Source organism: Stylophora pistillata, unplaced genomic scaffold (genome assembly GCF_964205215.1).
Source record: "Stylophora pistillata unplaced genomic scaffold, jaStyPist1.2 SCAFFOLD_245, whole genome shotgun sequence".
NCBI lineage: Eukaryota > Metazoa > Cnidaria > Anthozoa > Scleractinia > Pocilloporidae > Stylophora > Stylophora pistillata.
Window position 1 is genome coordinate 114,103 of NW_028290849.1, and position 61,274 is coordinate 175,376.

At 48.8% G+C, this 61,274-nt stretch overlaps 3 protein-coding genes and 3 long non-coding RNA genes across 8 annotated transcripts; 3 read left to right on the forward strand and 3 right to left on the reverse strand.

Moving 5' to 3' along the window:
* Positions 1 to 27,040: 27,040 nt before the first annotated feature.
* LOC148715786 (uncharacterized) lies at positions 27,041 to 30,684 on the reverse strand. 2 transcript variants are annotated; one of them, XM_088746523.1, is made up of 4 exons: positions 30,559 to 30,684; positions 29,800 to 30,014; positions 27,601 to 27,895; positions 27,041 to 27,236 (listed from the first exon to the last, which is right to left on the reverse strand). In XM_088746523.1, the coding sequence occupies exons 1-4, from the start codon at positions 30,622 to 30,624 to the stop codon at positions 27,099 to 27,101; spliced, it is 714 nt and encodes a 237-aa protein (XP_088602649.1). In that variant the 5' UTR covers positions 30,625 to 30,684; the 3' UTR covers positions 27,041 to 27,098. The 2 variants fall into 2 exon arrangements, with proteins under 2 accessions (XP_088602649.1, XP_088602650.1); XM_088746524.1 differs by lacking the exon at positions 30,559 to 30,684 and adding an exon at positions 30,093 to 30,131 and having other exon boundaries at positions 27,042 to 27,236.
* Positions 30,685 to 31,560: 876 nt separating this feature from the next.
* On the forward strand, positions 31,561 to 34,065 carry LOC148715787 (uncharacterized). The gene is made up of 2 exons (XR_015995856.1): positions 31,561 to 31,895; positions 32,797 to 34,065. It is a non-coding gene; the product is annotated as an uncharacterized LOC148715787 (long non-coding RNA).
* Positions 34,066 to 34,926: 861 nt separating this feature from the next.
* On the forward strand, positions 34,927 to 37,206 carry LOC148715788 (uncharacterized). Its single transcript, XR_015995857.1, has 2 exons — positions 34,927 to 35,261; positions 36,159 to 37,206. It is a non-coding gene; the product is annotated as an uncharacterized LOC148715788 (long non-coding RNA).
* A 1,441-nt stretch (positions 37,207 to 38,647) lies between these two features.
* On the forward strand, positions 38,648 to 40,500 carry LOC148715789 (uncharacterized). The gene is made up of 2 exons (XR_015995855.1): positions 38,648 to 38,792; positions 39,102 to 40,500. It is a non-coding gene; the product is annotated as an uncharacterized LOC148715789 (long non-coding RNA).
* Positions 40,501 to 41,286: 786 nt separating this feature from the next.
* On the reverse strand, positions 41,287 to 44,587 carry LOC148715790 (uncharacterized). The gene is made up of 3 exons (XM_088746520.1): positions 44,078 to 44,587; positions 42,558 to 43,345; positions 41,287 to 42,353 (listed from the first exon to the last, which is right to left on the reverse strand). Exons 2-3 carry the CDS (start codon positions 43,330 to 43,332, stop codon positions 42,154 to 42,156), a joined length of 975 nt encoding a protein of 324 aa, XP_088602646.1. The 5' UTR covers positions 43,333 to 43,345; positions 44,078 to 44,587; the 3' UTR covers positions 41,287 to 42,153.
* Positions 44,588 to 49,283: 4,696 nt separating this feature from the next.
* LOC148715791 (uncharacterized) lies at positions 49,284 to 59,955 on the reverse strand. Of its 2 annotated transcripts, none has more exons than XM_088746521.1 (6): positions 59,840 to 59,955; positions 59,081 to 59,295; positions 56,882 to 57,176; positions 56,425 to 56,517; positions 51,944 to 52,077; positions 49,284 to 50,466 (listed from the first exon to the last, which is right to left on the reverse strand). In XM_088746521.1, exons 1-6 carry the CDS (start codon positions 59,903 to 59,905, stop codon positions 49,977 to 49,979), a joined length of 1,293 nt encoding a protein of 430 aa, XP_088602647.1. In that variant the 5' UTR covers positions 59,906 to 59,955; the 3' UTR covers positions 49,284 to 49,976. The 2 variants fall into 2 exon arrangements, with proteins under 2 accessions (XP_088602647.1, XP_088602648.1); XM_088746522.1 differs by lacking the exon at positions 59,840 to 59,955 and adding an exon at positions 59,374 to 59,412.
* Positions 59,956 to 61,274: the final 1,319 nt, after the last annotated feature.

Below are 61,274 nucleotides of genomic sequence, written 5' to 3' on the forward strand. Positions count from 1 at the left end.
GGTTCCCCTGGGTCTAGTGCACCTGGGATTTCATTTTGGAGGCGTTGTCATGCGTTTCGTGGAAGTGGCAGGCGTGAGTACAAGGCTCACCGCCTTCTTTAGCACATGTGCCTCATAGTGCACAGCCTCTCACTCGGAGGCGTGCCAGCAGGGCTGCCGTGATTTGGCAGGAGGTGCGCGCCTACCCCCAACTCCCTTGGGAGTATCTAGTGCACGCGGGAATCCATTTCAGCCGCGTGGTGATGTGTTTCGTGGAAGTGGCAGGCGTGAGTACAAGGCTCACCGCCTTCTTTAGCACATGTGCCTCATAGTGCACAGCCTCTCACTCGGAGGCGTGCCACCAGGGCTGCCGTGATTTGGCAGGAGGTGCGCCTACTCTCCAACTCCCCTGGGACTATCTAGTGCACGCAGGAATCCATTTTAGCCGCGTGGTGATGTGTTTTGTGGAAGTGGCAGGCGTGAGTACAAGGCTCACCGCCTTCTTTAGCACAGCCTCCCACTCTCACGCATGCCACTCCGTCGCCCGTGATATCCCGGAGTTGCGCGTCTATTGCCGAGCTTCCCCTGGGTCTAGTGCACCTGGGATTTCATTTTGAAGGCGTTGTCATGCGTTTCGTGGAAGTGGCAGGCGTGAGTACAAGGCTCACCGCCTTCTTTAGCACATGTGCCTCATAGTGCACAGCCTCTCACTCGGAGGCGTGCCACCAGGGCTGCCGTGACTTGCAGGAGGTGCGCGCTTACCCCCAACTCCCTTGGGAGTATCTAGTGCACGCGGGAATCCATTTCAGCCGCGTGGTGATGTGTTTCGTGGAAGTGGCAGGCGTGAGTACAAGGCTCACCGCCTTCTTTACCACATGTGCCTCATAGTGCACAGCCTCTCACTCGGAGGCGTGCCACCAGGGCTGCCGTGATTTGGCAGGAGGTGCGCGCCTACTCTCCAACTTTCCTGGGACTATCTAGTGCACGCGGGAATCCATTTTAGCCGCGTGGTGATGTGTTTCGTGGAAGTGGCAGGCGTGAGTACAAGGCTCACCCCTTCCTCTTGCACAGCCTCCCACTCTCACGCATGCCACTCCGTCGCCCGTGATATCCCGGAGTTGCGCGTCTATTGCCGAGGTTCCCCTGGGTCTAGTGCACCTGGGATTTCATTTTGGAGGCGTTGTCATGCGTTTCGTGGAAGTGGCAGGCGTGAGTACAAGGCTCACCGCCTTTTTTAGCACATGTGCCTCATAGTGCACAGCCTCTCACTCGGAGGCGTGCCACCAGGGCTGCCGTGACTTGCAGGAGGTGCACGCCTACCCCCAACTCCCTTGGGAGTATCTAGTGCACGCGGGAATCCATTTCAGCCGCGTGGTGATGTGTTTCGTGGAAGTCGCAGGCGTGAGTACAAGGCTCACCGCCTTCTTTAGCACATGTGCCTCATAGTGCACAGGCTCTCACTCGGAGGCGTGCATCCAGGGCTGCCGTGATTTCGCAGGAGGTGCGCGCCTACTCTCCAACTCCCCTGGAACTATCTAGTGGACGCGGGAATCCATTTTAGCCGCGTGGTGATGTGTTTCGTGGAAGTGGCAGGCGTGAGTACAAGGCTCACCGCCTTCTTTACCACATGTGCCTCATAGTGCACAGCCTCTCACTCGGAGGCGTGCCACCAGGGCTGCCGTGATTTGGCAGGAGGTGCGCGCCTACTCTCCAACTCCCCTGGGACTATCTAGTGGACGCGGGAATCCATTTTAGCCGCGTGGTGATGTGTTTCGTGGAAGTGGCAGGCGTGAGTACAATGCTCACCCCTTCCTCTTGCACAGCCTCCCACTCTCACGCATGCCACTCCGTCGCCCGTGATATCCCGGAGTTGCGCGTCTATTGCCGAGGTTCCCCTGGGTCTAGTGCACCTGGGATTTCATTTTGGAGGCGTTGTCATGCGTTTCGTGGAAGTGGCAGGCGTGAGTACAATGCTCACCACCTTCTTTAGCACATGTGCCTCATAGTGCACAGCCTCTCACTCGGAGGCGTGCCAGCAGGGCTGCCGTGATTTGGCAAGAGGTGCGCGCCTACTCTCCAACTCCCCTGGGACTATCTAGTGGACGCAGGAATCCATTTTAGACGCGTGGTGATGTGTTTCGTGGAAGTGGCAGGCGTGAGTACAAGGCTCACCCCTTCCTCTTGCACAGCCTCCCACTCTCACGCATGCCACTCCGTCGCCCGTGATATCCCGGAGTTGCGCGTCTATTGCCGAGGTTCCCCTGGGTCTAGTGCACCTGGGATTTCATTTTGGAGGCGTTGTCATGCGTTTCGTGGAAGTGGCAAGCGTGAGTACAAGGCTCACCGCCTTCTTTAGCACATGTGCCTCATAGTGCACAGCCTCTCACTCGGAGGCGTGCCACCAGGGCTGCCGTGACTTGCAGTAGGTGCGCGCTTACCCCCAACTCCCTTGGGAGTATCTAGTGCACGCGGGAATCCATTTCAGCCGCGTGGTGATGTGTTTCGTGGAAGTGGCAGGCGTGAGTACAAGGCTCACCGCCTTCTTTAGCACATGTGCCTCATAGTGCACAGCCTCTCACTCGGAGGCGTGCCACCAGGGCTGCCGTGATTTGGCAGGAGGTGCACGCCTACTCTCCAACTCCCTTGGGACTATCTAGTGGACGCGGGAATCCATTTTAGCCGCGTGGTGATGTGTTTTGTGGAAGTGGCAGGCGTGAGTACAAGGCTCACCGCCTTCTTTAGCACAGCCTCCCACTCTCACGCATGCCACTCCGTCGCCCGTGATATCCCGGAGTTGCGCGTGTATTGCCGAGGTTCCCCTGGGTCTAGTGCACCTGGGATTTCATTTTTTAGGCGTTGTCATGCGTTTCGTGGAAGTGGCAGGCGTGAGTACAAGGCTCACCGCCTTCTTTAGCACATGTGCCTCATAGTGCACAGCCTCCCACTCGGAGGCGTGCCTGCAGGGCTGCCGTGATCTGGCAGGAGGTGCGCCCCTACTCTCCAACTCCCCTGGGACTATCTAGTGCACGCGGGAATCCATTTTAGCCGCGTGGTGATGTGTTTCGTGGAAGTGGCAGGCGTGAGTACAAGGCTCACCCCTTCCTCTTGCACAGCCTCCCACTCTCACGCATGCCACTCCGTCGCCCGTGATATCCCGGAGTTGCGCGTCTATTGCCGAGGTTCCCCTGGGTCTAGTGCACCTGGGATTTCATTTTGGAGGCGTTGTCATGCGTTTCGTGGAAGTGGCAGGCGTGAGTACAAGGCTCACCGCCTTCTTTAGCACATGTGTCTCATAGTGCACAGCCTCTCACTCGGAGGCGTGCCACCAGGGCTGCCGTGACTTGCAGGAGGTGCGCGCCTACCCCCAACTCCCTTGGGAGTATCTAGTGCACGCGGGAATCCATTTCAGCCGCGTGGTGATGTGTTTCGTGGAAGTGGCAGGCGTGAGTACAAGACTCACCGCCTTCTTTAGCACATGTGCCTCATAGTGCACAGCCTCTCACTCGGAGGCGTGCCACCAGGGCTTCCGTGATTTGGCAGAAGGTGCGCGCCTACTCTCCAACTACCCTGGGACTATCTAGTGGACGCGGGAATCCATTGTAGCCGCGTGGTGATGTGTTTCGTGGATGTGGCAGGCGTGAGTACAAGGCTCACCCCTTCCTCTTGCACAGCCTCCCACTCTCACGCATGCCACTCCGTCGCCCGTGATATCCCGGAGTTGCGCGTCTATTGCCGAGGTTCCCCTGGGTCTAGTGCACCTGGGATTTCATTTTGGAGGCGTTGTCATGCGTTTCGTGGAAGTGGCAGACGTGAGTACAAGGCTCACCGCCTTCTTTAGCACATGTGCCTCATAGTGCACAGCCTCTCACTCGGAGGCGTGCCACCAGGGCTGCCTTGATTTGGCAGGAGGTGCGCGCCTACTCTCCAACTCCCCTGGGACTATCTAGTGCACGCGGGAATCCATTTTAGCCGCGTGGTGATGTGTTTCGTGGAAGTGGCAGGCGTGAGTACAAGGCTCACCGCCTTCTTTAGCACAGCCTCCCACTCTCACGCATGCCACTCCGTCGCCCGTGATATCCCGGAGTTGCGCGTCTGTTGCCGAGGTTCCCCTTTGTCTAGTGCACCTGGGATTTCATTTTGGAGGCGTTGTCATGCGTTTCGTGGAAGTGGCAGGCGTGAGTACAAGGCTCACCGCCTTCTTTAGCACATGTGCCTCATAGTGCACAGCCTCTTACTCGGAGGCGTGCCTGCAGGGCTGCCGTGATCTGGCAGAAGGTGCGCGCCTACTCTCCAACTCCCCTGGGACTATCTAGTGCACGCGGGAATCCATTTTAGCCGCGTGGTGATGTGTTTCGTGGAAGTGGCAGGCGTGAGTACAAGGCTCACCCCTTCCTCTTGCACAGCCTCCCACTCTGACGCATGCCACTCCGTCGCCCGTGATATCCCGGAGTTGCGCGTCTATTGCCGAGGTTTCCCTGGGTCTAGTGCACCTGGGATTTCATTTTGGAGGCGTTGTCATGCGTTTCGTGGAATTGGCAGGCGTGAGTACAAGGCTCACCGCCTTCTTTAGCACATGTGCCTTATAGTGCACAGCCTCTCACTCGGAGGCGTGCCAGCAGGGCTGCCGTGATTTGGCAGGATGTGCGCGCCTACCCCCAACTCCCTTAAGAGTATCTAGTGCACGCGGGAATCCATTTCAGCCGCGTGGTGATGTGTTTCGTGGAAGTGGCAGGCGTGAGTACAAGGCTCACCGCCTTCTTTAGCACATGTGCCTCATAGTGCACAGCCTCTCACTCGGAGGCGTGCCACCAGGGCTGCCGTGATTTGGCAGGAGGTGCGCGCCTACTCTCCAACTCCCCTGGGACTATCTAGTGCACGCGGGAATTCATTTTAGCCGCTTGGTGATGTGTTTCGTGGAAGTGGCAGGCGTGAGTACAATGCTCACCGCCTTCTTAAGCACAGCCTCCCACTCTCACGCATGCCACTCCGTCGCCCGTGATATCCCGGAGTTGCGCGTGTATTGCCGAGGTTCCCCTGGGTCTAGTGCACCTGGGTTTTCATTTTGGAGGCGTTGTCATGCGTTTCGTGGAAGTGGCAGGCGTGAGTACAAGGCTCACAGCCTTCTTTAGCACATGTGCCTCATAGTGCAAAGCCTCTAACTCGGGGGCGTGCCAGCAGGGCTGCCGTGATTTGGCAAGAGGTGCGCGCCTACTCTCCAACTCCCCTGGGACTATCTAGTGCACGCGGGAATCCATTTTAGCCGCGTGGTGATGTGTTTCGTGGAAGTGGCAGGCGTGAGTACAAGGCTCACCCCTTCCTCTTGCACAGCCTCCCACTCTCACGCATGCCACTCCGTCGCCCGTGATATCCCGGAGTTGCGCGTCTATTGCCGAGGTTCCCCTGGGTCTAGTGCACCTGGGATTTCATTTTGGAGGCGTTGTCATGCGTTTCGTGGAAGTGGCAGGCGTGAGTACAAGGCTCACCGCCTTCTTTAGCACATGTGCCTCATAGTGCACAGCCTCTCACTCGGAGGCGTGCCACCAGGGCTGCCGTGACTTGCAGGAGGTGCGCGCCTACCCCCAACTCCCTTGGGAGTATCTAGTGCACGCGGGAATCCATTTCAGCCGCGTGGTGATGTGTTTCGTGGAAGTGGCAAGCGTGAGTACAAGGCTCACCGCCTTCTTTAGCACATGTGCCTCATAGTGCACAGCCTCTCACTCGGAGGCGTGCCACCAGGGCTGCCGTGATTTGGCAGGAGGTGCGCGCCTACTCTCCAACTCCCCTGGGACTATCTAGTGGACGCGGGTATCCATTTTAGCCGCGTGGTGATGTGTTTCGTGGAAGTGGCAGGCGTGAGTACAATGCTCACCCCTTTATTCTTGCACAGCCTCCCACTCTTACGCATGCCACTCCGTCGCCCGTGATATCCCGGAGTTGCGCGTCTATTGCCGAGGTTCCCCTGGGTCTAGTGCACCTGGGATTTCATTTTGGAGGCGTTGTCATGCGTTTCGTGGAAGTGGCAGGCGTGAGTACAATGCTCACCGCCTTCTTTAGCACATGTGCCTCATAGTGCACAGCCTCTCACTCGGAGGCGTGCCAGCAGGGCTGCCGTGATTTGGCAAGAGGTGCGCGCCTACTCCCCAACTCCCCTGGGACTATCTAGTGGACGCGGGAATCCATTTTAGACGCGTGGTGATGTGTTTCGTGGAAGTGGCAGGCGTGAGTACAAGGCTCACCCCTTCCTCTTGCACAGCCTCCCACTCTCACGCATGCCACTCCGTCGCCCGTGATATCCCGGAGTTGCGCGTCTATTGCCGAGGTTCCCCTGGGTCTAGTGTACCTGGGATTTCATTTTGGAGGCGTTGTCATGCGTTTCGTGGAAGTGGCAGGCGTGAGTACAAGGCTCACCGCCTTCTTTAGCACATGTGCCTCATAGTGCAAAGCCTCTCACTCGGAGGCGTGCCACCAGGGCTGCCGTGACTTGCAGTAGGTGCGCGCTTACCCCCAACTCCCTTGGGAGTATCTAGTGCACGCGGGAATCCATTTCAGCCGCGTGGTGATGTGTTTCGTGGAAGTGGCAGGCGTGAGTACAAGGCTCACCGCCTTCTTTAGCACATGTGCCTCATAGTGCACAGCCTCTCACTGGGAGGCGTGCCACCATGGCTGCCGTGATTTGGCAGGAGGTGCACGCCTACTCTCAAACTCCCCTGGGACTATCTAGTGGACGCGGGAATCCATTTTAGCCGCGTGGTGATGTGTTTCGTGGAAGTGGCAGGCGTGAGTACAAGTCTCACCGCCTTCTTTAGCACAGCCTCCCACTCTCACGCATGCCACTCCGTCGCCCGTGATATACCGGAGTTGCGCGTCTATTGCCGAGGTTCCCCTGGGTCTAGTGCACCTGGGATTTCATTTTGGAGGCGTTGTCATGCGTTTCGTGGAAGTGGCAGGCGTGAGTACAAGGCTCACCGCCTTCTTTAGCACATGTGCCTCATAGTGCACAGCCTCTCACTCGGAGGCGTGCCTGCAGGGCTGCCGTGATCTAGCAGGAGGTGCGCCCCTACTCTCCAACTCCCCTGGGACTATCTAGTGCACGCGGGAATCCATTTTAGCCGCGTAGTGATGTGTTTCGTGGAAGTGGCAGGCGTGAGTACAAGGCTCACCCCTTCCTCTTGCACAGCCTCCCACTCTCACGCATGCCACTCCGTCGACCGTGATATCCCGGAGTTGCGCGTCTATTGCCGAGGTTCCCCTGGGTCTAGTGCACCTGGGATTTCATTTTGGAGGCGTTGTCATGCGTTTCGTGGAAGTAACAGGCGTGAGTACAAGGCTCACCGCCTTCTTTAGCACATGTGCCTCATACTGCACAGCCTCTCACTCGGAGGCGTGCCACCAGGGCTGCCGTGACTTGCACGAGGTGCGCGCCTCCCCAACTCCCTTGGGAGTATCTAGTGCACGCGGGAATCCATTTCAGCCGCGTGGTGATGTGTTTCGTGGAAGTGGCAGGCGTGAGTACAAGGCTCACCGCCTTCTTTAGCACATGTGCCTCATAGTGCACAGCCTCTAACTCGAAGGCGTGCCACCAGGGCTGCCGTGATTTGGCAGGAGGTGCGCGCCTACTCTCCAACTCCCCTGGGACTATCTAGTGGACGCGGGAATCCATTTTAGCCGCGTGGTGATGTGTTTCGTGGAAGTGGCAGGCGTGAGTACAAGGCTCACCCCTTCCTCTTGCACAGCCTCCCACTCTCACGCATGCCACTCCGTCGCCCGTGATATCCCGGAGTTGCGCGTCTATTGCCGAGGTTCCCCTGGGTCTAGTGCACCTGGGATTTCATTTTGGAGGCGTTGTCATGCGTTTCGTGGAAGTGGCAGGCGTGAGTACAAGGCTCACCGCCTTCTTTAGCACATGTGCCTCATAGTCCACAGCCTCTCACTCGGAGGCGTGCCACCAGGGCTGCCGTGACTTGCAGGAGGTGCGCGCCTACCCCCAACTCCCTTGGGAGTATCTAGTGCACGCGGGAATCCATCTCAGCCGCGTAGTGATGTGTTTCGTGGAAGTGGAAGGCGTGAGTACAAGGCTCACCGCCTTCTTTAGCACATGTGCATCATAGTGCACAGCCTCTCACTCGGATGCGTGCCACCAGGGCTGCCGTGATTTGGCAGGAGGTGCGCGCCTACTCTCCAACTCCCCTGGGACTATCTAGTGCACGCGGGAATCCATTTTAGCCGCGTGGTGATGTGTTTCGTGGAAGTGGCAGGCGTGAGTACAAGGCTCACCCCTTCCTCTTGCACAGCCTCCCACTCTCACGCATGCCACTCCGTCGCCCGTGATATCCCGGAGTTGCGCGTCTATTGCCGAGGTTCCCCTGGGTCTAGTGCACCTGGGATTTCATTTTGGAGGCGTTGTCATGCGTTTCGTGGAAGTGGCAGGCGTGAGTACAAGGCTCACCGCCTTCTTTAGCACATGTGCCTCATAGTGCACAGCCTCTCACTCGGAGGCGTGCCACCAGGGCTGCCGTGACTTGCAGGAGGTGCGCGCCTACCCCCAACTCCCTTGGAAGTATCTAGTGCACGCGGGAATCCATTTCAGCCGCGTGGTGATGTGTTTCGTGGAAGTGGCAGGCGTGAGTACAAGGCTCACCGCCTTCTTTAGCACATGTGCCTCATAGTGCACAGCCTCTCACTCGGAGGCGTGCCACCAGGGCTGCCGTGATTTGGCAGGAGGTGCGCGCCTACTCTCCAACTCCCCTGGGACTATCTAGGGGACGCGGGAATCCATTTTAGCCGCGTGGTGATGTGTTTCGTGGAAGTGGCAGGCGTGAGTACAAGGCTCACCCCTTCCTCTTGCACAGCCTCCCACTCTCACGCATGCCACTCCGTCGCCCGTGATATCCCGGAGTTGCGCGTCTATTGCCGAGGTTCCCCTGGGTCTAGTGCACCTAAGATTTCATTTTGGAGGCGTTGTCATGCGTTTCGTGGAAGTGGCAGGCGTGAGTACAAGGCTCACCGCCTTCTTTAGCACATGTGCCTCATAGTGCACAGCCTCTCACTCGGAGGCGTGCCACCAGGGCTGCCGTGATTTGGCAGGAGGTGCGCGCCTACTCTCCAACTCCCCTGGGACTATCTAGTGCACGCGGGAATCCATTTTAGACGCGTGGTGATGTGTTTCGTGGAAGTGGCAGGCGTGAGTACAAGGCTCACCCCTTCCTGTTGCACAGCCTCCCACTCTCACGCATGCCACTCCGTCGCCTGTGATATCCCGGAGTTGCCCGTCTATTGCCGAGGTTCCCCTGGGTCTAGTGCACCTGGGATTTCATTTTGGAGGCGTTGTCATGCGTTTCGTGGAAGTGGCAGGCGTGAGTACAAGGCTCACCGCCTTCTTTAGCACATGTGCCTCATAGTGCACAGCGTCTCACTCGGAGGTGTGCCACCAGGGCTGCCGTGACTTGCAGGAGGTGCGCGCCTACCCCCAACTTCCTTGGGAGTATCTAGTGCACGTGGGAATCCATTTCAGCCGCGTGGTGATGTGTTTCGTGGAAGTGGCAGGCGTGAGTACAAGGCTCACCGCCTTCTTAAGCACATGTGCCTCATAGTGCACAGCCTCTCACTCGGAGGCGTGCAACCAGGGCTGCCGTGATTTGGCAGGAGGTGCGCTCCTACTCTCCAACTCCCCTGGGACTATCTAGTGGACGCGGGAATCCATTTTAGCCGCGTGGTGATGTGTTTCGTGGAAGTGGCAGGCGTGAGTACAAGGCTCACCCCTTCCTCTTGCACAGCCTCCCACTCTCACGCATGCCACTCCGTCGCCCGTGATATCCCGGAGTTGCGCGTCTATTGCCGAGGTTCCCCTGGGTCTAGTGCACCTGGGATTTTATTTTGGAGGCGTTGGCATGCGTTTCGTGGAAGTGGCAGGCGTGAGTACAAGGCTCACCGCCTTCTTTAGCACATGTGCCTCATAGTGCACAGCCTCTCACTCGGAGGCGTGCCACCAGGGCTGCCGTGATTTGGCAGGAGGAGCGCGCCTACTCTCCAACTCCCCTGGGACTATCTAGTGCACGCGGGAATCCATTTTAGACGCGTGGTGATGTGTTTCGTGGAAGTGGCAGGCGTGAGTACAAGGCTCACCCCTTCCTGTTGCACAGCCTCCCACTCTCACGCATGCCACTCCGTCGCCTGTGATATCCCGGAGTTGCCCGTCTATTGCCGAGGTTCCCCTGGGTCTAGTGCACCTGGGATTTCATTTTGGAGGCGTTGTCATGCGTTTCGTGGAAGTGGCAGGCGTGAGTACAAGGCTCACCGCCTTCTTTAGCACATGTGCCTCATAGTGCACAGCGTCTCACTCGGAGGTGTGCCACCAGGGCTGCCGTGACTTGCAGGAGGTGCGCGCCTACCCCCAACTTCCTTGGGAGTATCTAGTGCACGTGGGAATCCATTTCAGCCGCGTGGTGATGTGTTTCGTGGAAGTGGCAGGCGTGAGTACAAGGCTCACCGCCTTCTTAAGCACATGTGCCTCATAGTGCACAGCCTCTCACTCGGAGGCGTGCAACCAGGGCTGCCGTGATTTGGCAGGAGGTGCGCTCCTACTCTCCAACTCCCCTGGGACTATCTAGTGGACGCGGGAATCCATTTTAGCCGCGTGGTGATGTGTTTCGTGGAAGTGGCAGGCGTGAGTACAAGGCTCACCCCTTCCTCTTGCACAGCCTCCCACTCTCACGCATGCCACTCCGTCGCCCGTGATATCCCGGAGTTGCGCGTCTATTGCCGAGGTTCCCCTGGGTCTAGTGCACCTGGGATTTTATTTTGGAGGCGTTGGCATGCGTTTCGTGGAAGTGGCAGGCGTGAGTACAAGGCTCACCGCCTTCTTTAGCACATGTGCCTCATAGTGCACAGCCTCTCACTCGGAGGCGTGCCACCAGGGCTGCCGTGATTTGGCAGGAGGTGCGCGCCTACTCTCCAACTGCCCTGGGACTATCTAGTGCACGCGGGAATCCATTTTAGCCGCGTGGTGATGTGTTTCGTGGAAGTGGCAGGCGTGAGTACAAGGCTCACCGCCTTCTTTAGCACAGCCTCCCACTCTCACGCATGCCACTCCGTCGCCCGTGATATCCCGGAGTTGCGCGTCTATTGCCGAGGTTCCCCTGGGTCTAGTGCACCTGGGATTTCATTTTGGAGGCGTTGTCATGCGTTTCGTGGAAGTGGCAGGCGTGAGTACAAGGCTCACCGCCTTCTTTAGCACATGTGCCTCATAGTGCACAGCCTCTCACTCGGAGGCGTGCCAGCAGGGCTGCCGTGATTTGGCAGGAGGTGCGCGCCTACCCCCAACTCCCTTGGGAGTATCTAGTGCACGCTGGAATCCATTTCAGCCGCGTGGTGATGTGTTTCGTGGAAGTGGCAGGCGTGAGTACAAGGCTCACCGCCTTCTTTAGCACATGTGCCTCATAGTGCACAGCCTCTCACTCGGAGGCGTGCCACCAGGGCTGCCGTGATTTGGCAGGAGGTGCGCGCCTACTCTCCAACTCCCCTGGGACTATCTAGTGCACGCGGGAATCCATTTTAGCCGCGTGGTGATGTGTTTCGTGGAAGTGGCAGGCGTGAGTACAAGGCTCACCGCCATCTTTAGCACAGCCTCCCACTCTCACGCATGCCACTCCGTCGCCCGTGATATCCCGGAGTTGCGCGTCTATTGCCGAGGTTCCCCTGGGTCTAGTGCACCTGGGATTTCATTTTGGAGGCGTTGTCATGCGTTTCGTGGAAGTGGCAGGCGTAAGTACAAGGCTCACCGCCTTCTTTAGCACATGTGCCTCATAGTGCACAGCCTCTCACTCGGAGGCGTGCCAGCAGGGCTGCCGTGATTTGGCAGGAGGTGCGCGCCTACCCCCAACTCCCTTGGGAGTATCTAGTGCACGCTGGAATCCATTTCAGCCGCGTGGTGATGTGTTTCGTGGAAGTGGCAGGCGTGAGTACAAGGCTCACCGCCTTCTTTAGCACATGTGCCTCATAGTGCACAGCCTCTCACTCGGAGGCGTGCCACCAGGGCTGCCGTGATTTGGCAGGAGGTGCGCGCCTACTCTCCAACTCCCCTGGGACTATCTAGTGCACGCGGGAATCCATTTTAGCCGCGTGGTGATGTGTTTCGTGGAAGTGGCAGGCGTGAGTACAAGGCTCACCGCCATCTTTAGCACAGCCTCCCACTCTCACGCATGCCACTCCGTCGCCCGTGATATCCCGGAGTTGCGCGTCTATTGCCGAGGTTCCCCTGGGTCTAGTGCACCTGGGATTTCATTTTGGAGGCGTTGTCATGCGTTTCGTGGAAGTGGCAGGCGTAAGTACAAGGCTCACCGCCTTCTTTAGCACATGTGCCTCATAGTGCACAGCCTCTCACTCGGAGGCGTGCCACCAGGGCTGCCGTGATTTGGCAAGAGGTGCGCGCCTACTCTCCAACTCCCCTGGGACGATCTAGTGGACGCGGGAATCCATTTTAGCCGCGTGGTGATGTGTTTCGTGGAAGTGGCAGGCGTGAGTACAAGGCTCACCGCCTTCTTTAGCACAGCCTCCCACTCTCACGCATGCCACTCCGTCGCCTGTGATATCCCGGAGTTGCGCGTCTATTGCCGAGGTTCCCCTGGGTCTAGTGCACCTGGGATTTCATTTTGAAGGCGTTGTCATGCGTTTCGTGGAAGTGGCAGGCGTGAGTACAAGGCTCACCGCCTTCTTTAGCACATGTGCCTCATACTGCACAGCCTCTCACTCGGAGGCGTGCCAGCAGGGCTGCCGTGATTTGGCAAGAGGTGCGCGCCTACTCTCCAACTCCCCTGGGACTATCTAGTTGACGCGGGAATCCATTTTAGCCGCGTGGTGATGTGTTTCGTGGAAGTGGCAGGCGTGAGTACAAGGCTCACCCCTTCCTCTTGCACAGCCTCCCACTCTCACGCATGCCACTCCGTCGCCCGTGATATCCCGGAGTTGCGCGTCTATTGCCGAGGTTCCCCTGGGTCTAGTGCACCTGGGATTTCATTTTGGAGGCGTTCTCATGCGTTTCGTGGAAGTGGCAGGCGTGAGTACAAGGCTCACTGCCTTCTTTAGCACATGTGCCTCATAGTGCACAGCCTCTCACTCGGAGGCGTGCCACCAGGGCTGCCGTGATTTGGCAGGAGGTGCGCGCCTACTCTCCAACTCCCCTGGGACTATCTAGTGCACGCGGGAATCCATTTTAGCCGCGTGGTGATGTGTTTCGTGGAAGTGGCAGGCGTGAGTACAAGGCTTACCCCTTCCTCTTGCACAGCCTCCCACTCTCACGCATGCCACTCCGTCGCCCGTGATATCCCGGAGTTGCGCGTCTATTGCCGAGGTTCCCCTGGGTCTAGTGCACGTGGGATTTCATTTTTAAGGCGTTCTCATGCGTTTCGTGGAAGTGGCAGGCGTGAGTACAAGGCTCACCGCCTTCTTTAGCACATGTGCCTCATAGTGCACAGCCTCTCACTCGGAGGCGTGCCACCAGGGCTGCCGTGACTTGCAGGAGGTGCGCGCCTACCCCCAACTCCCTTGGGAGTATCTAGTACACGCGGGAATCCATTTCAGCCGCGTGGTGATGTGTTTCGTGGAAGTGGCAGGCGTGAGTACAAGGCTCACCGCCTTCTTTGGCACATGTGCCTCATAGTGCACAGCCTCTCACTCGGAGGCGTGCAACCAGGGCTGCCGTGATTTGGCAGGAGGTGCGCGGCTACTCTCCAACTCCCCTGGGACTATCTAGTGGACGCGGGAATCCATTTTAGCCGCGTGGTGATGTGTTTCGTGGAAGTGGCAGGCGTGAGTACAAGGCTCACCCCTTCCTCTTGCACAGCCTCCCACTCTCACGCATGCCACTCCGTCGCCCGTGATATCCCGGAGTTGCGCGTCTATTGCCGAGGTTCCCCTGGGTCTAGTGCACCTGGGATTTCATTTTGGAGGCGTTGTCATGCGTTTCGTGGAAGTGGCAGGCGTGAGTACAAGGCTCACCGCCTTCTTTAGCACATGTGCCTCATAGTGCACAGCCTCTCACTCGGAGGCGTGCCAGCAGGGCTGCCGTGATTTGGCAAGAGGTGCGCGCCTACTCTCCAACTCCCCTGGGACTATCTAGTGGACGCGGGAATCCATTTTAGCCGCGTGGTGATGTGTTTTTTGGAAGTGGCAGGCGTGAGTACAAGATTAACCCCTTCCTCTTGCACAGCCTCCCACTCTCACGCATGCCACTCCGTCGCTTAAGATATCCCGGAGTTGCGCGTCTATATCCGAGGTTCCCTTGGGTCTAGTGCACCTGGGATTTCATTTTGGAGGCGTTGTCATGCGTTTCGTGGAAGTGGCAGGCGTGAGTACAAGGCTCACCGCCTTCTTTAGCACATGTGCCTCATAGTGCACAGCCTCTCACTCGGAGGCGTGCCACCAGGGCTGCCGTGACTTGCAGGAGGTGCACGCCTACCCCCAACTTCCTTGGGAGTATCTAGTGCACGCGGGAATTTATTTCAGCCGCGTGGTGATGTGTTTCGTGGAAGTGGCAGGCGTGAGTACAAGGCTCACCGCCTTCTTTAGCACATGTGCCTCATAGTGCACAGCCTCTCACTCGGAGGCGTGCCACCAGGGCTGCCGTGATTTGGCAGGAGGTGCGCGCCTACTCTCCAACTCCCCTGGGACTATCTAGGGGACGCGGAAATCCTTTTTAGCCGCGTGGTGATGTCTTTCGTGGAAGTGGCAGGCGTGAGTACAAGGCTCACCCCTTCCTCTTGCACAGCCTCCCACTCTCACGCATGCCACTCCGTCGCCCGTGATATCCCGGAGTTGCGCGTCTATTGCCGAGGTTCCCCTGGGTCTAGTGCACCTGGGATGTCATTTTGGAGGCGTTGTCATGCGTTTCGTGGAAGTGGCAGGCGTGAGTACAAGGCTCACCGCCTTCTTTAGCACATGTGCCTCATAGTGCACAGCCTCTCACTCGGAGGCGTGCCACCAGGGCTGCCGTGATTTGGCAGGAGGTGCGCGCCTACTCTCCAACTCCCCTGGGACTATCTAGTGCACGCGGGAATCCATCTCAGCCGCGTGGTGATGTGTTTCGTGGAAGTGGCAGGCGTGAGTACAAGGCTCACCGCCTTTTTTAGCACATGTGCCTCATGGTGCACAGCCTCTCACTCGGAGGCGTGCCACCAGGGCTGCCGTGATTTGGCAGGAGGTGCGCGCCTACTCTCCAACTCCCCTGGGACTATCTAGTAGACGCGGGAATCCATTTTAGCCGCGTGGTGATGTGTTTCGTGGAAGTGGCAGGCGTGAGTACAAGGCTCACCCCTTCCTCTTGCACAGCCTCCCACTCTCACGCATGCCACTCCGTCGCCCGTGATATCCCGGAGTTGCGCGTCTATTGCCGAGGTTCCCCTGGGTCTAGTGCACCTGGGATTTCATTTTGGAGGCGTTGTCATGCGTTTCGTGGAAGTGGCAGGCGTGAGTACAAGGCTCACCGCCTTCTTTAGCACATGTGCCTCATAGTGCACAGCCTCTCACTCGGAGGCGTGCCACCAGGGCTGCCGTGATTTGGCAGGAGGTGCGCTTCTACTCTCCAACTCCCCTGGGACTATCTAGTGCACGCGGGAATCCATTTCAGCCGCGTGGTGATGTGTTTCGTGGAAGTGGCAGGCGTGAGTACAAGGCTCACCCCTTCCTCTTGCACAGCCTCCCACTCTTACGCATGCCACTCCGTCGCCCGTGATATCCCGGAGTTGCGCGTCTATTGCCGAGGTTCCCCTGGGTCTAGTGCACCTGGGATTTCATTTTGGAGGCGTTGTCATGCGTTTCGTGGAAGTGGCACGCGTGAGTACAAGGCTCACCGCCTTCTTTAGCACATGTGCCTCATAGTGCACAGCCTCTCACTCGGAGGCGTGCCAGCAGGGCTGCCGTGATCTGGCAGGAGGTGCGCGCCTACCCCAAACTCCCTTGGGAGTATCTAGTGCACGCGGGAATCCATTTCAGCCGCGTGGTGATGTGTTTCGTGGAAGTGGCAGGCGTGAGTACAAGGCTCACCGCCTTCTTTAGCACATGTGCCTCATAGTGCACAGCCTCTCACTCGGAGGCGTGCCACCAGGGCTGCCGTGATTTGGCAGGAGGTGCGCGCCTACTCTCCAACTCCCCTGGGACTATCTAGTGCACGCGGGAATCCATTTTAGCCGCGTGGTGATGTGTTTCGTGGAAGTGGCAGGCGTTAGTACAAGGCTCACCGCCTTCTTTAGCACAGCCTCGCACTCTCACGCATGCCACTCCGTCGCCCGTGATATCCCGGAGTTGCGCCTCTATTGCCGAGGTTCCCCTGGGTCTAGTGCACCTGGGATTTCATTTTGGAGGCGTTGTCATGCGTTTCGTGGAAGTGGCAGGCGTCAGTACAAGGCTCACCGCCTTCTTAAGCACATGTGCCTCATATTGCACAGCCTTTCACTCGGAGGCGTGCCAGCAGGGCTGCCGTGATTTGGCAAGAGGTGCGCGCCTACTCTCTAACTCCCCTGGGACTATCTAGTGGACGCGGGAATCCATTTTAGCCGCGTGGTGATGTGTTTCGTGGAAGTGGCAGGCGTGAGTACAAGGCTCAACCCTTCCTTTTGCACAGCCTCCCACTCTCACGCATGCCACTCCGTCGCCCGTGATATCCCGGAGTTGCGCGTCTATTGCCGAGGTTCCCCTGGGTCTAGTGCACCTGGGATTTAATTTTGGAGGCGTTGTCATGCGTTTCGTGGAAGTGGCAGGCGTGAGTACAAGGCTCACCGCCTTCTTTAGCACATGTGCCTCATAGTGCACAGCCTCTCACTCGGAGGCGTGCCACCAGGGCTGCCGTGACTTGCAGGAGGTGCGCGCCTACCCCCAACTCCCTTGGGAGTATCTAGTGCACGCAGGAATCCATTTCAGCCGCGTGGTGATGTGTTTCGTGGAAGTGGCAGGCGTGAGTACAAGGCTCACCGCCTTCTTTAGCACATGTGCCTGATAGTGCACAGCCTCTCACTCGGAGGCGTGCCACCAGGGCTGCCGTGATTTGGGAGGAGGTGCGCGCCTACTCTCCAACTCCCCTGGGACTATCTAGTGGACGCGGGAATTCATTTTAGCCGCGTGGTGATGTGTTTCGTGGAAGTGGCAGGCGTGAGTACAAGGCTCACCCCTTCCTCTTGCACAGCCTCCCACTCTCACGCATGCCACTCCGTCGCCCGTGATATCCCGGAGTTGCGCGTCTATTGCCGAGGTTCCCCTGGGTCTAGTGCAGCTGGGATTTTATTTTGGAGGCGTTGTCATGCGTTTCGTGGACGTGGCAGGCGTGAGTACAAGGCTCACCGCCTTCTTTAGCACATGTGCCTCATAGTGCACAGCATCTCACTCGGAGGCGTGCCACCAGGGCTGCCGTGATTTGGCAGGAGGTGCGCGCCTACTCTCCAACTCCCCTAGGACTATCTAGTGCACGCGGGAATCCATTTTAGCTGCGTGGTGATGTGTTTCGTGGAAGTGGCAGGCGTGAGTACAAGGCTCACCGCCTTCTTTAGCACAGCCTCCCACTCTCACGCATGCCACTCCGTCGCCCGTGATATCCCGGAGTTGCGCGTCTATTGCCGAGGTTCCCCTGGGTCTAGTGCACCTGGGATTTCATTTTGGAGGCGTTGTCATGCGTTTCGTGGAAGTGGCAGGCGTGAGTACAAGGCTCACCGCCTTCTTTAGCACATGTGCCTCATAGTGCACAGCCTCTCACTCGGAGGCGTGCCAGCAGGGCTGCCGTGATCTGGAAGGAGGTGCGCACCTACCCCCAACTCCCTAGGGAGAATCTAGTGCACGCGGGAATCCATTTCAGCCGCGTGGTGATGTGTTTCGTGGAAGTGGCAGGCGTGAGTACAAGGCTCACCACCTTCTTTAGCACATGTGCCTCATAGTGCACAGGCTCTCACTCGGAGTCGTGCCACCAGGGCTGCCGTGATTTGGCAGGAGGTGCGCGCCTACTCTCCAACTCCCCTGGGACTATCTAGGGGACGCGGGAATCCATTTTAGCCGCGTGGTGATGTGTTTCGTGGAAGTTGCAGGCGTGAGTACAAGGCTCACCCCTTCCTCTTGCACAGCCTCCCACTCTCACGCATGCCACTCCGTCGCCCGTGATATCCCGGAGTTGCGCGTCTATTGCCGAGGTTCCCCTGGGTCTAGTGCACCTGGGATTTCATTTTGGAGGCGTTGTCATGCGTTTCGTGGAAGTGGCAGGCGTGAGTACAAGGCTCACCGCCTTCTTTAGCACATGTGCCTCATAGTGCACAGCCTCTCACTCGGAGGCGTGCCACCAGGGCTGCCGTGATTTGGCAGGAGGTGCGCGCCTACTCTCCAACTCCCCTGGGACTATCTAGGGGACGTGGGAATCCATTTTAGCCGCGTGGTGATGTGTTTCGTGGAAGTGGCAGGCGTGAGTACAAGGCTCACCCCTTCCTCTTGCACAGCCTCCCACTCTCACGCATGCCACTCCGTCGCCCGTGATATCCCGGAGTTGCCCGTCTATTGCCGAGGTTCCCCTGGGTCTAGTGCACCTGGGATTTCATTTTGGAGGCGTTGTCATGCGTTTCGTGGAAGTGGCAGGCGTGAGTACAAGGCTCACCGCCTTCTTTAGCACATATGCCTCATAGTGCACAGCCTCTCACTCGGAGGCGTGCCACCAGGGCTGCCGTGAATTGGCAGGAGGTGCGCGCCTACTCTCCAACTCCCCTGGGACTATCTAGTGCACGCGGGAATCCATTTTAGCCGCGTGGTGATGTGTTTCGTGGAAGTGGCAGGCGTGAGTACAAGGCTCACCCCTTCCTCTTGCACAGCCTCCCACTCTCACGCATGCCACTCCGTCGCCCGTGATATCCCGGAGTTGCGCGTCTATTGCCGAGGTTCCCCTGGGTCTAGTGCACCTGGGATTTCATTTTGGAGGCGTTGTCATGCGTTTCGTGGAAGTGGCAGGCGTGAGTACAAGGCTCACCGCCTTCTTTAGCACATGTGCCTCATAGTGCTCAGCCTCTCACTCGGAGGCGTGCCACCAGGGCTGCCGTGACATGCAGCAGGTGCGCGCCTACCCCCAACTCCCTTGGGAGTATCTAGTGCACGCGGGAATCCATTTCAGCCGCGTGGTGATGTGTTTCGTGGAAGTGGCAGGCGTGAGTACAACGCTCACCTCCTTCTTTAGCACATGTGCCTCATAATGCACAGCCTCTCACTCGGAGGCGTGCCACCAGGGCTGCCGTGATTTGGCAGGAGGTGCGCGCCTACTCTCCAACTCCCTTGGGACTATCTAGTGCACGCGGGAATCCATTTTAGCCGCGTGGTGATGTGTTTCGTGGAAGTGGCAGGCGTGAGTACAAGGCTCACCCCTTCCTCTTGCACAGCCTCCCACTCTCACGCATGCCACTTCGTCGCCCGTTATATCCCGGAGTTGCGCCTCTATTGCCGAGGTTCCCCTGGGTCTAGTGCACCTGGGATTTCATTATGGAGGCGTTGTCATGCGTTTCGTGGAAGTGGCAGGCGTGAGTACAAGGCTCACCGCCTTCTTTAGCACATGTGCCTCATAGTGCACAGCCTCTCACTCGGAGGCGTGCCTGCAGGGCTGCCGTGATCTGGCAGGAGGTGCGCGCCTACTCTCCAACTCCCCTGGGACTATCTAGTGCACGCGGGAATCCATTTTAGCCGCGTGGTGATGTGTTTCGTGGAAGTGGCAGGCGTGAGTACAAGGCTCACCCCTTCCTCTTGCACAGCCTCCCACTCTCACGCATGCTACTCCGTCGCCCGTTATATCCCGGAGTTGCGCGTCTATTGCCGAGGTTCCCCTGGGTCTAGTGCACCTGGGATTTCATTTTGGAGGCGTTGTCATGCGTTTCGTGGAAGTGGCAGGCGTGAGTACAAGTCTCACCGCCTTCTTTAGCACATGTGCCTCATAGTGCACAGCCTCTCACTCGGAGGCGTGCCTGCAGGGCTGCCGTGATCTGGCAGGAGATGCGCGCCTACTCTCCAACTCCCCTGGGACTATCTAGTGCACGCGGGAATCCATTTTAGCCGCGTGGTGATGTGTTTCGTGGAAGTGGCAGGCGTGAGTACAAGGCTCACCCCTTCCTCTTGCACAGCCTCCCACTCTCACGCATACCACTCCGTCGCCCGTGATATCCCGGAGTTGCGCGTCTATTGCCGAGGTTCCCCTGGGTCTAGTGCACCTGGGATTTTATTTTGGAGGCGTTGTCATGCGTTTCGTGGAAGTGGCAGGCGTGAGTAGAAGGCTCACCGCCTTCTTTAGCACATGTGCCTCATAGTGCACAGCCTCTCACTCGGAGGCGTGCCAGCTGGGCTGCCGTGATTTGGCAGGAGGTGTGCGCCTACCCCCAACTCCCTTGGGAGTATCTAGTGCACGCGGGAATCTATTTCAGCCGCGTGGTGATGTGTTTCGTGGAAGTGGCAGGCGTGAGTACAAGGCTCACCGCCTTTTTTAGCACATGTGCCTCATAGTGCACAGCCTCTCACTCGGAGGCGTGCCACCAGGGCTGCCGTGATTTGGCAGGAGGTGCGCGCCTACTCTCCAACTCCCCTGGGACTATCTAGTGCACGCGGGAATCCATTTTAGCCGCGTGGTGATGTGTTTCGTGGAAGTGGCAGGCGTGAGTACAAGGCTCACCGCCTTCTTTAGCACAGCCTCCCACTCTCACGCATGCCACTCCGTCGCCCGTGATATCCCGGAGTTGCGCGTCTATTGCCGAGGTTCCCCTGGGTCTAGTGCACCTGGGATTTCAATTTGGAGGCGTTGTCATGCGTTTCGTGGAAGTGGCAGGCGTGAGTACAAGGCTCACCGCCTTCTTTAGCACATGTGCCTCATAGTGCACAGCCTCTCACTCGGAGGCGTGCCAGCAGGGCTGCCGTGATTTGGGAAGAGGTGCGCGCCTACTCTCCATCTCCCCTGGGACTATCTAGTGGACGCGGGAATCCATTTTAGCCGCGTGGTGATGTGTTTCGTGGAAGTGGCAGGCGTGAGTACAAGGCTCACCCCTTCCTCTTGCACAGCCTCCCACTCTCACGCATGCCACTCCGTCGCCCGTGATATCCCGGAGTTGCACGTCTATTGCCGAGGTTCCCCTGGGTCTAGTGCACCTGGGATTTCATTTTGGAGGCGTTGTCATGCGTTCCGTGGAAGTTGCAGGCGTCAGTACAAGGCTCACCGCCTTCTTTACTACATGTGCCTCATAGTGCACAGCTACTCACTCGGAGGCGTGCCACCAGGGCTGCCGTGACTTGCAGGAGGTGCGCACCTACCCCCAACTCCCTTGGGAGTATCTAGTGCACGCGGGAATCCATTTCAGCCGCGTGGTGATGTGTTTCGTGGAAGTGGCAGGCGTGAGTACAAGGCTCACCGCCTTCTTAAGCACATGTGCCTCATAGTGCACAGCCTCTCACTCGGAGGCGTGCCACCAGGGCTGCCGTGATTTGGCAGGAGGTGCGCGCCTACTCTCCAACTCCCCTGGGACTATCTAGTGCACGCGGGAATCCATTTTAGCCGCGTGGTGATGTGTTTCGTGGAAGTGGCAGGCGTGAGTACAAGGCTCACCACCTTCTTTAGCACAGCCTCCCACTCTCACGCATGCCACTCCGTCGCCCGTGATATCCCGGAGTTGCGCGTCTACTGCCGAGGTTCCCCTGGGTCTAGTGCACCTGGGATTTCATTTTGGAGGCGTTGTCATGCGTTTCGTGGAGGTGGCAGGCGTGAGTACAAGGCTCACCCCTTCCTCTTGCACAGCCTCCCACTCTCACGCATGCCACTCCGTCGCCCGTTATATTCCGGAGTTGCGCGTCTATTGCCGAGGTTCTCCTGGGTCTAGTGCACCTGGGATTTCATTATGGAGGCGTTGTCATGCGTTTCGTGGAAGTGGCAGGAGTGAGTACAAGGCTCACCGCCTTCTTTAGCACATGTGCCTCATAGTGCACAGCCTCTCACTCGGGGGCGTGCCTGCAGGGCTGCCGTGATCTGGCAGGAGGTGCGCGCCTACTCTCCAACTCCCCTGGGAGTATCTAGTGCACGCGGGAATCCATTTTAGCCGCGTGGTGATGTGTTTCGTGGAAGTGGCAGGCGTGAGTACAAGGCTCACCCCTTCCTCTTGCACAGCCTCCCACTCTCACGCATGCCACTCCGTCGCCCGTTATATCCCGGAGTTGCGCGTCTATTGCCGAGGTTCCCCTGGGTCTAGTGCACCTGGGATTTCATTTTGGAGGCGTTGTCATGCGTTTCGGGGAAGTGGCAGGCGTGAGTACAAGGCTCACCGCCTTCTTTAGCACATGTGCCTCATAGTGCACAGCCTCTCACTCGGAGGCGTGCCAGCAGGGCTGCCGTGATTTGGCAGGAGGTGCGCGCCTACCCCCAACTCCCTTGGGAGTATCTAGTGCACGCGGGAATCCATTTCAGCCGCGTGGTGATGTGTTTCGTGGAAGTGGCAGGCGTGAGTACAAGGCTTACCGCCTTCTTTAGCACATGTGCCTCATAGTGCACAGCCTCTCACTCGGAGGCGTGCCAGCAGGGCTGCTGTGATTTGGCAGGAGGTGCGCGCCTACCCCCAACTCCCTTGGGAGTATCTAGTGCACGCGGGAATCCATTTCAGCCGCGTGGTGATGTGTTTCGTGGAAGTGGCAGGCGTGAGTACAAGGCTCACCGCCTTCTCTAGCACATGTGCCTCATAGTGCACAGCCTCTCACTCGGAGGCGTGCCACCAGGGCTGCCGTGATCTGGCAGGAGGTGCGCGCCTACTCTCCAACTCCCCTGGGACTATCTATTGCACGCGGGAATCCATTTTAGTCGCGTGGTGATGTGTTTCGTAGAAGTGGCAGGCGTGAGTACAAGGCTCACCGCCTTCTTTAGCACAGCCTCCCACTCTCACGCATGCCACTCCGTCGCCCGTGATATCCTGGAGTTGCGCGTCTATTGCCGAGGTTCCCCTGGGTCTAGTGCACCTGGGATTTCATTTTGGAGGCGTTGTCATGCGTTTCGTGGAAGTGGCAGGCGTGAGTACAAGGCTCACCGCCTTCTGTAGCACATGTGCCTCATAGTGCACAGCCTCTCACTCGAAGGCGTGCCTGCAGGGCTGCCGTGATCTGGCAGGAGGTGCGCGCCTACTCTCCAACTCCCCTGGGAGTATCTAGTGCACGCGGGAATCCATTTTAGCCGCGTGGTGATGTGTTCCGTGGAAGTGGCAGGCGTGAGTACAAGGCTCACCCCTTCCTCTTGCAGAGCCTCCCACTCTCACGCATGCCACTCCGTCGCCCGTGATATCCCGGAGTTGCGCGTCTATTGCCGAGGTTCCCCTGGGTCTAGTGCACCTGGGATTTCATTTTGGAGGCGTTGTCATGCGTTTTGTGGAAGTGGCAGGCGTGAGTACAAGGCTCACCGCCTTCTTTAGCACATGTGCCTTACAGTGCACAGCCTCTCACTCGGAGGCGTGCCACCAGGGCTGCCGTGATTTGGCAGGAGGTGCGCGGCTACTCTCCAACTCCCCTGGGACTATCTAGTGCACGCGGGAATCCATTTTAGCCGCGTGGTGATGTGTTTCGTGGAAGTGGCAGGCGTGAGTACAAGGCTCACCCCTTCCTCTTGCACAGCCTCCCACTCTCACGCATGCCACTCCGTCGCCCGTGATATCCCGGAGTTGCGCGTCTATTGCCGAGGTTCCCCTGGGTCTAGTGCACCTGGGATGTCATTTTGGAGGCGTTGTCATGCGTTTCGTAGAAGTGGCAGGCGTGAGTACAAGGCTCACCGCCTTCTTTAGCACATGTGCCTCATAGTGCACAGCCTCTCACTCGGAGGCGCGCCTGCAGGGCTGCCGTGATCTGGAAGGAGGTGCGCGCCTACTCTCCAACTCCCCTGGGACTATCTAGTGCACGCGGGAATCCATTTTAGCCGCGTGGTGATGTGTTTCGTGGAAGTGGCAGGGGTGAGTACAAGGCTCACCCCTTCCTCTTGCACAGCCTCCCACGCTCACGCATGCCACTCCGTCGCCCGTGATATCCCGGAGTTGTGCGTCTATTGCCGAGGTTCCCCTGGGTCTAGTGCACCTGGGATTTCATTTTGGAGGCGTTGTCATGCGTTTCGTGGAAGTGGCAGGCGTGAGTACAAGGCTTACCGCCTTCCTTAGCACATGTGCCTCATAGTGCACAGCCTCTCACTCGGAGGCGTGCCACCAGGGCTGCCGTGATGTGGCAGGAGGTGCGCGCCTACTCTCCATTTCCCCTGGGACTATCTAGTTCACGCGGGAATCCATTTTAGCCGCGTGGTGATGTGTTTCGTGGAAGTGGCAGGCGTGAGTACAAGGCTCACCGCCTTCTTTAGCACATGTGCCTCATAGTGCACAGCCTCTCACTCGGAGGCGTGCCTGCAGGGCTGCCGTGATCTGGCAGGAGGTGCGCGCCTACTCTCCAACTCCCCTGGGACTATCTAGTGCACGCGGGAATCCATTTTAGCCGCGTGGTGATGTGTTTCGTGGAAGTGGCAGGCGTGAGTACAAGGCTCACCCCTTCCTCTTGCACAGCCTCCCACTCTCACGCATGCCACTCCGTCGCCCGTGATATCCCGGAGTTGCGCGTCTATTGCCGAGGTTCCCCTGGGTCTAGTGCACCTGGGATTTCATTTTGGAGGCGTTGTCATGCGTTTCGTGGAAGTGGCAGGCGTGAGTACAAGGCTCACCGCCCTCTTTAGCACATGTGCCTCATAGTGCACAGCCTCTCTTTCGGAGGCGTGCCAGCAGGGCTGCCGTGATTTGGCAGGAGGTGCACGCCTACCCCCAACTTTCTTGGGAGTATCTAGTGCACGCGGGAATCCATTTCAGCCGCGTGGTGATGTGTTTCGTGGAAGTGGCAGGCGTGAGTACAAGGCTCACCGCCTTCTTTAGCACATGTGCCTCATAGTGCACAGCCTCTCACTCGGAGGCGTGCCACCAGGGCTGCCGTGACTTGCAGGAGGTGCACGCCTACCCCCAACTCCCTTGGGAGTATCTAGTGCACGCGGGAATCCATTTCAGCCGCGTGGTGATGTGTTTCGTGGAAGTGGCAGGCGTGAGTACAAGGCTCACCGCCTTCTTTAGCACATGTGCCTCATAGTGCACAGCCTCTCACTCGGAGGCGTGCCACCAGGGCTGCCGTGATTTGGCAGGAGGTGCGCGCCTACTCTCCAACTCCCCTGGGACTATCTAGTGCACGCGGGAATCCATTTTAGCCGCGTGGTGATGTGTTTCGTGGAAGTGGCAGGCGTGAGTACAAGGCTCACCGCCTTCTTTAGCACATGTGCCTCATAGTGCACAGCCTCTCACTCGGAGGCCACTCACGCCTGCCACTTCCACGAAACGCATGACAACGCCTCCAAAATGAAATCCCAGGTGCACTACACCCAGGGGAACCTCGGCAATAGACGCGCAACTCCGGGATATCACGGGCGACGGAGTAGCATGCGTGAGAGTGGGAGGCTGTGCAGGAGGAAGGGGTGAGCCTTGTACTCACGCCTGCCACTTCCACGAAACACATCACCACGCGGCTAAAATGGATTCCCGCGTCCACTAGATAGTCGCAGGGAAATTGGAGGGTAGGCGCGCACCTCCTGCCAAATCACGGCAGCCCTGCTGGCACGCCTCCGAGTGAGAGGCTGTGCACTATGAGGCACATGTGCTAAAGAAGGCGGTGAGCCTTGTACTCACGCCTGCCACTTCCACGAAACGCATGACAACGCCTCCAAAATGAAGTCCCAGGTGCACTAGACCCAGGGGAACCTCGGCAATAGACGCGCAACTCCGGGATATCACGGGCGACGGAGTGGCATGCGTGAGAGTGAGAGGCTGTGCTAAAGAAGGCGGTGAGCCTTGTACTCACGCCTGCCACTTCCACGAAACACATCACCACGCGGCTAAAATGGATTCCCGCGTGCACTAGATAGTCCCAGGGGAGCTGGCGAGTAGGCGCGCACCTCCTGCCAAATCACGGCAGCCCTGGTGGCACGCCTCCGAGTGAGAGGCTGTGCACTGTAAGGCACAAGTGCTAAAGAAGGCGGTGAGCCTTGTACTCACGCCTGCCACTTCCACAAAACGCATGACAACGCCTCCAAAATGAATTCCCAGGTGCACTAGACCCAGGGGAACCTCGGCAATAGACGGGCAACTCCGGGATATCACGGGCGACGGAGTGGCATGCGTGAGAGTGGGAGGCTCTGCAAGAGGAAGGGGTGAGCCTTGTACTCACGCCTGCCACTTCCACGGAACACATCACCACGCGGCTAAAATGGATTCCCGCGTGCACTAGATAGTCCCAGGGGAGTTGGAGAGTAGGCGCGCACCTCCTGCCAAATCACGGCAGCCCTGGTGGCACGCCTCCGAGTGAGAGGCTGTGCACTATGAGGCACATGTGCTAAAGAAGGCGGTGAGCCTTGTACTCACGCCTGCCACTTCCACGAAACGCATGACAACGCCTTCAAAATGAAATCCCAGGTGCACTATACCCAGGGGAACCTCGGCAATAGACGCGCAACTCCGGGATATCACGGGCGACGGAGTGGCCTGCGTTTGAGTGGGAGGCTGTGCTAAAGAAGGCGGTGAGCCTTGTACTCACGCCTGCCACTTCCACGAAACACATCACCACGCGGCTAAAATGGATTCCCGCGTGCACTAGATACTCCCAGGGGAGTTGGAGAGTAGGCGCGCACCTCCTGCCAGATCACGGCAGCCCTGCAGGCACGCCTTCGAGTGAGAGGCTGTGCACTATGAGGCACATGTGCTACAGAAGGCGGTGAGCCTTGTACTCACGCCTGCCACTTCCACGAAACGCATGACAACGCCTCCAAAATGAAATCCCAGGTGCACTAGACCCAGGGGAACCTCGACAATAGACGCTTAACTCCGGTATATCACGGGCGACGGAGTGGCATGCGTGAGAGTGGGAGGCTGTGCTAAAGAAGGCGGTGAGCCTTGTACTCACGCCTGCCACTTCCACGAAACACATCACCACGCGGCTAAAATGGATTCCCGCGTGCACTAGATAGCTAGGGTTAGGGTTAGGGTTAGGGTTAGGGTTAGGGTGGCATGCTATTTTCCAGTTGAAGGTGATGAGTTGAAGGGTTCTCATGAATATTGTCCAGTTTCGGGGGATAAGTTGAATCTACTTACCAAAAGCAAAAAGTTCCCACTTTCCTCCTTTGTAAGGCGTGGACGAAACTCCTTGATGTAATTTGCAAGAACTTTGTACAGCTCGTGGCCAGGCTAAAAAAAGAAGGACAGATCCTTTTTCAGTTGACTTCCCCTTTTTTAGAAAGCGATGGGAAAATTCTTCGCACAGTAATGAGTATGGTGTCTTTGTTCATGTGAAATCGGCAAAATCTACAATGATCCTTCATAATCGTAAGAAAATAAATAAATAACTAGCTACCCAATTCCCTTGCCGGCTGCAACTTGGCAAATGTTAACAACACATGCTGTCCATTTCTTTTTTCCCTTGAGCTGGCATAAAAACTATATGTTTGGAAAGCACATTGTTTGCAAAGACTTTGCAACTGGTACAAATGTTCTTTTCATCAGCGCCACAAGAGCGTTTCGGGCTTTCTTAAAAACTGAGTCCTTATCTCACCTGCAGAGTTAGCTCATCCCGTCCACAGGAGCTTTTGGTTTTGTAATCATTAAAGTGGAGCACAATCGAATCTTCCCTCATCACCAGCAGATTTTGTTCCTTCCGCTGTCGTGCCTCCAAGCTGTCTGGCTCTGTGACAATTCGAAGAGTTCGCATCTCAAGACCCCGGGATGGTGGAATGAAAACATACAGGCTTAAAAGGACCAAGTTGCAGCTTTCCCTGGCTTTCATGTTGACCTCCCAGCTCAATTGAAAGCGTTCGCGTTGGAGTGAGACGGCAGCCACAACCTCGTCCCTAAAAGATTGAACGACGAGGCTGACTTAGAATCGACAAAGAAAGTCCACATAATTGATAGAAAAGTCAAAAATGTTTTTCGTCCTTGTACCTATAGACACCATTCCTCTACCCCTAAGGTTCAGAGAACATCTCGAGTCAACTTTATCTCGGCTAACTAGGGTAAATAAGTCCCTCTTCATTATGGGTGATTTTCATATAAACTTATTCAATTGTGAAAGTCATCCTGAGTCCAATGATTTCTTGCTAATGCTAAACTCCTTTTCTCTTGTACCTTGCATCTCACAATCAACACGTATTACTTAAAGATCAGCAACCTTCATTGATAATATATTTGCAAATAGTCATGCTATGAATGCCATCAGTGGTAATCTAGTCTCTAATCATCTTCCTCAATTCCTGATCGTACACAATCTCAGACTGAATTATTTCAATCACAATTTCATATTTTCCTTCGACTTAAAACTAGGAAGACTGGTAGAATCTCATTCAGTGACAGGACAACATCTGTCATTACTGATGGACTAAAGAATGAAGACTGTAGTGAGATATCTGATTTCACCAATGAACTTTAAGTCAAGTATACAGATAAATGCAAGGTTCTGAAAGCTGAATGCAATCTTGACACATTTTGAACATGAATCAACTAATATAAGGACTCAAGCAAAGACTAAACAATTGGATTGAGATAAGTACACATGAAGCATATTATTCTTGAACTCAAACTGTAAGACATGCAATAATAGGTCAAATGTGACATACCAAATCCTCAGTAGAATAGGTCACTACCTTGAGGTTACATGTACTGGAGTTACTTTTTCTGTGACCAAGAGGTTCTGAGCTAGTAAGTGCTGGTCTGGACACTCTGAACTACTGAGTTAAACTAACTAACTGTACTTCTTTTATAAGGAATCGAGCAATAGCAGGAAATTCTCTAGAATTTTGGAAGTTAGGTGTGATCATTCTAAAGGAAATTTATGATGCAAATCCTGTGTGTATGATAATTTGGTTATCATAGGAAATAGTTTCTGAAGATGTAATTCTAAAATTCTAACAAAAAATATTGCAATGTCATGCACAATTGTTAGCCTGCTCACATGTAGACTATATAAAGTTTTAAACTATTATAAAAATGACTTTTCCAAACTCGGTGAAGAGAAATTTATCAATGACTTAATTTTCACGTCTAGATCTGGAATAACATCTCAAGTGATCGTTATAGATGCCAACACTAGATTCAATATTTTGCTATGATCAGATATCTCAACTTGTAAATTATCATGCACCGTGTCGAAAGCTCTCCAAACGCAAAATCAAGTCGTCTACCAAGCCCGGTATCACTAAATGCATTCTTGCCAAAATACAATACAGAGATAAGCTCTATTCCCAGATCCATAGGTGTCCACATTCAAATCCTAATCTGATGTATCTTCGTAAGAACTTCAGGAATAGTGTTGTCAAAGAAAAAAATTATAGCTAGCAAATCCGATGATTTTAAAAATGACTTTTTGTGTAATAAGATGAATATGAGAAAAACATGGTCTGGAATTAGATATCAATCATCAACATTGGTAAAGTAAAAGCTGATTACATTTCCCAGTATTCTTGAAAGTGGTAAAACTGTTGACAATCCCTGTGCTAATGCTAACATCTTTAATACTTTCTCTGTGGGAATGTAGCTAGAAAACACTGACAAAGACATTCCATGTGGGAACTGCTCTCCAACTGCTTTTCTGAAGGGCAATTTTCCTGATTCCCCTGTTACTTCAGTTCAAGTTGATTGATACATATCTCAAATGGACAATAACAAATCCATTGGTCCCTACAGTATACCAGTATCATTGCTAAAATTATTAATTTGCCAGTTTACAGGTACTGGCTCAAAAGAACAAAAGAGAACTCACCAGGGTAGCCAGCGATTTAGGGCTTCGAACTCTTCTCGCGACGAAGGCCGTTCTCTGTCGCCTTGCTTTTGAAATATCGTTGCCTGTGCTCTCAACTGACGAATCATTTGTACATCCTTGAAACCAGGACCGTGTTCCTTATGCAGAAACTTCACCGCATAAAGCAGTGAGCTCACGTGGTTTGAAATTGTCGCCGAACTGCATTGCCTCTCGTCCTAGCAACAACATTTGAGTAAATCCAGGTCACGTACAACCAAAAAACAAGTGAGAGAAATTGGCAGAGCTAAACTGACCGGCGAAGTAGTTCCGGCAGCCATTTTGATTCAAGAGACAAGCATTATGGTCAGCGGTCTAAGGGCGTCATGTCATATTTGTCAAGGTGTCCTTTTTGTCTCAAGCAAGCACGTGTCTCGCCGCGCGAAACGTGACGGCTGCGGGGAGACCAGTAGGGCATTGGCCGAGTTAAAAATATTGCTGACGTTGAACAAGCTGCAAACTTGCAAGACAAGAACGTCTTTTGAAAGCTGGTCAAACAAAAGCAATGAAGCCTGAAAAACTCGAATGATTTATGGGGCACAACGGTTGTATCTTGCTGCACAATTTAAGCCTGAAAATATGGCACAATCTCTGATTTTTCCTTTTCTTTTACCTTTGTTGCCGTCCTATCAGATGGCTTGAGACAGTTTTGCAGTTTTTGTCGGCAAAGTTATTTCCTAAAGGCGACAAGAAACAATTGCCAAAATTCAAATCTGCACTCACCCTGAGAAAGTTGAAATATTGTTCCATGAGACTTAGGCGGAGAAAAACATCTGGTGCTAGGTCCATTCCGAGATATCTCTTCAAAAATCCAAGGTAGCCTTGAGATGAAACAGAAAAACAGAAAATCAGGTCAGGTGTGACGCACGTGTGTGTTGCTTACTTGCTTGCGAGCAAGATATTTGAATGCGAATAAGCTAGCAAGGTAATTGACTGCGAATAATAAGTGTTCATGTAGTGACTTACACATCATGCGCTCACGCGCTTTGAGGAAAGTGGACTGCGCGACGGCTGCACTTTGTCGTTCAAGGTTCACCGCTCTAGTGAAGTAATTGCAAACAGCATCCAGAAAGACGTCCACATCGGGTGGGATATCTCGCGGACTTAGGGCGTAGGTGAGTTTTTTCCGGGTAGGTGTAGGAGTCAAATGGTGCGGGCTGTCCAATTGGCCAAGGCAATCTGGTTGTGGTGATTTTTGCTGCGTTGCCTGTGCCTCGTGGCTTACAGGCGATAAATTCGAAGTCGAAGTCGAAGTCGGAGGATGTTGCGTGGTTTGATCGTGAAAGTCTAGGATCTGTGATTCGTCGTCGTCGGAAGCATAGCACAGGTCTACGAGAGAGGCCATCTTTTTTTCCCGCTGGTTTTTCTCTCTTAGGATGGGAGAAGAGATTGTTTTAACCCTTGAGTTGTCTTTTGCGGTGTTCAGTCGGCAGCGTTTGGAAGGAATAGAGGCCGATTAGGTGAGATCATGGACTTTTTAAAGTGGGGCTGTGTCGTCCCCTGGGGTTTGACGATTGGACAAAAAGTTGAATTTTTGAGAGCTTAATGCAGGCGCCGCGAGAGAGCTGAGGCTTCTAAAAACTGTTCCCTCAATAGTATAGAAAGTGTAGCGCGCGCCTGTCACACTCTCGTGTTTGTGAAATGCGCTGTTTAATTATGAGAGAATGATAAACTTTGAGGATGAGCTAAAAAGTTGAATTTTTGAGGCCTTGATGCGGCCGCCGCGAGAGGGCTGGGGCTTAGAAAAACTTCCCTCGATAGACTAGAATGAATAATGTATGGCGTGCGGCTGGGAGAATCTGGAGTTTGTGAAAGGCGGTGTTTAGTTATGAGAGAATCATAAAGTTTGATCAGAATTAATAGAGGGAACGGGAAGTGGTTATGAAAGCCGGAGAAGTTCAAAGTATAAGAACAATGGGAGCCCTCTGAGGTTGAAGGTAGAAGTCACATTCAAAACAAGATGGCGCTTGCTATGGGGAGACGATTTGGAAGTTATTTTAGACATTTTAGAAGGTGATGAAAGAGTCAATCAGCAGTTTGTAGCAGCAGTTAAGCAGCATGTAAGTTGCGATTGTGCTAATTTAGGTGTGTAATTTCTTTCTACCGACCCAAAACGTTCGCTCGGTGGTATATTCGGGGCATGGCAAGTTACTGAGTCGAGTCAGCCTTTTAAAAATGTTACAGCCCCAAAAATTGGACTTAGATATACATGTCCTAGCTGCAATGACTGATCAGGGTTTTTCTGTAGAAGCTACACTGAATGTCTGGTTTCATATGAGAAGTACTTGCTGGAAACAGCTCACATGGAATTTTATTTATTTATTTATTTATTTATTTATTTATAATAACTTCATTTGCCTAAATAATAAGATAATAATAATAATAATAATAATAATAATACAGACAGATAACAATAGAAATAACATCGAGATGCAAAAAGGCAAAAAGGGTCAAGCCAGAGAGGAACTCAATTCTCATTGACGGCAGCCCCCAGAATAAAAGCAATATGCAATAAAAATAAAACTAAAATGTAAAGGTAAAAATTATTGAAAAAACAAGTTAATTGATAAATGGATATTGGTGCAATATTATTGATATTATTTAAAAATGTGTTCTTTCAGTTTTTTTTTTAAACTTACTAGCAGAGCTAGAGCTAACTACTATGTCACTTGGCAAGTCATTCCAGATTTTTATATATTTATACCAAAAAGAGTTCTTGAGGATATTTGTTCGAGCATAAGGCGTCCAGATTTTGACATTGTTGGTAGATCTCGTCCGACTATTGGAGAAAGTTAAGTAATTACATATAAGTCTACTCTTGAAAAACCATTAATGAATTTGAATAATTGCACTAAACTAAGAAATTCACGACGCGAGTCGAGTGTTGGCCAGCCAAGATACTTCAAACGTTCACTATAGCAATATGTTGCACGAATCGTAATTTTTCTTTGTTGGTTGTAGGTCCAGCAACATGAAATGATCTGCAAAGACTGTGTGAACGACACAGCAGTCTTCACCAAGGATCCATTCAGCCTTTGAGCGTCAGCATACTTGCTGAAGTTGTGGCTTCCGCAATCAGGAAATTCAATGAAACTGAATTGTTACAAAAAGCTTGAGGGATGAACTAAGCAAGTATTCTTTTCAACAGCCAGAGGAAAGAGGTTTGGAATTCACTGGTATCAAATCAATGTATGATGGGTTTTTTAAAGAATTGAGACCTGGTGAAGTTTTTCAGAAATATCATGCAACAGTCCCGGTGAAGTCTAGGCAGTTCTTCACTGGACTGTCAAGGAATGCTGCCCCATTATGATGGTGGACTAAAGTTGCCGACTGCCTCATTGCATACTACTGTAAGAGAAGCAAGAACTCACTCTGGTGACAATGATCCCACCAGTACAGTACCATCTGAGGGGCAAAAGGGCTGGTCATGTGCTGCACAATTTGTGTGTGTGAGAAATATGCAAGAACCGGTACCGTGGAGAGCCAGCAAGCTATGGCAATACTAAAGGCTGGCAAACTTGACTGTATCAATGATTCAAACAAAGCATGCAAAATCTGATTTCAAGTAATAGAACCGTGGTGGGCTATGGTCAATTACAGAGCCAGCTCCAAGAGTGGTTTCACTAGGAATCGAAACTGTTACGATAACTCTCAAAGCTACTAGTGATAGTGATGGATTGATCATAACTGATCAAGGATGTATTGCATGGCATGACTACTTTGTGTGTGTACGGATATGCTCACAATTCTCCTTCCCAAAGGATGTGAGTGAGAAAAACAAGATCGAAGTGAAGCACACAACAGAGGGGAAGTGTCTTTGCAAGGAAATTAGTCAGAGTTGCTAATCAAATGAACAAGGGAAGCAAAGTGAAAGTTCTCCATTTCTATTTCACTTACTTTTGTGAACAACAAATAGCAAAGTTGTTTACAACATTATTAAAAGAAGCTAGTTTCTAATGTTTAGTTCCAAACAATGTGACAATGCCAAATGAAAACTTTCCCATGTGAATGTGGAACTTGGTGTCAATACGATCATAGCTTGTTTGAATGGAATTTGGAGGATTATGGAAAACTACTTATGAATGATTTCATTCTAAAAACGTGTGTTAACCATTGTGTTAATCACTGTTTGATTGTGAAAAAGTGGTCTGTCATTTCATACTGGCATTTGTGGATGGCGTGCCAAAATGTTCTTCTCAATTTCACATTAAAAAAAAAAAAAACACTTCCTATGCTTTCTGTCCTCTTACATTTGTTGTAGGACTGCAGAAGCAAGGCTACAACCTAATTGGCATTGTGTAGTTCCAGAAAATGTCCATACTCCGCTTAAAGAGAGGGTTGAAAATTCTTGGGAATGGGGGGAATCTCAAAGGCCAAAAGCCTCAAGGAAATGTATGAACCTTCATTGCAATTTCCAGAGTGTTGGGAGGGGGTCTTAAGAAAAGTCCCTTCTGTGGGGGGGAGGTATGGATAATATTTATAGAAGTACATAGGGCAAAAAAATTCCAACCTCCCAAACGAGGTCTCTAGTTTTAGTCACACAAACTTGACTTTTTCGTGGACCCTGACAAACCTAGAATTGCCATGAAATTTCTAACGAGCAATCTGACATTCTCTTTCGCTTAAATACGGTAGCATAGCCAGTAAACAGTAAACACTCTCGTGTTTGTGAAATGCGCTGTTTAATTATGAGAGAATGATAAACTTTGAGGATGAGCTAAAAAGTTTAATTTTTGAGAGCTTAATGCAGCCGCCGCGAGAGAGCTGGGCCTTCGAAAAACTGTTCCCTCAATAGTATAGAAAGTGCAGCGCGCGCCTGTCACACTCTCGTGTTTGTGAAATGCGCTGTTTAATTATGAGAGAATGATAAACTTTGAGGATGAGCTAAAAAGTTGAATTTTTGAGAGCTTAATGCAGGCGCCGCGAGAGAGCTGAGGCTTCGAAAAACTGTTCCCTCAATAGTATAGAAAGTGTAGCGCGCGCCTGTCACACTCTCGTGTTTGTGAAATGCGCTGTTTAATTATGAGAGAATGATAAACTTTGAGGATGAGCTAAAAAGTTGAATTTTTGAGGCCTTGATGCGGCCGCCGCGAGAGGGCTGGGGCTTAGAAAAACTTCCCTCGATAGACTAGAATGAATAATGTATGGCGTGCGGCTGGGAGAATCTGGAGTTTGTGAAAGGCGGTGTTTAGTTATGAGAGAATCATAAAGTTTGATCAGAATTAATAGAGGGAACGGGAAGTGGTTATGAAAGCCGGAGAAGTTCAAAGTATAAGAACAATGGGAGCCCTCTGAGGTTGAAGGTAGAAGTCACATTCAAAACAAGATGGCGCTTGCTATGGGGAGACGATTTGGAAGTTATTTTAGACATTTTAGAAGGTGATGAAAGAGTCAATCAGCAGTTTGTAGCAGCAGTTAAGCAGCATGTAAGTTGCGATTGTGCTAATTTAGGTGTGTAATTTCTTTCTACCGACCCAAAACGTTCGCTCGGTGGTATATTCGGGGCATGGCAAGTTACTGAGTCGAGTCAGCCTTTTAAAAATGTTACAGCCCCAAAAATTGGACTTAGATATACATGTCCTAGCTGCAATGACTGATCAGGGTTTTTCTGTAGAAGCTACACTGAATGTCTGGTTTCATATGAGAAGTACTTGCTGGAAACAGCTCACATGGAATTTTATTTATTTATTTATTTATTTATTTATAATAACTTCATTTGCCTAAATAATAAGATAATAATAATAATAATAATAATAATAATACAGACAGATAACAATAGAAATAACATCGAGATGCAAAAAGGCAAAAAGGGTCAAGCCAGAGAGGAACTCAATTCTCATTGACGGCAGCCCCCAGAATAAAAGCAATATGCAATAAAAATAAAACTAAAATGTAAAGGTAAAAATTATTGAAAAAACAAGTTAATTGATAAATGGATATTGGTGCAATATTATTGATATTATTTAAAAATGTGTTCTTTCAGTTTTTTTTTTAAACTTACTAGCAGAGCTAGAGCTAACTACTATGTCACTTGGCAAGTCATTCCAGATTTTTATATATTTATACCAAAAAGAGTTCTTGAGGATATTTGTTCGAGCATAAGGCGTCCAGATTTTGACATTGTTGGTAGATCTCGTCCGACTATTGGAGAAAGTTAAGTAATTACATATAAGTCTACTCTTGAAAAACCATTAATGAATTTGAATAATTGCACTAAACTAAGAAATTCACGACGCGAGTCGAGTGTTGGCCAGCCAAGATACTTCAAACGTTCACTATAGCAATATGTTGCACGAATCGTAATTTTTCTTTGTTGGTTGTAGGTCCAGCAACATGAAATGATCTGCAAAGACTGTGTGAACGACACAGCAGTCTTCACCAAGGATCCATTCAGCCTTTGAGCGTCAGCATACTTGCTGAAGTTGTGGCTTCCGCAATCAGGAAATTCAATGAAACTGAATTGTTACAAAAAGCTTGAGGGATGAACTAAGCAAGTATTCTTTTCAACAGCCAGAGGAAAGAGGTTTGGAATTCACTGGTATCAAATCAATGTATGATGGGTTTTTTAAAGAATTGAGACCTGGTGAAGTTTTTCAGAAATATCATGCAACAGTCCCGGTGAAGTCTAGGCAGTTCTTCACTGGACTGTCAAGGAATGCTGCCCCATTATGATGGTGGACTAAAGTTGCCGACTGCCTCATTGCATACTACTGTAAGAGAAGCAAGAACTCACTCTGGTGACAATGATCCCACCAGTACAGTACCATCTGAGGGGCAAAAGGGCTGGTCATGTGCTGCACAATTTGTGTGTGTGAGAAATATGCAAGAACCGGTACCGTGGAGAGCCAGCAAGCTATGGCAATACTAAAGGCTGGCAAACTTGACTGTATCAATGATTCAAACAAAGCATGCAAAATCTGATTTCAAGTAATAGAACCGTGGTGGGCTATGGTCAATTACAGAGCCAGCTCCAAGAGTGGTTTCACTAGGAATCGAAACTGTTACGATAACTCTCAAAGCTACTAGTGATAGTGATGGATTGATCATAACTGATCAAGGATGTATTGCATGGCATGACTACTTTGTGTGTGTACGGATATGCTCACAATTCTCCTTCCCAAAGGATGTGAGTGAGAAAAACAAGATCGAAGTGAAGCACACAACAGAGGGGAAGTGTCTTTGCAAGGAAATTAGTCAGAGTTGCTAATCAAATGAACAAGGGAAGCAAAGTGAAAGTTCTCCATTTCTATTTCACTTACTTTTGTGAACAACAAATAGCAAAGTTGTTTACAACATTATTAAAAGAAGCTAGTTTCTAATGTTTAGTTCCAAACAATGTGACAATGCCAAATGAAAACTTTCCCATGTGAATGTGGAACTTGGTGTCAATACGATCATAGCTTGTTTGAATGGAATTTGGAGGATTATGGAAAACTACTTATGAATGATTTCATTCTAAAAGCGTGTGTTAACCATTGTGTTAATCACTGTTTGATTGTGAAAAAGTGGTCTGTCATTTCATACTGGCATTTGTGGATGGCGTGCCAAAATGTTCTTCTCAATTTCACATTAAAAAAAAAAAAAACACTTCCTATGCTTTCTGTCCTCTTACATTTGTTGTAGGACTGCAGAAGCAAGGCTACAACCCAATTGGCATTGTGTAGTTCCAGAAAATGTCCATACTCCGCTTAAAGAGAGGGTTGAAAATTCTTGGGAATGGGGGGAATCTCAAAGGCCAAAAGCCTCAAGGAAATGTATGAACCTTCATTGCAATTTCCAGAGTGTTGGGAGGGGGTCTTAAGAAAAGTCCCTTCTGTGGGGGGGAGGTATGGATAATATTTATAGAAGTACATAGGGCAAAAAAATTCCAACCTCCCAAACGAGGTCTCTAGTTTTAGTCACACAAACTTGACTTTTTCGTGGACCCTGACAAACCTAGAATTGCCATGAAATTTCTAACGAGCAATCTGACATTCTCTTTCGCTTAAATACGGTAGCATAGCCAGTAAACAGTAAACACTCTCGTGTTTGTGAAATGCGCTGTTTAATTATGAGAGAATGATAAACTTTGAGGATGAGCTAAAAAGTTTAATTTTTGAGAGCTTAATGCAGCCGCCGCGAGAGAGCTGGGCCTTCGAAAAACTGTTCCCTCAATAGTATAGAAAGTGCAGCGCGCGCCTGTCACACTCTCGTGTTTGTGAAATGCGCTGTTTAATTATGAGAGAATGATAAACTTTGAGGATGAGCTAAAAAGTTTAATTTTTGAGAGCTTAATGCAGCCGCCGCGAGAGAGCTGGGCCTTCGAAAAACTGTTCCCTCAATAGTATAGAAAGTGCAGCGCGCGCCTGTCACACTCTCGTGTTTGTGAAATGCGCTGTTTAATTATGAGAGAATGATAAACTTTGAGGATGAGCTAAAAAGTTGAATTTTTGAGAGCTTAATGCAGCCGCCGCGAGAGAGCTGGGCCTTCGAAAAACTGTTCCCTCAATAGTATAGAAAGTGCAGCGCGCGCCTGTCACACTCTCGTGTTTGTGAAATGCGCTGTTTAATTATGAGAGAATGATAAACTTTGAGGATGAGCTAAAAAGTTGAATTTTTGAGGGCTTGATGCGGCCGCCGCGAGAGGGCTGGGCCTTAGAAAAACTGTTCCCTCGATAGACTAGAATGAATAATGTATGGCGTGCGGCTGGGAGAATCTGGAGTTTGTGAAAGGCGGTGTTTAACTATGAGAGAATCATAAAGTTTGATCAGAGTTAATAGAGGGAACGGGAAGTGGCTATGAAAGCCGGAGAAGTTCAAAAGGTAAGAAGAATGGGAGCCCTCTGAGGTTGAAGGTACAAGTCACATTCAAAACAAGATGGCGCTTGCTATGGGGAGACGATTTGGAAGTTATTTTAGACATTTTAGAAGGCGATGAAAGAGTCAATCAGCAGTTTGTAGCAGCAGTTAAGCAGCATGTAAGTTGCGATTGTGTTAATTGAGGTGTCTAATTTCTTTCTACCGACCCAAAACGTTCGCTCGGAGATATATTCGGGGCATGGCAAGTTACTGAGTCGAGTCAGCCTTTAAAAAATGTTACAGCCCCAAAAATTGGACTTAGATATACATGTCCTAGCTGCAATGACTGATCAGGGTTTTTCTGTAGAAGCTACACTGAATGTCTGGTTTAATATGAGAAGTACTTGCTGGAAACAGCTCACATGGAATTTTTTAGCTGGTTGTAGCAATATGTTGCACGAATCGTAATTTTTCTTTGTTTGTTGTAGGTCCAGCAACATGAAATGATCTGCAAAGCATGCAAAATCTGATTTCAAGTAATAGAACCGTGGTGGGCTATGGTCAATTACAGAGCCAGCTCCAAGAGTGGTTTCACTAGGAATTGAAACTGTTACAATAACTCTCAAAGCTACTAGTGATAGTGATGGATTGATCATAACTGATCAAGGATGTATTGCATGGCACGATTACTTTGTGTGTGTACGGATATGCTCACAATTCTCCTTCCCAAAGGATGTGAGTGAGAAAAACAAGATCGAAATGAAGCACACGACAGAGGGGAAGTGTCTTTGCAAGGAAATTAGTCAGAGTTGCTAATGAAATGAACAAGGGAAGCAAAGTGAAAGTTCTCCATTTCTATTTCACTTACTTTTGTGAACAACAAATAGCAAAGTTGTTTACAACATTATTAAAAGAAGCTAGTTTCTAATGTTTAGTTCCAAACAATGTGACAATGCCAAATGAAAACTTTCCCATGTGAATGTGGAACTTGGTGTAAATACGATCATAGCTTGTTTGAATGGAATTTGGAGGATTATGGAAAACTACTTATGAATTATTTCATTCTAAAAGCGTGTGTTAACCATTGTGTTAATCACTGTTTGATTGTGAAAAAGTGGTCTGTCATTTCATACTGGCATTTGTGGATGGCGTGCCAATGTTCTTCTCAATTTCACATTAAAAAAAAAAAAAAACACACTTCCTATGCTTTCTGTCCTCTTACATTTGTTGTAGGACTGCAGAAGCAAGGCTACAACCCAATTGGCATTGTGTAGTTCCAGAAAATGTCCATACTCCGCTTAAAGAGAGGGTTGAAAATTCTTGGGAATGGGGGGAATCTCAAAGGCCAAAAGCCTCAAGGAAATGTATGAACCTTCATTGCAATTTCCAGAGTGTTGGGAGGGGGTCTTAAGAAAAGTCCCTTCTGTGGGGGGGAGGTATGGATAATATTTATAGAAGTACATAGGGCAAAAAAATTCCAACCTCCCAAACGAGGTCTCTAGTTTTAGTCACACAAACTTGACTTTTTCGTGGACCCTGACAAACCTAGAATTGCCATGAAATTTCTAACGAGCAATCTGACATTCTCTTTCGCTTAAATACGGTAGCATAGCCAGGATATTTAGAAATTCCTGTAAAGAGTCGTGCTACTACACAGCATTTTTACAGTTTGACTTTTTTTGGGCATGGCCACTTGGCATCGGTAAGCTGTTCCCAAGATTTCTTCCCATCTTTCCTTCCTTTGGTATTGCCACTCTGACATGAAATGGATCTCTCCATTCTAATGGTGTTACTATTGTAACCAAACTGATGAAGAACTGAAACCTGTAACAAAATGTTGATGATTGATATGGATGATTTAATAACATATGACTTGGAATCATTTGAGTAAGGAGATATTTAGATTTAATGTTTGAGTTTGGATTTTCTGATTTCAGTATGACTCTTTTTCATAGATTTGAATGCAATTGCGCTCTGCAATTTTCCAAAAATAATATGTCCAAATCTATTTGCGAAAAAAAAAAAAAAAAAAAAATAGAAGAGAAGAAAACACCTGTAGATATCAAAAACCCAACCCTTAGAGCAACAATTTAAGATACACACACACACACACAGTGGTTGTTTTCGTTGTAAAACAAGATTTAATGGAGTGGCTTCAGTTTACAAGCGTCCTCCTGAAATAAAACTAGTAGTAGTAGTAGAATCTTTATTTATACACGATAACAATTCAAGGTAAAAAGCTTGTGGGCTCGTGTACTTAACAAAATAGTATCTAGCCAACTTATGATTATACTGAGACACATTTCAAACTAAATAAGAAGCTACACTACAATAAAACATTCAATTTCCTCTCAAACTTAAAAGTACTTGTAATCAGTTGATCTATTCCTAGCCGTCGAACCTGATGAACTGGTAAAAAGTAAAGCTTGTGAAGTGATTGTTTCTCCTGAGATTCTTAAGGGCGAAACTACCTACATTTTTGACAAGATGGTTAACATAGCTAACATAGTACCGAACCTCTATATGCTAAAGAGTCCTAGACCGGCGATCGGTCGCGTCGGTGAGTGACGAACAGAACATGACAGCGAGAACGAGGAAGGAAGGAAGGAAGGAAGAAAAACAAACTAACCCTAACACAATTGAAAAATCTGAACGCGTGCAAAGTCCAAGTCATTCGCAGGCGCAGTCACTGCCATTTAGAATAGGACACTTTTCAGGTTTGGAGAGAGGGGGTCAGAAAGTCCTTCCAGGAAGAATCGTCGGGCAACCTCTTACGGATGGCTTCCAGAGCCAGCAGTTTGGCCTGTCGACCGCGTTGGGCGATGACCGTGTTTGCTACCCTCCGCAGCTGTTCCCAGAAGGCCGCTCGACCACTGGACAATTGAACGCAGAGCAGCTGGGGCACCAGCAGGGCTAGCTCCCCGATGCGTCGGATGCACTGCAACCTATTTCTTTCCACTTCTAAAAGGGAGCACAGCAAGGCCTTTACAGACTGCTTCCTCGTAGTTTTCTGGCCGGGGGGCAATGACTTGGGGACTGCCAGCTCGTAGAGTTGGTGGACGGCCACCGCACTGGCCAGCAGTCGGCTGAAGAGGGCGCCCTTGCTAGTGGAGCTCCTAGCGAGGAGATGGCAGAGATCCAGGTGGCGAGCAAACACCCTGCAGACGGGACATGGTGGTTGTCGCCGACAGGGGTCTGCTGGCTCCATCTGCGGCCAAAATCGACCGGCCTTCAGGGCACAGCTCTCCTCTGGGCAGTCACAGGCAGCGGCGCAAATGACAAAGAGGCTTGCCATCTTCTCGGCCACCATTTGACGGTGCGCGTCTGCGACTCGCTGGCTGGTGGCCTCTTGCACTGCCTCCGGATCTTCTTTCCAAGCGCGTCCTCCTGCATTTGCCGCTGTGCTGGCCATGGCAGTTTGTAGTTCCTGTTGGGACAGACAACAAGAAGGGGAAACAAGATTGACGATATACATCACCAGTGCGCCAGGAGGCACACAAATGATCCAACAGGGTTTAACAGTGATGATCTGATCGGTGATCACGAATGTAAGTTTACCTCTTGGCGAAGTGGGTGGTGGTCTCTGAAGAAGTTTGACACGGCCTGCCACGTTTCCTCGTCGGGGAAATCCTCCATTCGGAGACCCGGCACCGACGAGTGCCTCAGGCCCCAGCGATCCTCTGCCTCTGCTTGCGCTGTCTGCCCTTCGCCTTGGCCTGTGGTCGTCGCTCCTGCTCCAGCTGTCATTTAAAAAGTGAAAAAAAAAAATAATAATAATAATAAAATAAAATAAAATAAATAAATAGATAAATAGATAAATAGATAAATAAATTAATAAATAAATAATGTGAACAGAAAAAAAAAAAAAAAAAACCGAACAAAACAGACAATCAAACAAAAGGCAGCAGTTGGTTAACGCGGTTGCTTTTCAGCCTTATCATTACCTGGTTGTCCGCCCTCAGGCAGCGCCCTTTCTTCCGTGCGCGTCGCCTTGGTTCTAGCACCGCCTACAGAGGAAGCCCTTCTCTTCTTTCTTCTGGCAAGGCCGGCGACAGCCGTGGAGGTGGTGGCTTCTGCTGCCCTTTCGGCCCCACCGCCGTCCCCTTCGGACGAGGAGTCACTCTGCTGCCCAGGTTGGCTAGCTAGCCGCGCGAGCAGATCGCAGAGCAGTCTGTCCGTCTCTCGGGAGGACTGGCGTTGCGCAGTGCCGTCGCTGGACGACTTGCCGATTTCCCGCATGACGCTTTGCGGACACTCTATCAGGGGTTCGTCGGCGTCGTCGTCTTCCTCGTTGCTAGGGCTGGATCCCTCCGCGGCTGACGACTCGTCGCCCTCTCTCCAAGCTGGGTTCAGGTTGGAGTGAAGCGTTTCTAAGGTCTCCGGCGATAGGGCTTCAAAGGTGCCGAAGCTCACGCCGTACTCCACCATGGCGGACGCAAGGTACTGCGGACAGAATGTTCCGCTCTGATATCTGATGGCCGCGTACCTGAGGTTTAGGAGTCGCGCCCTGCTGAGACCTGAGCCCGCGGTGGTTGCCCGACTTACCAAGCAGGCCACGTCGCACACAGCCAGTCGCCTCAACGTCAAATTACTGGCTTTCGCCGACACTGTTATGTTGCCCGGTAGAAAACCCCCGTGGTCTTGCGTAACGAGCTTCCTGGGAAAGCCGTGCGTGTATTCTGGGCTGGCCAGGGACCAGGGAGGTGCATTCCAGACCATGATATTTCCAAACCTACATGGAGACGAAGGATTACCAAACAAGAATTGAGGAAAGAAATGGATTGATTCATTTACTTAAGTATTTCTACAAAGTACACGAAAAACAGAGACACAAAACTGAAAGAGAAACCGAAAAAAAAAAAAAAAAAACTGAAACAAAAAACTAAGCATCCTATTGCCCCTCCATTCCCTAGATCTAATACGCTCACGCAAAAAGGAGGCAAAAACTAGAATCTAAGAGCTACAAACCGAGTGGGTTTGTAGCTCCGACGACATTTAGGACAGATTATTTTAAAAGTGCGATAATGTTCGCCATCAAAGACATGTAAGAGTCTTTTAAAGTCAAAATCCTGAAGCTCGCCCCTAAAAGAGCCAAGGGGCTCTGACTGCCTAGCATCAACTGGAATATGTTTCATATGTTTGTTGTTAACTGGAATATTGTTCCACAAAAGGAATCATTCTAATCGAGTCAAAGTCTCTGCAAGTAGATGCTTTGCTCATATTTGGTTTAATTCAGGGGAAAAGCTGAGCATCCTTCCTAGGCGAGTCTGACTGGCCGGTAACAGGTGATAAAAAATGATCCAAAGGTCCGGCGGGCTAGATCTATCTGTCCACGAAGTCATTTAAAGAAGAGAAAAAAATAGGAGATCTAAATACTCCGACCATTAGCCAAGGGGTAAGAGTTTAAGCCTAACGCGGAAATCAAATCCAATCATATGAAAATGAAAAAAAACCAGCGACCTACCTGTCCAAGCGAACCAGGTTTAAATTGCTGTCTAAAGGCGCTTGTCTGCTAGTTAGGGCTTCGGTCAACTTTGCCCCGTCACGTCGGAAAAGTTCCCACTTGTTCAGGTCTCTGAGTAGATGTTTGCGACGGGGAGACTTCTGGGTTGGATCAGACGGAGAGGGCAAAGGAAGCGTGTCTTTCCACCCAATCTCTAGGCTGCGTGTGCAGTAACTTATTGCGCTGGCTGCGTCTTCGAAGGTAAGTGCGTTGGAGACCCTCTCCTCATCAGAGTCGCGAGGCACTATGTGTCTTGGCAGCGTCAGACTGTCCAGCAAGAACAAATCAAAGTTGAAGGCTAGAGGCCTGTCCGGGGATTCTGCGAATGCCAAGGGAAAGTATGGCTGTACAGTCTCCGCGTCCCTTTGGACGGAAAGTGCCTCCTGTTTTCGGTAAAAGGACTGACTGCTCTCCTCTACAAGTTCCTCTTCTGGCACTAAAAATGTCCTGTCCCCGGGCGTCTGCACGTCTTCCTCATCATCGTGGTCGTCAGCTCTGTCGGCGCAAAAACCTCCTATTAGACCATTACCCTACGGCTACCAAAAGAGAAAAGAGAAAAAAATGGGCCAAGTAGAGGAGCGATTTGACCCACCTCCTACCACCTTCTGCTGCAGCCTCTGTGTCAAGCAACTGTCTGAAAATCCAAGACAGACACACTTTTTGTTTGTTGTTTTTTGTTTTACACAAGTAACAATGGGAATAGATACAGATTGTGGCCATTTCCAGAACGTACCGAGTGCGCGCGACAAAATTGTACACCAAAGATATATCGCAGATCCTGGGTTACTAAAAACAAACAGAAAACATGAGGATCCTACCTTGCTCCAGCGCCACTGGTTTTTCGACTTCTCTGGTTTTTCCTACACAGAACAAGATACGCGATCGTGTTAAGTTGTCTAGGCTCGTTCCAAATGCATTTGAAATCACGGTGAAATGAACTAGCTACGCCTGCTGCCCCAAGAAGTGAAACCATAGGTTAAGAAGGCATAATCGGCGGTTTGACCAGAATATCCGAGTTCACGTCGAATGCCTTACAAAAGTCAAGTAAGCTATCTTTCTCAAAAGTTTCAGCGTAATAGTGGAATTCTCTCTGAACTCTGTCATGAAAACAGAGAACAGATTTCACGGCTTTACCCTGGTTCCACGTGTCATCATCATTTAGTTGATATCATTTACCTTCTTGGTGGACTCTTGTCGTCTCTGCCACTACCGTCACTCTCTTGCGAGGATCTACGAGAATAATGAGAATCATAATAATAATAATAATAATAATAATAATAATAATAATAACAATAAAAGGGCTCTAGATTTGCCATTCACCTTTCTCTTTTCTGTATAGTTTTAGATATGCTTTTACTTATCAGATTATTAGACTTTGAATCTGTTCAGATTTGACTCCGTTATCTATAGTTTTCCAGACGCTTTGAAAGAAAAAAAAAAAAAGGTGCAGATGTGAGCCGAAAGTGAGTTCTTTTTCATCGTTTTATTCGCTGTTAATATTTTGTATTGCAGAAGATTTGATGGAAATTATTGCTATATAATAGTAAGGGAAATAATAAGGAATCATAGTAAGGCATAATGATAAGGAATAACAGCAAGGCAATGAGAAAGCTATTTCTGGGAATCATAGCTAAAGCCAGGAATACTGAGCCAAGAAGTGTTCAGCATTATTATCATAGCTATCATTATTATGAACCGAGGTGTGTATGCACTCGCTTTTCTTAAATTTTTATCAGACATTTCAATGTATTTTTCGATTTTTAAGCATTTTATCGGAATAATAATAGTTATAAAACAAAAACAAGACAAAACAAAACGGAAACAAAACAAAAGAAAAACCAACAGTTTTTTCGCCCAATGTAAAAGCAAAATAATTATAGTGATCGCTTGAGGCTTTCAGTCGGAATTCGCCAAGTAAATATTTCGCTGTTAGATTCGCTCCGACGAACGAAGGGCTAACGCTCGAAAGGTCAGCTTTTATAATCGTAACGGTGGCCAATTTACCATTTCAACTTTGTTGATATGTTCAAATTATTTCCTTACCCCCACCGACGCAGCCCCAAACATTTTCTTTAGAAACTATCGGCCTTTATTCATTTGGCTGTTAGGTTTGAGACGAGTTTTTTCGAAGTGTCACCAGATAGCCATTTTATAGTATGGCCACGATCGCATCTTTCGATGGTGAACTAGCTAGAAAACCAAAATAATATTTAGAGTCGCTTGACCTTGCTAAAGAAACATTTAATACTCTCAAGAGGCTTGAAAGATCGAAGCTTTCAGTGAAAATTCGGTGAGATTTTCTGACTGCCGGGCATTTAGTCTATTTAAGACCATTCCCGGCTGCCGGGCATATGTATATAGCCACAGCGAGTTCCGAGTGGAAACAAACAAACAATTCCTCTTGGAAGTGTTACAAGATGCTACAGCGATTTCTACTATTGAAAACAATACTAAATAATGCTTCCCCTACCGAAATAATTCCTGCGAATCTCGTTCCTCGTTCGCTGGACTCGAACTCTTGGATGAAAAATAATCGGAGATCGCAGCTTTCCGGCTCATTTTTAGAGGTTCTCGCTGCGGCTTCAAGTACGTTTCTTTAATATGTATTTATTTTTATTTTGCCAGGGGACACTTATATATAACGGGGGCACCTTACGTCAAATTTCCCAAAATAGATCTTGCCTTACTTTGTTTACCTATTGACGTCAATTTTCTCCAAATAGACGTCCCAAAAAAGCCTCTTGACGTCATTCGAGGATTTTCCCCACGTAGCTATTTTGGTGTTTTGGCCGAGCGAACACTGGAACTTGCCTCGACGGGGCAAGTTCCAGTGCTCCGGCGGCTGCCTGTGCATTCTCGGTGCTCGAATGACTTGGACGGTCGAACAATATCGTATTAAATAATAATTGAACAATATGGTATTAAACCGACAATTTCTTTTGATCGATCCAGCCCAAAAGAGTCTCCCTTTGTTTACATAGCCCTCCTACGCAGCCCCTAGGCCGAGATGATGAAGGAAAGCTTCGATTGGACGGCAGATGGCCAAAGCAGTTTCCCATTACCCTTCGAGATCATACGTCAAAATCTAACCAAAATACCTGCAAAAATAAGCACTTTTCCGTGAAGAGAAAGCAAGAATATTTTACCGACAAAAGAAATTCCTGTAAAGAGTGTACAAATCAAATTGAGACGACAAGTGACTTCCTTCAAGCATCTAAAGAGTGTACAGATCCGAAATGAAGCTGACAATTCACTTCTTTCTTCAAGCAAAGAGTCCTTGAGATGAGCCTTTTTTTTTCTTTTCGTTTCGTTCAGTTTCTCCACAAAACAATGCTTCCTTTTTCGGTCAATGAGCAAAATCGCCAAGCTGATCAAATGAAATTTCTCACAATCTACTACCTAAGGCTTTTCTCAATGTCTTGGCACATACCAGTCGTGGGTAATTGAAGTACTGGGCTAGCATGAAAAGTCCAGCTTATTATATGAGTCAGGTCAGATCAGAACGACCATTTTAATACATGCTGTTCTTTGTAAATGATGACATCTTCATGTAAGAGAGTTGGTTCTAAGAGAGAGCGGTTGTTATTTCTTTTGAAAGAAGGCAAAGATTCCCAGCGACAACCCTTTGAGCCCCCCCCCATACCCACTTACAAATTCTCCCTAGTGATCTTTCCATTACCTTCTTCACAGAATTTGATACAATACCCAAACACTTTTCCTGAGCTGATCACTTTAGGAAATCTCATAACTTTCTCTTCTCATCTAGTGATATTGTGGGGGGAAGACTGACTGTGATCACTTTTGTGACTTGAAACCCAAATAAGACAGCACAAAACCAACCCCAGGCCTGAGAAGTGCAATTTATCATCTCAGTCAGGTCAGAGGGAATTGAAGCCTTTGCATCTATTTAAGGGGACTCATGTCCTATTGTTTATGTACAAGTACTTTGTACAGATCTTTAAAGGAAACGAGGAAGGCAGTTATTTTATTCAGTCTCTTCTTTCTTGGCTGGTTTTAATCGGGGTAGGGTTTTCTGCCTGAACCATTTTAATGGATGCTGTCCTTTGTAAATGATGACATCTTCATGGAAGAGAGAGTTGGTTTAAGAGAGTGGTTGAAATCTCATAACTTGTTCTTCTGATGATCCATTCATAGGGGAGAGAACTGATTTTGATCACCCCCACAAGTGCAATATCAATTGAGAAAACTGCTAGAGGTCTAAGTCCACCAAACTGCTCTTTTTTTAAGTTTCTCATGCCCCATTTTCCCAAAGCACATTAATGTAGACATGCTTAGAAGAAAGGTCTCTGCAAGAGGAACACTTTGATATGTATAAAACTCTTTAACTCCTTCATGGGCATGCTCAGCGGAAGAGGTCGAAAACGAGGGGAGGTCCACCAAAGTGGTTTTTCCTTAAGTTTGTCAAGCTTCATCTCACCAAACCACACTAAAGTAGTCCTGGTTGGGAAGATCTCTGCCAGAGGAACACTTTCATATGTATAAAAGTCAATAGGTTAAGAAACCCCTTAAGATACAGCAGTTAGTTAGGGTTGCAATCTAGGGCTAGGCTTAGGCTAGGGGTTAGGGTTGCAATCTAGGGCTAGGGGTTAGGGTTGCAATCTAGGGCTAGGGGTTAGGGTTAGCATCTTCACGTCTAGGGGAATCGCCCTAGAATTAACTCAGTCCTGCCCAAATCTGGCATGAAACTTCCCAAGGCTGGAGGGTTAGCTAACCTGTAATGTGCATTCGAGCATATGCACATGCAATTTGGAATATGCAGGTCCTGCGCTTTTCCTGAGGTGATCATTTCATGAAATCTCATAACTTTTTGCATCTCATGTAGGGATTATTGATCACTTTTGTGACTCGAAAGGGTTGAAGAAACCCCGAAACAGAAGAGCACGAAAGCAAGCAAAAGAATACCTATCCCCCTCTCCCTATCACAATCTTATATGGATAGACCAGCCAACTTCACAGTGACCATCGGTCCCCTGCACCTCCAGTCAAATAGCTATAGTGCTCCATGTAAGGGAATCCAAGATCTTTCTCAGTGGGACTTGATAAATCCAGCACTTCTCAGACCCCCTCACATGGGACAAAGAAGCTATTGTTTTGAAAGCTGTCAGCATTTTGGCATTTCTTTAAAATCAAGCAAACCAATACCAGCTGAGAATATGTAAACACATCGATTTATTTCCTCACAAGACACAACACAATCACTTCAACAACTCACACGTGACAAATGCTATATTCCTTCGCAAACGCTGCCGACACCACTACTTTTGTTTTTCCAAGGGAAACTGTTCATAGAAAGCGATTTTTAAAAGTGAACCGTCTACGAGACAAGCACAAGACTGAATAAATGTCTCTGCAGCCTTGGAGCCAAGTATGAAATACTGGGGTCCCACTCAATTCAAATTGCATACACGTGTGTATGTTGCAGGTCAAAATTCAATTTTCAATTCAGACTCAATTTTTTTTCTTCTTTTTTTTTTTCAACTTCCAAAGATATTTTTTTGGCGATACAAAATGCCCTTCTTAAAATCCAATCAAATGGCCTGTGAGAACAGCGTGCATGTTGCAGGTCAACATTGCATCGGAGTGAATTTTTTTTTTTTCCAGACCTGGGTTGATTCTCAATTTCATTTGTCTCCTAGCCCTAATTATTCGAGAGGAAAATCGAGAATCAACCCAACTTGAAAAAAATTCAAATTGTGACCCATAACACACATCACAACCATCACGTCAACAAAACGGCAACACTTTAAAATGGCATGAGATGGATGATCAAGTAACAAAATGAATGTTTGTAGCAATGACACGAAAAAGAGTTGTAGTTCTTCAGTGGACTGAAGATATCCTAATCTGCAAAGACGACCTTGTGTATTTGACGGGGGGAAGTGCACAGTTGATACAACCCCGGTCGATTCTTTGGCGCTTTCACAGTAACAGGCACTAGGCTGTCAACACTCTCCCTCCACTGTCCACTGCCGTGTTGCAGTCTGTAAAAGTTCTTTGAAACGTTCTTGTACCAGAGAAGAGAAACCTCACCTTCTTGACCAAGGGAATGGATCTGTCCTATCAAAACCTTTGGGCAGTTAAGCCGGCTATCCTCTTCCACTACTGCCACAAAGTCACCGGGTTTGAAAGGGCAGTCATCGGAACTCTGCGGTTGTGCTTGGCCACCGTCGGATCCGTCGTCCAGACGGTCCTCTGCGTAGTCTCTGGCCAGGTCGACAGCAAGCCTCTTTCGGTCATTGGCGGTGCGGCGGTCGTATGTCCGCTGAGCCTGTTGCCGTGAATGTCTGAGCGCGGCCGCCAATGACGCCTTCAGGGCATCTGTGCAGTCCCTGTGAAATGGAAATCTGGTTTTAGAGATGGCTACATTGACAACACTGAATTTAGTGGGTACTGGTCCAAGTGTAAGTTGCATGTTTAAGTTGAGTTTTCATCTTAAGTGTTTGTTTTGTTTTGGTTGCCTGTGGAATGAATGGCCTTAGTACAAGAGAAAATTATAAATTCAATTACAATATTAAGGTCGGGACACGCACAGAGTTAAACTAGAAATAATTAAGACTAAAGGAAATTTGCAAGTCATGAAAAAAAATAAATAAATAAATAAAAAAAAAAAATAAACAAATATATATATATATATATATATATATATATATTGAGGGCCTCCCACAATATATACTTCGCTCTACTTCTATGTATTGAGCACTGTTCTACGAAAATCAAGTCACACTAAATACATATATATATATATATATATGTATAAATTATAAAAGAGCCTAGAGCAACAAATAAATCACAGTAATAGCTATGAAGAAACTGATTACTCTGGTCAAAGCAGAAGACCAGGGTGACATTAATATTGGCACAGTAATTCATTTTTAATTTCTTTTTTTTTTTAAATTTACTGAAAGGGGTTGACTTTATATCTTGCCCAAGAGAGTCCCAGACCTTTGGTCCTTAAAGCGAATATGAAAAATACCATAGTTTGTGCTAGCTCGAGGCAGGTAATAAGATTGATTTGCTGCACTTCGTGTATTGTAGTTGTGGATACTAAGTACTGAATTAAAGAAGCCATCGAGATAAAAACTCCAATTTTCTTAACAATATCTCATGACTGATGGTATCAAACGCCTTACTGACATCTAAGAATATACCGCAAGAAAAATGCCTGTCAATTGCCCATCAATTGCCCTTTGAAATCTATCAACAACACCAAGTGTAGTGTGATGAGTGGACTGCTAAGCCCTAAAACCAAGTTCATTTTCAAAGAACACTTTTTTTTCCTTTTCAAGGAAATCAACTAATCTATTGCATGCAAGTTTTTCAAGGAATTTATTAAAAACAGACATCAAGCAGATTGGTTGATAATTGGATAGACAAGTGTGGGATCCCTTTTTATAGACTGGAATCACATTTGCTAATTTTAAATTGGCCGGCATTACAACCGGTCTCAAAGGAGGTATTGAACAAGATTTGGTCTTGAAATATCTTTTATAAAATTGACTTTTTTTACTGGAATGGATATTTTGAAATCCTTGGGTTATCCATGGCTTTGACTGAAATTTTAATTCTTTCTTAGGTAAGGTAAGGTCAAGACTTTATCTAACGAGGGTTAACACGAAATAGCCGAGGCTAATAAACTTGCGGCCCTCTAGATAATAAATAATGAGTTCTTAAAGAATTGTTAAATGAAATTGTATGTTTATGTTCTGAGGGCCAAAAGTTGAGGCTATCTGCTGTTGCGATCATTAAATAAAGGCATGACTTATTTGCTGAATTGTATAGTAGTAAAAAAAAAAAATGGCCACTTACTCTCTACCATATGACCAGGTAATGAATGCAGATCGAAGCATGTTGATTGTCACCGATTTTCCAGTGAGGCTGCGAAACAAACTTTTCATGTGCGCAGAGAATGCGGGTCCTGAAAAGCTTTCACCCTTCCTGTTCTACAAGGTGCAAGTAAAAAGAAAACATTCATGAATGGACAATGAACAGAAATGAACTATAACCAGTTTTAATTCACAATAATAATTATAGTAATAGTAATAATAATAATAATAATAATAACAATAATAATAATAACCAGTTCTACCATTTTTTAAGACAAATGTTTGCAATTTTCAAACCACACCTCCCCAGTGGGCAAATCACTCGATCTTTTCCTCAAGACTGAAAATGACATTGAACTTGTAAAAAAAAAAAAAAACAAACAGTACTGTATGTAGTGGTCAAGCTTTTGCTTTTCTGAGACCCCCTCATGCTGTCCATACCACCATCAGGTTGACACACTGAGTAGAATTAATTTCCAATCCCAGGCACCCCTATGAGGGTGGTTAAGAAATCCCAAGGACCCCTACGAGGGTGCTTAAGAAATCCCATGGACCCCTATGAGGGTGGTTAAGAAATCCCATTGACCCCTATGAGGGTGCTAACCTAGGTCTCTGCAGGTGAATCAAGAAAATGTAGTGCTAGGGTTTAGGGTTAGGTTTGAAGGGTAAGACATTTGAGAGATTCACCCTTTGAAAGGGTAAGACATTTGAAAGATTCACCCTTAGAAGGGGGAGACATTTGATAGACTCACCCTTTGAAGGGTGAGACATTTGAAATATTCACCCATTTGAAGGGTAAGACATTTGAAAGATTCACCCTTACAAGGGTAAGCAATTTGAAAGATTCACCCTTAGAAGCGTGAGACATTTGAAAAATTCACCCTTTGAAGGGTTAGCAATTTGAAAGATTCTGAAAGATTCCCTCTTTGACGAGTGAGCAATTTGAAAGATTTAACCGGGTTTCTGAAAGATTCCCTCTTTGAAGAGTGAGCAATTTGAAAGATTTAACCGGGTTTTAGGAGTTTAGGGCTAGGGTTAGGGTTTTAGGGTTTAGGTTAGGGTTAGGGTTAGGGTTAGGGTTAGGGTTAGGGTTAGGGTTAGGGTTTATGTTAGGGGTGAGGGCTAGCTAGGTGTTAGGGTTAGGGTTTTTAGGAGATTCACCATTAGAAGGGTAAAGGGTTAGGGAGATTCACCCTTAGAAGGGTGAGAGATTTGAAAAATTCACCCTTTGAAGGGTTAGCAATTTGAGAGATTCACCCTTAGAAGGGTGAGAGATTTGGAAAAATCACCCTTTGAGGGGTTAGCAATTTGAAAGATTCACCCTTAGAATCCCTGTCTGAAGAGTGAGCAATTTAAAAGATTTAAGCGGGTCTTATCGGTTTTAGGTTACCCTAGCTGTTTTTCTAACTAACCCTAACTCTATATCTTGCTTTAAGAGCAGTCTTAAGCGTCAGGTAAGGGTTAATTGAAATAAAAGGCAATAGCCTACCATGCAAGTAGTGTAGGCCTTGCAAAGCTGTCAAGGTGCAAAGTCTCCATAGGAATGAAGTCATAACTAATGAACGGAGGCGAGCGTTAGAGAAAATCAACAGCAAAAGGTCTTTTACAGCAGGAGAAAGGATAGAAGGAACAGTGTTGTTGATTTTCCCTCGGCAGTGTTCAGTTGCCCTCGGCAGAAATGTTCATTTGCCCTGGTGGGCATTTTTCAGCTGGCCTTGGTGAGAATTTTGAAGAGGGGGGCCTGGGCCTGGGCTGGGTAAGGAGCGGTTGAGGCTTGGGTTCACTTGGCTTGGGTTCCCGCTGGGTTGGCTTGGTGAGACCGAGGAGGCATCATGAAGCCTCTAGGTTCCGTAAAGCCCTTAGGAGCTCTTCAAAGAATGGAAGGGGTATCTCGGCCAGGGGCCAAGTTTCAGTCTAGTGGATTAGAACCCGAGCGAACAGCCGCTAAGACTCTTGAAGCAACTCTGCTGTGATGTGATGTTGAAATGTAATAAAAAATAAAATGCGTTGAGATTTGGGCTTTGTGGGTGGAATGCGAGTCGGGCGTGTAGCTGGGCTTGGGATTTGCGAGTTGCTTCGGGGACTTAGTAGTTGTTATAGCTTGCAAGAAGGGCTACCTCTCCTCGCCAAATGATTTTGGCATTATGCAAATGAGCTGACAGCATGTTGTGCGTCTGTTGGCCAAAGGAACGGTTCGAAAGTGCAAATAGAATGGGCCGCTAGGTACAGAATGGACTCTTAAGCTGACTTCGGGTGTCCGTGGGCTGCCTTGGGCTTCTGCTCAGGCCTAAAAGCAGAAAACTAGGATGGCAACTTGCGAATGGCTGCCACCACGTGGTCCGGTTGGGTTTTGCGTTTGTTTGGCAAAGGAAGCGTTTTCTTTGCAAAAAAACTGGGCCAATACATAGAGCGTGGAGAGGCAAGCTGATTTCGGGTGTCCGTGGGCTGGCTTAGGCCTTGGCTTAGGCGATAAAAGCAAAACTACGATCGCATTGTGCAGTCCGCCATTTTGTTTGTTTACTTGTACATGTACAAGTGAAAATCGGTAAGATGGTTATTTTCAAAAATAAAGAGAAAAACCATGCTCGGCAGCTAAAGTGCATGAAAATAGGAGGGGTAAAAGAAGAAAAAGGAGGAAAAAAGCAAAAAAAGCAAAAAAGAGTTTAGTCGCGCACCGGCCGGTATTGAACTCTTGACCCTCCATGACCGCCGCGGGCAGATTACCGAGAATCTGACGGTCCGGGGTTCGATACCGGAGTTGCCCTTTTTTGTCTGTTTCTTTTTTCTTTTGTTCTCTTCCTTTTTCCTCCTTTTTCTCTTTTTCCTGCTGTTTAATGACCACTGACGTTGAAAATACTGTGAGCAGAGCAATTTTTCCATTTTTAATAGGTCGGGGTCAAAGTGAGAAAAAGTTTCAACTTTGACAGAGTGTGGAGACGCCAACTTTCATCTCTTTTTATAATTCTAGTGGAAAGTACTTTCAAAGCTAATTGCATCGATGTAAGTTTAACGAGAAACGGATGAAAATTGATTTTTCTACGAATTTTGAAAGCTAAGAAAGATAGGTCTGCAAAGCGTACTTATTTCACCCCGTCAAACAAGAAAATTCGTAGAAAATTCTCCAATGGATCATTTTCTACACCCATTAAACCACACGACTGTCAATAGAATGAACAATCATTTCAATGTCCTCTTCTGTCAGTTTCGGCAGGTTTTCATGGTTTTCGTAGCCTTTGAAACGGAACTGTCAAAATGCCCCTTTTTTTCGACTTTTTACCTTCTCCAACGCATGCGCATTATTAGGCTCAGTAGATTGAAACACGTGAAGATGTTCTTCTCGACGAGACCTTCCTAACAGTGTATCACATGCTGTGATTCGATGAAATGATGCGTGGCAAGACCTTAGAAACCTGGTAAGCCTAGCACTAACTCTTTGTGGCGGATGGACATCTGATGACAAATTGCACCTAAAATGAAAAGTATGACACGGATTGACATCAAACTTGCTCCTCGAGATGGAGAGAACGCCATAAGAATCCTGTCAAAATTTCAGAGCTCAACTCTCAGGAATAAAGCTTTTAGCAGGTTTGAGATCAAGCCCTAGTATCAAGGTGAAGTTACAAGTTCAAGTCTTGTGTGGGTGTTATACCTATACCGGACCTTTTTGCTTCGTTCGAAAATGCATGCTTCGCGACGGATTGAGCTGATACTTTTCCCCATAAGAGATCATGCACTTTACAATCTACATGCCAGATTTGGGCAGGACTGAGTTAATTCTAGGGTGATTCCCTTAGACGTGAAGGTGCTAACCCTAACCCCTAGCCTAACCCTAACCCTAGATTGCAACCCTAACCCTAGATTGCAACCCTAGCCCTAGATTGCAACCCTAACCCCTAGCCTAACCCTAGCCCTAGATTGCAACCCTAACTAACTGCTGTATCTTAAGGGGTTTCTTAACCTATTGAGTTTTATACATATTAAAGTGTTCCTCTGGCAGAGATCTTCCCAACCATGACTACTTTAGTGTGGTTTGGTGAGATGAAGCTTGACAAACTTAAGGAAAACCACTTTGGTGGACCTCCCCTCGTTTTCGACCTCTTCCGCTGAGCATGCCCATTAAGGAGTTAAGGAGTTTTATACATATCAAAGTGTTCCTCTTGCGGAGACCTTTCTAAGCATGTCTACATTAATGTGCTTTGGGAAAATGGGGCTTGAGAAACTTCAAAAAAGAGCACTTTGGTGGACTTAGACCTCTAGCAGTTTTCTCAATTGATATTGCACTTGTGGCGCCATTACGCAACCCAGGCGAGGCGTGATGTCATCCACTTCATGCCATGAAGAGGTGCATGACGTCAGGGTTAGGGTTAGGGTTAGGGTGGCATGCTATTTTCCAGTTGAAGGTGATGAGTTGAAGGGTTCTCATGAATATTGTCCAGTTTCGGGGGATAAGTTGAATCTACTTACCAAAAGCAAAAAGTTCCCACTTTCCTCCTTTGTAAGGCGTGGACGAAACTCCTTGATGTAATTTGCAAGAACTTTGTACAGCTCGTGGCCAGGCTAAAAAAAGAAGGACAGATCCTTTTTCAGTTGACTTCCCCTTTTTTAGAAAGCGATGGGAAAATTCTTCGCACAGTAATGAGTATGGTGTCTTTGTTCATGTGAAATCGGCAAAATCTACAATGATCCTTCATAATCGTAAGAAAATAAATAAATAACTAGCTACCCAATTCCCTTGCCGGCTGCAACTTGGCAAATGTTAACAACACATGCTGTCCATTTCTTTTTTCCCTTGAGCTGGCATAAAAACTATATGTTTGGAAAGCACATTGTTTGCAAAGACTTTGCAACTGGTACAAATGTTCTTTTCATCAGCGCCACAAGAGCGTTTCGGGCTTTCTTAAAAACTGAGTCCTTATCTCACCTGCAGAGTTAGCTCATCCCGTCCACAGGAGCTTTTGGTTTTGTAATCATTAAAGTGGAGCACAATCGAATCTTCCCTCATCACCAGCAGATTTTGTTCCTTCCGCTGTCGTGCCTCCAAGCTGTCTGGCTCTGTGACAATTCGAAGAGTTCGCATCTCAAGACCCCGGGATGGTGGAATGAAAACATACAGGCTTAAAAGGACCAAGTTGCAGCTTTCCCTGGCTTTCATGTTGACCTCCCAGCTCAATTGAAAGCGTTCGCGTTGGAGTGAGACGGCAGCCACAACCTCGTCCCTAAAAGATTGAACGACGAGGCTGACTTAGAATCGACAAAGAAAGTCCACATAATTGATAGAAAAGTCAAAAATGTTTTTCGTCCTTGTACCTATAGACACCATTCCTCTACCCCTAAGGTTCAGAGAACATCTCGAGTCAACTTTATCTCGGCTAACTAGGGTAAATAAGTCCCTCTTCATTATGGGTGATTTTCATATAAACTTATTCAATTGTGAAAGTCATCCTGAGTCCAATGATTTCTTGCTAATGCTAAACTCCTTTTCTCTTGTACCTTGCATCTCACAATCAACACGTATTACTTAAAGATCAGCAACCTTCATTGATAATATATTTGCAAATAGTCATGCTATGAATGCCATCAGTGGTAATCTAGTCTCTAATCATCTTCCTCAATTCCTGATCGTACACAATCTCAGACTGAATTATTTCAATCACAATTTCATATTTTCCTTGGACTTAAAACTAGGAAGACTGGTAGAATCTCATTCAGTGACAGGACAACATCTGTCATTACTGATGGACTAAAGAATGAAGACTGTAGTGAGATATCTGATTTCACCAATGAACTTTAAGTCAAGTATACAGATAAATGCAAGGTTCTGAAAGCTGAATGCAATCTTGACACATTTTGAACATGAATCAACTAATATAAGGACTCAAGCAAAGACTAAACAATTGGATTGAGATAAGTACACATGAAGCATATTATTCTTGAACTCAAACTGTAAGACATGCAATAATAGGTCAAATGTGACATACCAAATCCTCAGTAGAATAGGTCACTACCTTGAGGTTACATGTACTGGAGTTACTTTTTCTGTGACCAAGAGGTTCTGAGCTAGTAAGTGCTGGTCTGGACACTCTGAACTACTGAGTTAAACTAACTAACTGTACTTCTTTTATAAGGAATCGAGCAATAGCAGGAAATTCTCTAGAATTTTGGAAGTTAGGTGTGATCATTCTAAAGGAAATTTATGATGCAAATCCTGTGTGTATGATAATTTGGTTATCATAGGAAATAGTTTCTGAAGATGTAATTCTAAAATTCTAACAAAAAATATTGCAATGTCATGCACAATTGTTAGCCTGCTCACATGTAGACTATATAAAGTTTTAAACTATTATAAAAATGACTTTTCCAAACTCGGTGAAGAGAAATTTATCAATGACTTAATTTTCACGTCTAGATCTGGAATAACATCTCAAGTGATCGTTATAGATGCCAACACTAGATTCAATATTTTGCTATGATCAGATATCTCAACTTGTAAATTATCATGCACCGTGTCGAAAGCTCTCCAAACGCAAAATCAAGTCGTCTACCAAGCCCGGTATCACTAAATGCATTCTTGCCAAAATACAATACAGAGATAAGCTCTATTCCCAGATCCATAGGTGTCCACATTCAAATCCTAATCTGATGTATCTTCGTAAGAACTTCAGGAATAGTGTTGTCAAAGAAAAAAATTATAGCTAGCAAATCCGATGATTTTAAAAATGACTTTTTGTGTAATAAGATGAATATGAGAAAAACATGGTCTGGAATTAGATATCAATCATCAACATTGGTAAAGTAAAAGCTGATTACATTTCCCAGTATTCTTGAAAGTGGTAAAACTGTTGACAATCCCTGTGCTAATGCTAACATCTTTAATACTTTCTCTGTGGGAATGTAGCTAGAAAACACTGACAAAGACATTCCATGTGGGAACTGCTCTCCAACTGCTTTTCTGAAGGGCAATTTTCCTGATTCCCCTGTTACTTCAGTTCAAGTTGATTGATACATATCTCAAATGGACAATAACAAATCCATTGGTCCCTACAGTATACCAGTATCATTGCTAAAATTATTAATTTGCCAGTTTACAGGTACTGGCTCAAAAGAACAAAAGAGAACTCACCAGGGTAGCCAGCGATTTAGGGCTTCGAACTCTTCTCGCGACGAAGGCCGTTCTCTGTCGCCTTGCTTTTGAAATATCGTTGCCTGTGCTCTCAACTGACGAATCATTTGTACATCCTTGAAACCAGGACCGTGTTCCTTATGCAGAAACTTCACCGCATAAAGCAGTGAGCTCACGTGGTTTGAAATTGTCGCCGAACTGCATTGCCTCTCGTCCTAGCAACAACATTTGAGTAAATCCAGGTCACGTACAACCAAAAAACAAGTGAGAGAAATTGGCAGAGCTAAACTGACCGGCGAAGTAGTTCCGGCAGCCATTTTGATTCAAGAGACAAGCATTATGGTCAGCGGTCTAAGGGCGTCATGTCATATTTGTCAAGGTGTCCTTTTTGTCTCAAGCAAGCACGTGCCTCGCCGCGCGAAACGTGACGGCTGCGGGGAGACCAGTAGGGCATTGGCCGAGTTAAAAATATTGCTGACGTTGAACAAGCTGCAAACTTGCAAGACAAGAACGTCTTTTGAAAGCTGGTCAAACAAAAGCAATGAAGCCTGAAAAACTCGAATGATTTATGGGGCACAACGGTTGTATCTTGCTGCACAATTTAAGCCTGAAAATATGGCACAATTTGTGATTTTTCCTTTTCTTTTACCTTTGTTGCCGTCCTATCAGATGGCTTGAGACAGTTTTGCAGTTTTTGTCGGCAAAGTTATTTCCTAAAGGCGACAAGAAACAATTGCCAAAATTCAAATCTGCACTCACCCTGAGAAAGTTGAAATATTGTTCCATGAGACTTAGGCGGAGAAAAACATCTGGTGCTAGGTCCATTCCGAGATATCTCTTCAAAAATCCAAGGTAGCCTTGAGATGAAACAGAAAAACAGAAAATCAGGTCAGGTGTGACGCACGTGTGTGTTGCTTACTTGCTTGCGAGCGAGCGAGATATTTGAATGCGAATAAGCTAGCAAGGTAATTGACTGCGAATAATAAGTGTTCATGTAGTGACTTACACATCATGCGCTCACGCGCTTTGAGGAAAGTGGACTGCGCGACGGCTGCACTTTGTCGTTCAAGGTTCACCGCTCTAGTGAAGTAATTGCAAACAGCATCCAGAAAGACGTCCACATCGGGTGGGATATCTCGCGGACTTAGGGCGTAGGTGAGTTTTTTCCGGGTAGGTGTAGGAGTCAAATGGTGCGGGCTGTCCAATTGGCCAAGGCAATCTGGTTGTGGTGATTTTTGCTGCGTTGCCTGTGCCTCGTGGCTTACAGGCGATAAATTCGAAGTCGAAGTCGAAGTCGGAGGATGTTGCGTGGTTTGATCGTGAAAGTCTAGGATCTGTGATTCGTCGTCGTCGGAAGCATAGCACAGGTCTACGAGAGAGGCCATCTTTTTTTCCCCGCTGGTTTTTCTCTCTTAGGATGGGAGAAGAGATTGTTTTAACCCTTGAGTTGTCTTTTGCGGTGTTCAGTCGGCAGCGTTTGGAAGGAATAGAGGCCGATTAGGTGAGATCATGGACTTTTTAAAGTGGGGCTGTGTCGTCCCCTGGGGTTTGACGATTGGACAAAAAGTTGAATTTTTGAGAGCTTAATGCAGGCGCCGCGAGAGAGCTGGGGCTTCCAAAAACTGTTCCCTCAATAGTATAGACAGTGCAGCGCGCGCCTGTCACAGTCTCGTGTTTGTGAAATGCGCTGTTTAATTATGAGAGAATGATAAACTTTGAGGATGAGCTAAGAAGTTGAATTTTTGAGAGCTTAATGCAGCCGCCGCGAGAGAGCTGAGGCTTCGAAAAACTGTTCCCTCAATAGTATAGAAAGTGCAGCGCGCGCCTGTCACACTCTCGTGTTTGTGAAATGCGCTGTTTAATTATGAGAGAATGATAAACTTTGAGGATGAGCTAAAAAGTTGAATTTTTGAGAGCTTAATGCAGGCGCCGCGAGAGAGCTGGGGCTTCCAAAAACTGTTCCCTCAATAGTATAGACAGTGCAGCGCGCGCCTGTCACAGTCTCGTGTTTGTGAAATGCGCTGTTTAATTATGAGAGAATGATAAACTTTGAGGATGAGCTAAAAAGTTGAATTTTTGAGAGCTTAATGCAGGCGCCGCGAGAGAGCTGAGGCTTCGAAAAACTGTTCCCTCAATAGTATAGAAAGTGCAGCGCGCGCCTGTCACACTCTCGTGTTTGTGAAATGCGCTGTTT

Coding starts and splice junctions, on each gene's coding strand:
- LOC148715786 (XM_088746523.1), bottom strand. CDS start 30,624: ATGGACCTAGCACCAGATGTTTTTCTCCGCCTAAGTCTCATGGAACAA. Junction 30,015..30,558: donor AATATTTCAACTTTCTCAGG/GTGAGTGCAGAT, acceptor TGTTGTTGCTAG/GACGAGAGGCAATGCAGTTC. Junction 27,896..29,799: donor CTAAATCGCTGGCTACCCTG/GTGAGTTCTCTT, acceptor TCAATCTTTTAG/GGACGAGGTTGTGGCTGCCG.
- LOC148715790 (XM_088746520.1), bottom strand. CDS start 43,332: ATGGTCTGGAATGCACCTCCCTGGTCCCTGGCCAGCCCAGAATACACG. Junction 42,354..42,557: donor GCCTGAGGGCGGACAACCAG/GTAATGATAAGG, acceptor TTTAAATGACAG/CTGGAGCAGGAGCGACGACC.
- LOC148715791 (XM_088746521.1), bottom strand. CDS start 59,905: ATGGACCTAGCACCAGATGTTTTTCTCCGCCTAAGTCTCATGGAACAA. Junction 59,296..59,839: donor AATATTTCAACTTTCTCAGG/GTGAGTGCAGAT, acceptor TGTTGTTGCTAG/GACGAGAGGCAATGCAGTTC. Junction 50,467..51,943: donor ACCTGGTCATATGGTAGAGA/GTAAGTGGCCAT, acceptor TCCATTTCACAG/GGACTGCACAGATGCCCTGA.